The sequence below is a fragment of the Schistosoma mansoni genome (genome assembly GCF_000237925.1).
Source record: "Schistosoma mansoni, WGS project CABG00000000 data, supercontig 0144, strain Puerto Rico, whole genome shotgun sequence".
Lineage (NCBI taxonomy): Eukaryota > Metazoa > Platyhelminthes > Trematoda > Strigeidida > Schistosomatidae > Schistosoma > Schistosoma mansoni.
In genome coordinates, this window is record NW_017386043.1 from 254,378 (window position 1) to 326,466 (window position 72,089).

The 72,089-nt window shown below is 36.8% G+C and overlaps 2 protein-coding genes across 2 annotated transcripts; one reads left to right on the plus strand and one right to left on the minus strand.

Annotated features, from left to right (window-relative positions):
• Positions 1 to 5,925: 5,925 nt before the first annotated feature.
• Smp_074700 (translocon-associated protein, gamma subunit,putative) lies at positions 5,926 to 7,495 on the plus strand. The gene is made up of 5 exons (XM_018799586.1): positions 5,926 to 6,068; positions 6,103 to 6,229; positions 6,263 to 6,355; positions 6,387 to 6,515; positions 7,398 to 7,495. Exons 1-5 carry the CDS (start codon positions 5,948 to 5,950, stop codon positions 7,468 to 7,470), a joined length of 543 nt encoding a protein of 180 aa, XP_018646586.1. The 5' UTR covers positions 5,926 to 5,947; the 3' UTR covers positions 7,471 to 7,495.
• A 1,589-nt stretch (positions 7,496 to 9,084) lies between these two features.
• Smp_162450 (cation efflux family protein) lies at positions 9,085 to 51,477 on the minus strand (the record flags this gene model as incomplete). The annotated part of the gene is made up of 15 exons (XM_018799598.1): positions 9,085 to 9,216; positions 11,145 to 11,300; positions 12,283 to 12,359; positions 13,570 to 13,993; positions 18,688 to 18,941; positions 25,344 to 25,489; positions 38,145 to 38,258; positions 39,426 to 39,618; positions 40,485 to 40,770; positions 42,170 to 42,209; positions 43,343 to 43,478; positions 45,661 to 45,716; positions 48,364 to 48,466; positions 50,447 to 50,517; positions 51,352 to 51,477. The coding sequence occupies 14 exons, from the start codon at positions 51,475 to 51,477 to the stop codon at positions 11,155 to 11,157; spliced, it is 2,172 nt and encodes a 723-aa protein (XP_018646587.1). The 3' UTR covers positions 9,085 to 9,216; positions 11,145 to 11,154.
• Between the last annotated feature and the right edge of the window lie 20,612 nt (positions 51,478 to 72,089).

A 72,089-nucleotide genomic window follows, 5' to 3' on the forward strand; every position in this document is an offset into this window, starting at 1 on the left:
GAATTCTCTTTCCCCACTTGCTTTGATGGTGGATGCTTCTGATAAAGCAGTAGGCGGTACCCTTAACCAACTGGTTAAAAACGCCTGGAAACCAATTGCTTTCTTCTCAAAAAGACTCGCTCCAGCAGAGACAAGGTATTCTACCTTCGGGCGAGAACTTCTTGCAATCTACCTAACCATTAAACACTTCCGACACATGTTAGAAGGCAGGGAATTTATAGTCTTTACGGATCACAAACCACTAACGAATGCACTAAAAGCGAGAGCTGATAAATACTCACCTCGAGAAGTCCGACACCTTGACTATATATCACAGTTCACAAGCGATATCCGACACGTCAAAGGTCAGGACAATCAGGCGGCAGATGCTTTATCTAGGCTAGAAATAAATGTGCTACAGCAGTCTACAGTAAACTTCGAGACGTTGAGAAATGAACAAGAGCAGGATCTAGAATTACAAAACCTGCTTAAAACAAACAATTCAAGTCTTAATTCAAAACAGTTCCCATCACCTGTCGATGGTATTCTAATCTACTGTGACACGACCAAGGCAATGCCGCGACCTTTCGTTCCCAAAAGTATGCGAAAGTTGATATATAATAACTTTCATTCTTTGTCTCATCCTGGCGCAAAAGCTTCAACAACACTAATCAATGCCAGATATATATGGCCGAATTTACAGAAGGATGTACACAAATGGGTTAGAGAGTGTTCAGCATGTCAACAATCAAAGATAAATCGTCACACAAATTCACCCATAGGTGTTTTCTCGCAACCAGATGCACGTTTTGCCCATGTACATATCGACTTGGTAGGTCCTTTACCACGTTCAAACGGTTTTAATTATCTTTTTACATGCATAGATCGATTTACCAGATTCCCTATAGCCATCCCGATAGCGGACATCACAGCGGAAACAGTAGCCAAAGTTTTCATGCAGAACTGGGTAGCCATTTTTGGTACACCTATAACAATAACGACGGATAGAGGAGCGCAATTCGAATCCGAACTGTTTAATAACCTGGCTAAACTTCTAGGCTCCAATAGGATACGCTGCACTGCATATCATCCTCAGGCTAATGGGATGGTAGAACGTTTTCACCGTCAGCTAAAAACCGCCCTTATATCTCACTCAAACCCCAATCAGTGGACAGAATTCCTACCGTTAGTTATGTTGGGAATACGAACATCTGTCAAAACTGACGCACAGTGTTCAGCTGCGGAACTGGTTTTCGGAACAACTCTGAGACTACCAGGTGAATTTATTAACCCTAATACTAACAGTCAAAAACTTAATTTCGAAAATTATGTAGATCAACTACGGGACCACATGTCTAAACTTAAGCCGATTAATACTCGTGAACAATCGCGCGCCGTATATATACCTAAAGACCTAAGCAATTGTACGCACGTCTGGATAAGATGCGACAAAATAAAAGCACCACTCAGTCCTCCATTTGAAGGTCCTTTCAAAGTCGTCTCAAGAAAATCTAAATATTTCGTGATAGAAAAACATGGAAACATCGACACAGTAAGTATTGATAGGCTAAAGCCGGCTTATCTAGATCATAAACCACCATACGTGTTGTTAGATCGTTTAACTGACAAATCCATTACGGAATCGAAATGTAAAGATGATAAATCTTTACAAATGACTAAAACGGTTCGCTGGGCACATCCGATTAGTCAGTCAAGGATGTTGACAGTTTCGGCTGCAGGATAAATCTAACCACGTAACTAATCAGACCCCGCGTCTACTTTAAAATAATTTTTTTCCTCATTCCGCCTCACATACAACTCCCCAGACCTTTTACCTTTGATATATAAGTGTTATGTTAAATATTTTTTTTAAATACTGGACACATAAGCTAGGTATTCCGAAACGATGGCTGAGGATTTTAATCAAACTCATACAACTAACACTGGCAAATACAACGAATTCAAAAAGCAACCCAGGCGAGTTTTATAATTTCTTTTTCTGGTTAATTAACTATGTTGATTGTACTTCTTATATACCTGTATACATTTTTCACGTAGACTGGCTATACATATATACCATATGAACTAATTCTAAAAGTTTTCGGTCGAAGATATGTTTAGTAGCTTGATACGATTAATACTACTATTAATAAGTTTTTTTAGACAAAACATTTTGGATTAAACCATGGTCAAGTACTTATCAAAGTTCTCATCATTTTTTTTTGTTTTCATGGTTCTTCGTGCACAAGATATCTACACTATGTCTATTTCCTTCCAGAATACCAATCCGTTCTGGAGGCCAAGCACTTACATGAACCGAACAATTATCAATTGCATTTATGTATTTCCATTTTGTATCTTATTATTTTATGCAGGCAGGGGGGCAGTTCTTCAGGTTTGCTTGATTTTCACCATTACCTTTGAAGTAGACTCTTCGTTACTTTTTACTTGAGGGCGACTCAAGAGGCAGGTGAGTAAACACCTGATAGCCGGTCTGAGCATGGAAAAATCGTACCTCACCAACATGGTGTTGGGTAGCCCGCTCGCGGCACTTCCTCAGATATTCTTATTCCACATTCTCACACTTTCTCTTGAAAGCACGCAGCAAACCGTCAGCGATAGTTGTAGAAAAGATCACATGCTACAAAATAAGATGACAAGCTAGTAAATGAAGAGACATCCATGGGCTATCGTTGAAAGCGTTAGTCGTAACTGATTGTAAGTCAAATAGTGAGCGAGTTGATAATTTCGCCTTGGGATGAGGAATAGAACTAAGGTGTTTTCGATAGATAGGTTAATCGAACCGACGTTCCTACGGAAGTCGATTCTAGGGGGAAGCTAATGTAACAGCTCAGGTTGGTTGGTTAAGAAGTGACCCCAAACAACCAAGCATATGCTAAAACAGTATTGTTCAAGTATTCATTCACTTCCTTACTTTTTGTAAGCGTTATATTCCCTATTATCTTATATTGAATGTTGAGAGCCTTTGTTTGTCTGAACAGATAATCCCACGCTCCACTGTGACTGCGCGAAGATCGAAATAAAGACCTATTCACTACTTCTCTGGTTTCTTCTATCAATAGCACGAGGGTTACCTTAAGGCACGAAAAGTTATCTGATCACCTACCTAAGGAAGACCTAATAGACCCGTCAAAACACGGCTTCATCAAAACATTGCCCTGCAGTACATGTCTGATTGACTTCTTTAACGACGTTACTCTGATTTGTGGTCAAAAGAAACTAGCAGTTACACTATATTTAGATATGGAGAGGGCCTATGATAAAGTGCCTCATAACCTCCTAATCAACAGACTACAGTCAAAGGGAATTAAAAACCCCCTATTGCAATAGATCAAGTCTTTTCTCACGAAAAGATACCAAACAACCAAAATTAGCCCTACAGCACCTACACCTCGACCAACAACCAGTAGTGTTGTGCAGGGTAGTGTCTCGAGTCCATTGCTTTTTACAATCTACACCAACGATATATGCAGGTGCTTTAACACAGGTAAGACCTACCTTTACGCTGATGACTTAAAAGTCATCTATAAAACTGACGTTTGCGATGTATGTATTACTGTACAAACAATCCAACATGAATCCAACAAGGTAGACGACTAGTGCAAGTGCTGGAGGCTGGAGCTCAATACAGAGAAATGCGGCTGGCTGTGTTTTGGAGACACGTCCCTTAAAATAAAGCCAACACTTAACCAGAACAAATTGCCCATTGAGTAACTGACCTAGGGGTACATTACTCACACGGTCTTAACATCCCTGACATATCTCAAGCAAAGCATCTAAAATGCGGAAATTGCTTGGCTTCATTTTTCGTAACCTCTTTCAAAATGAATCTGAAATCATTCTTTACGAGCCATGTGTAAGACCTGTTGTGAATTACTAATCGTTCTGATTTTCCGACTTACGCCTGTCCGATATACATAAGGTGGAGGAAATACAACGTGATTTCATTCCCAGCATACTTAAAACCGATCCACTCATTGACTACAGTTCACGATGCTTAGAACCTCATTGGAAAAGGAGGCACAGGTCTGACTTGATTCACTACTTCAAACTCCTCAATAACCTCACATACTCCACACGTACTATGCTTCTTGCCCAAGACTCACATGAACACGACCTTCGAGACAAAGTATCCACGGGCGAAATTGAGGAATACCGATCAAGAACTCGGGAAAACATCTTCCTCACCAAGTATTCATTAACAGGGAACAGTCTCCTTCTACCTGAAGTACGTGTGGCAGATGAATTGCATACGTTTGTAAAACTGCTTGATCAAGCTCTTGCTTGCACTGAACTTGCATGATCGAACACATCTGTGTTCTACTCATATATCAAAGGCTCTCTACATGTATAGACCAAATTAGACTCTAAGTTCATTTTGCCTTACTTTCCTACTTTGCAGTCTTATTAGATACTTTTTCCTCCTTAATTTTTCACTTGAAGTAAACATGTAACTTACTGCACCTGTCGACGCTGCTCAACTAAACTCAGTCGCAAAGGGACGTTGACTAGTAGTCTAATAAGTCAAGAGGATAGCACAATCGATCGCCTACTACCAGTGGTCTTGCATCTATGGAGCCTGTTACCCATCAATCGGTTAGGATAAAACAAAATAAAACCAGCACCAGGTTAATGCGAGTTCCTTCTTGTATATTCTTCATCAGATTTATACTTTCCTGTACACTATGTTGACTTGCCAATAACTTTGTCTCACCGCTCGTTACCTTATCTATAACTCATATTTTCCTATACTTTTCAGTCAACTTTGGTAGACAACTACCCTATATTGTACCATTCTTAATGTCTATACTCTGATTGGCAACCTCTACTTTATACCATAGTCAATTAAAGCATTGCATCGATACTTCACACACAGTCCATAATTTGTAACTGCTTAATAAGCTTGTAAAATGGTACTTATAAAGATAGTGTTTCCCAAAAGAATGTGGAACACAGAGCATCATGTGAAGCATAATATTTATCCAAAAATAAGTTTAAATGAGCCTAACATCACAAAAGAAGGGAGGGTGGAATTACTAATCGGCAAGCATTGATGGTGAAGGCGATGACTTCAATCCACACATGTTTTGGTAGCAGAAAATTTTGTCTGCATCAAGATCTTTATGATTGAGAACAAGTCAATCAATCTGTGATATTGAGGTTGTTCTTCTACGCTCACCATTTAGACTCATGTTTCCAAGTTTACGCTGGATTAGGTATTCTACTAAGGCAACCTATAACATGCTAACTCTGACTATTACACTAGGACTGTGTGGCTGTCATAGGACGAAAAAACCAAAAACATCAAACGGTAAAAGATATAGTTATTAGTTTTCTTAACACTTTAATCTCTTGATCCACTTTCCGTTCTAATATACAACATTCCCTAATATAACTTCGACTTCCCTTCCATCATTTGGACCTACTCCACATCGTTCAATATTGCAACTCATTGTTCTTTACTACTGCATTAATGTTGAGGACTTACGCACCCACTTATTTTAGGAATTTATTTTGTAAATTTTATGTGCATAAAAAGAAATGAGACCGTTATGGATCCCATTTTATTAAACAAATGGATTGCAGGTTACCTAGAGTTAGCTCTGTATAGTAAAAAAGCATATGTGTACTTCGATTATCTTTCTGAAGGAAGAAATCAGGTTTCTGAGGAATTTGGTCTGACAGTCAATCGAAATTTTATAATTATATGTCCTAATTCCTCCGAATGAGACAGCATGTTCAGATGATATTAACTAAGCCTGTCAACGGAAAGAGATACTAAAGCTTTGACGCGTCAGTAAGACTAAAGAGGTAAAGTTGATCTTTCGAATGTAATAACTGAAATATATTAACAGTACAGAAATGTATATTCTGGTGATTCATTGTTTGAACAGCACAAAGAAGAATACGTATCAAACGACCAATTCAAAAGAAACGTTACGCAGCGATGGTTGTTAAGATTACCAAGGAGGATGAGAGACTCTTAGAAGAATACAGTCAAGCAGCATCAAAGAGTTCGGAGAAGCTAGTTTATGTTAATGCAGTCATGATATCTTCGATTCCTATCTGTATGTTGTTAATATGTACACCTAACTTAACTAGGGTTATTTTGGGGCGTTCACAAAATGCCTCTGATAGCTAATTCATTTTTGTATCTCATCATTTCACTGGCCTCAACCTTCCTCATATCTATCGCATACAAAAATTCAAAAACACCGTTGATGGAAAGGTGATTATTTGTCTTATCATACATTGCCTATAGAATTGCTATCCGTCGAACCGAAGCAATTACCAAAGAAGTCAATAACGAAGCTGGTAAAGAAAAAAAGCTATCGAAGAAAAACAGAGAGGATGTGTAAGTGTGACATTTAATTAATTAATCTCAGTGTCCGCGAACGAACTAAAAAGGTTGCTGACTACGAATCAACGACTTTCTCAATATTTTACAATAATTGCCTATTTCTCCTAGTCTTACTGTTACTTTCTGCTGTTCTTCATCATTTCTCAAATCAAGTGTATCCTTTTAAAGTGTTGCCAGAATCGTTCACCTAGTGGACATCACTCGTTGCGTCATTCGGTTTGTTTTTCTGGTTCATTTTATACTATGCTGCTATTTTATGGTGAATTAGTTGATGGAGACCAGTGGCTAAGAGGAATATCTATAATGTTCGGTCGTTAGCGCTCGTGTTCTCCCTTTGTTGAATTCATCTAACAAACCAACTGTAGTCACTATCCTAAACGGTGTTGAGGGTCGAGTCTGCGAATATGGACTGTACATAAACGACTCATAAGGCAAGGCTTGGGTTTTATTATTTTGCCTCTCCTAGCAGCGTCACATAGTGAAATCCTGTTTTTCAGTTGCCCTATGACCTCGTTTTCGGTCTTAGCCACACTGTCGGATATTTTGTTTGTGGATAAACTTTCTTGCCTCCCACCCCTTCTGTAGAGCCAAAGTACTGTGATTTAACCAATACCTTTCTAGTTATAAGCAGCTACGTATTTACCGTCCATAACCGTATTGTGTAGATGAATTATTAGGTTGTCCGTTATTTGATTAATGCAGCTGGTCATTTCATATGAGAACTTGTAGCTTGATAGCAATCTTACAATTATTTGACAGCATACTCAGTTTTTGATTGCAGTAAGTCAAGAGGCGCTTACACAGTGGAATGTACTATGATATGCAACGTTCTTTTAAAATGTGAAGGGTCAATAGATTGTTTTTTTAGCTTTTGCATCTCACAACCTCCATTCGTTATAGTTGTAAGATGAAACTGAGTTTCAAAGTTTGCTTGATGTTTCATAACATCAATCACAAGGCAATGCTCTTATCAAAATAATTTACGCATGACGAGATATAGTTTTTATGTTTCTCATTTCCTTAACTAATGAACTAGAAATTACTCTGTATCAATGTTACTCGCTGCCGGCGCAACTGCTTTCTTGTCATCCGGAAAAGGATCATTTTGATTCCACATGTAATATACGTTTTTCGAAATGCCTAACTTCTAAATTCGATTTTTAAGGTAGTTAGTAAAAGACTCACTAATGTTGCGAATACGTGAATTATCAAGATCTCATTGTATTGAAACTCAATGATGTGTTGCGTTCTGAAACTCATTTCTTTCGCAAAACATACATAGGATTTTCGAAAAGGGACAGTATGGTATTCATACATCCTAGTGACCTCTGTTTTTCGCCAATCCGCCACATAGGTCTTTAAATATATTTTGAGAATAAAGGGGATACAACACGGTGAAGCCCATAATCCCAAAACCAGAAGTAAATCAGGAGTGAGGTCTAGAAACAAGATTAGTATGTGGTAATACAAAGAGTCCTCAAGGCAGTGGAAGCGATGGCCTCATGTCATGTGACCTGTATACGTGGATCACGATTTTCTGGCGGACAACCTGGAAACACGTGCCAAGTCTTAGACCGATAATCAGTAACTTTATAGACCCCATATCTAAGTCTAAGTTTAGTATCGGTTCGGAACGTACCTCCTGGCTCAATATTAGTAGGTAATCACATCGAAAAGTTCTACTTTACTTATAACTACAAGTGTTAAGACAAAATAATGAGGCATGCTGAAGACTATCTGAGATTTGAAAATCCGAAAACTTCGTCATAGTTTTTTTATCAAAGTTTCACTCAAAAATATGCGAAGAATGGTCTACAGATGTGCTTCTAAGTGAAGATCCTTTCAGTTTATGGGATCAATTAACGCCAACTTACTTTGGGTTGTAGATACGTAATTCTTGTCGTCTCTAAGTAAATACTACTAGCTCGATCTTCCGACCCTTTTTTAAATTCGGTAAAATCATTTATGTAAATGACTATTCACAAGCTACCTTCCCTGCTCTAATTTTCCATTTTGAAATATCGAGGGTCTGGGTCATCAATTAACATTATTAGGTTATTTAAGAATGGAAATGAGCAATTAAATGAAATAAACGGCATTCGTAATAATCCACAGTGTGTACTTTAGTAGATGCACCGCTTTTTAATATAGAATATAGTCACTTCGAATTTTCAAATTGCAGTGCAGCGGTCTCAGATGCTATTTTTTGCGACAGGCTACGAAAGAAAATATCAGGCAATGTATGAATGACATAACAAATAATGTACTCGGGATTTCAAGGGCAACGAAGAATAAATATGACTACACTAGCGTGTTTGGTTTCTGTGTAATCAGACTATTTGACTGATGGTTTTATAATTTTAAACTGGAGGTCAAAATCAATCGGACTAATAATTTGATTTGTTTGAAACATTACGAGAAGTTACTACAGAATTTGATGGAATCTGTTTCGTTTATGGAGACTCATAGGGTGTAATGAATATAGGCTAGCGATTGAATATCGGAAATTAATCTCGTTTAGCTTTTGTTAATTACCGGTTTTAATGATGAAAGTACTCTCTTGATATGTGAATCCATGACAGACTCTTCTGTTAAACGCACGGTAAACGAATGCGAATTCATTTTGAAATGTTCGGAGCCACATGTCATACAAGATAGTTTCCGTCTGACTACTTGCTACTTTTTCAATTTTAATATACGGTAAAGCATTAAAAGCCAGTTTTATGTTAGGTAAATTGTATTTTAAAACTTATTTGAAGTGTTAGAATAAAAATATATATGTAAACGCTTGAGAAACGTTTTAAAGATGTTTCCTGAAAAGCTGACGTACGCTCATATAAGGTTGATCCACGTTCCTGTAATATCAAAATAATTAGTAAAAAGTAAAATGTCCGGTATGATATCTGCTTACAGTCCTGTATATCTTACTTAAGCTCAAATTTATTCTCAGCATAGTCCAACCTTACACACCTACTTAAGTAGATTGTCTAGTGTCTCATTTCTTAAAATCTGCTTAGACCATTGCTTAAAATGTAATATTCATAAATTTAATGGTGTCTCATAAGCAACATCGTCTTAACTTGATACAGTGGTGAGATATTTGTTCACAAATATTTGAGGTTGGTAACACAAATCTCCGGAAACCAGCATTATGAGGTTTATTTCCCCACTAGTTTGGCAGATCCAATGTTTACTCGAATTTTTTATAATAAAACCCATCACTCATATTACGGGAGAGTACACATTCATCTGAACACTTTGGTGAAGGGTTTTTTATTCCATTTATAAAACTAAATAAGTAAGGGACATACGTGCAGCCTCATACTATAAATCTATAAAAAGAACTTAATGTAATCTTTAAAAAGGTTAGAAGGTATCTACGGACAAATTATTTGATTTTGAGAAAAATCTCACGACAATCTGAGTTCACTAACACAGTAAAAACTTGTTTTTAGCCAGATGTTCATCGACGTAAAATGTAGGCCAGATTTAATCTCTCATATCGTAGAAAAACTATGTATTTTGAACCTATTGGCAGTTATGGTTTCATAGTATCTGTGAGCAAAAATTGCTTCTCCTCAAATACCTTTAACCATTCCACATCACTCAACCGAACTAAGATTTTAAGAAAAAAGTACAGTAGGACCAGTATATTGTTGGGATGACATATTTCTGATGTTGGAAGCTCTAGGCGATTCGCGATTTTAAGTTTTTTTGACCATTCAACATCATCTAATAAATCAGGTAGAAACAATAATTAGATAAATTTCTATTCAGAAAACGATCGAAAAATAACAACTTTATGACTCAGAACCGACGATATGCATTGAATATTTTTGACCACAGTTAGTTTATGGTGTCTGTTGTGTAGGGAGATAGTTTTGTCCTATTGTGGGACTCAGCAGTGCACATCCATGGTCCCGGCTCGCCAGGTTCGAACCCCCAAATGCCCTGGTACGGCCGAGAGTGGGGAGAGTCCGCTCTCCCTCTCGAAATGCTCTCACATGGCCAGCGAATATATAGCCTCTGCCAGGAAAGTCCTACTCACTGCCTTCTCGTGGCGGGGGTGTTTTTTACGAAATTGAGAGGACGAAAAGCGAATGTCCGACGCTTTAACCGGGTTGGTGGACACGGAAGGCCCACCAAGGGGGTTGGAAAACTCTGATTCCAAACCAATGGTGCACATGGGCTCCAATATCCTGAAGGAACAGGTGGCGTATGAACCAATCGTTGGTCACCGGCTACCATGAGATTGCATCTCCTCACGATGCTCCACTGCCTTGTGGACTAGACCTTTAGGTCAAAGGCTCGGGGTGTGGCTCCCTAAGAAAACCACCTGCTGTAGTCTGGGCACCTGAGCAGTATCACAGCCCTCACACAAATCAAACGAGATTTGTGAGGCGCATATTTATCTGGTGCTTCCTTGTACCAATATTTATGTGTTGAAATAAATAAGGGAGATAGTGTTTTTCATTAACCTGAGATCACATTTTGTTTTGTCAGTTAAGTGTAACACTTATGACATTCTTTAGATTGTTCAATAGACATACTAATACTAGACGTGTCGCGACTTATCTTGTCCTCTGTGTAGCGTACTTGTCTCATTCTCTGTGTTAATAAAGTTCGGGTCTTCCCCATACCCTTAAATGCTTTGATAACAATGTAGGGTTTGTGGCCATGTGAACATGTCAGGTTATAACAGTACTGTAGGAGTAAGCATTATGGTTTATGTACGTAAGGTTTACCAGCCTTTAATCATATCCCAACTTTTTGAATAACTTACGTCTGGAAAATCAGGTTGGTTGCATTCTTTGCATAGCTAATTCATCCGCCTCTTCATTTTCTTCCGTCGTATAGATATCTTTATCAAGTCGCCTTAAATTGACCAAACAAACGCGAACTTCTAATCGGTAATCTTTGACATCATAAACTGGATTATCTACAGATGGTAAATACAAATCACGTAATTATCATATTGAAGGATGAATTACACTAGCCACTGGGTATAACTTTCGAAAATATTATCACAGTAATTTATACTACTTAATGTGGATACTTATCAATTTTTAATTAGTTTATCAAAAATAACAATAATTACGCAAAGGATATGATACGTTAGTGGATGTATAGTCTAATATTAAACTTACTATTAGTACGTGCAAATAAGGACAATACTAGTTTAGAGGAACGTAATAGATGGTGGACAAACAAAATTAAATAGCTTGGTAATATGTTTTATGAAAAACGGGGATTCTGGATCAGAGTCTATTAGCTCAACTTAATCCAGTCGAACTATTTAGTAAACACTTACTCCAATTTTCGGATCGCTCAAATGACCCTTTTCAACAAGAAGCAACTTTGTTAATCGATATTGCATACTGATCCTACCAACATGAAATACATGCGCTTTATGTTTGGAGATTTTTAGTCCCAAAACTTTTAAATTAGATAACTTCTTATTTCAGGGCAGAAGCATCTTTGGCGGTCGAAATAATATGTGGAAAGGATACTAAACTAAACAACTAGGGTGTCGACAAGTTGTAGATGTAAGGTTGCTGTTCCTATTCTAGACCCTCTAGCTTCAACCAAAAATAATGGATTTCTTGTGACTTTTGAAATAATAGCGTACAATAAACTAGTTTGTGTATCAAGCAAAATATAAGAAGTAAAGATCTTTTGTCTCCACATTTATCATGTGGGTTCTTAAGATGCTTAAGTCGTAAGAACAAACTAGCAAACTTGTTTATTACAGGTACAAGATCTAAAACCGACTATCTCTGGAACCCTGATATCGTGTAACGATATAAGATAACATGTACTCATGATAATGAACAGTTAATAATGTGATGCAGATGCTTGATCATTAGTTTAATAATGCTTATTGAAGGGAGGAATTATGTGTAAATATTTGATAAAGTTACCTGTTAAAATCACTGTACGTAAACGCTGGAGGCTGGTTAGCTTTTTTATTTCTTCTAAACTGCCGATTTGATTTTCTCTATAATGTAAATAAAACAGTCTCGTTACAATGACATGAATAGTGTTTTCATGCCGAGATATTCAGTATCTTTGAGAAAGTGGTATCAAATTCCATTATATAAATTCTGTCTTAAGAAGTGGAAAAAGTTTCTAATCGACCGAAAGATGTTTGGACAGTTAGCAAGATTGTGTGATTTCCTAAATAAGTACATTTCTTTTGGTTAACACAACTGCTCAAATTGGAAAGTAAGGATTGGATTGTGTTTTACAGAATTTGTCTTATCCGATGCTTATTATCATTGTACTTTAATGACATAAAGCCTTGCATTGTGTATTAGTTAGGAATTTAAAAAAAAATAATATTGATATTAACATTAAACTAAATCTGATTGAAGATATTTGATATAGTCGTATACAACCCTTGCAATACAAGCTCATTGGCTCTTTATTTTTTATCATGAAAGAAGTACACCTCACGTGCTAACATTATATGGAATATCGGTATGACTGATCAATTGTTTTGTCCAAAATTCATAATATCGAGTGAATGCCAATACTTTGAGCCTCAATGTAAGCAATGGTACTTCATATATTGAGCTAGTTAGATTATTTGTCAGAAATTTTTAATATAACAGGGCACGAAACATATCTTTCAGTTACTGACAATACTTTTGAATCTGAACCTGTGCAACGTTTTAGTAAGTTTAAAAAAGGATTTGTGTTGTGACTCAAGGTGTTTGAGAATTGATACCAATATATATATATATATTCTTTAGGAAATTAAGCATGTCGGTAGTTTGTGTATTATTAGTAAACGAAAGCCAGCTATACGCACCTATCATTTGGCAACTTGTGCTTGATCCACTGTTTCAACTTGTATTAATAATCAAAAGAGGTTAGAAAGTTTTAATAGATGGTTTTGCTTTCAGTATAAAAAATACTTCAATAGTTTTTGTCTGAAATATTGGTATTTATCACTACAGACACTGTAATGCATGTGATTATTTTAAGACGCTTTTCAACATTGAATTCAACTCACATTACATCCAGGCTCGAACGGCATTTCGCGTACTTTAGCCTACACAGTATGTTAGTATAACTACTCTTTGCCCACGAAATGTGCCACTGGAAATCAGGTACACGGATTTGGACTTAATTATTCATCTACAATCACTACTTCACAGTTTCGCATATTTTCCATACTCTCACATACATTTTGTTTGACTTACCTAACATTTAAATACTCTAATCTTGGTAAACATTCAGGTGTTATTCCATCCAGGTTGATTAATCCACTACTTCTTATGTGTAAAACAGATAAATTCGGGAGATATCCCATTAGTGAATTGTGATTATAACTTTGCTCTTTTTGATTATCAGTATTGTATTTTAATTCATTTGGTGAATTTTGTACATTTCCACTTTTTAATTTATAATTTCCAAAACTAATTAATTTGTTGTAACCAAGATATAATGCTTTTAAATTTTTCAATTCTAATCCAATTGCTATATTGATATTGGAATCATTTATTGAAGTATCTTCTACCTCAATTAAATTGTGTGATAATCCGAGAGTATGTAATTTCGGTACACTATAATCACTTAAATAACATGACCCATCAGTTTGACTGGTCAATTTACGTAACTGATTATCTGTTAATAAACATAACAAAAAAGAACTAAAATAGTGTTTTACGATTTCAAACGGTAATGTTAAAATTGTACTCAAATTAAATAACACTTTATTAATCTAGACCAATCCACTTTACAGATAATTTTCATTGAGTTTTTATATTAATCGGAGTTTTACTGAAAGTTGGAGAGTAAGACAGATATCTCGTTTTCAATTTTAAGAAACATTAACCTATTTAATTTGGCTTACAGAATCCTTTAGTCCATTTCCACAATGTTTAACTTTGTCGGTTTTATGTTTATTGAATGAGAATGGAGTAAGTCAGTCCGAACTGATATTTTAGATTTCATTTTTATCCTGTCACTCAAATAGGTTAAAATTTTCCTATGTATACTACAGGACACACTAACTGTGTAATTTACTTAGTGTATTTTATTATTACTAGGTTTATTCACTATCATACTTTTGGTACAATAAAGAATTCTCGGCAGAAAGTATTTCAGCGAGCTTCCATTTCTTATTTCTTGGTCGATAGTGACGATAAATATTGAGTGATCGCCAGTTAGTTATTAGCATTTCAGAAGTCGACACCCAAATAGTAATCATTCTTTTCAATTCACATTACCAGCCATCATGATGTCTCCGATTGTAAGTTTTTGTAACTTGTACAGCGAAAGGTAGTAAACTCTTTACAAACACACCTGAATAGGTTATGCAATTAATTAACATAATGATCTCTTAAAACAAACAAGGAAACCGGTAACCTGTTGAAATATCTGGATGGCAGCAGCAGGCAGCCCTTATTTATGGGAGTGTTTTAAACTAGTTTATCAAACAGAGCTTGTTAATGTATCTTGAAACTTTTATGTGATCAGACAAGCTTGTAACCAAGGAAAAATGATGTGATTTACTTCGGACGAACACTGAAGAAAGTGTCCAAAAATATACAGTAATATGATACCAAAAGTTTCTGAAAAGCAACAAAGCCACACACACAATAACATCTTTGTTGCTGAAAGAGACAAAAGTAACTCAATCTTCATTCTTTTCCTGGTCCCAAAATACAGGTATAATCGCTAACATTTTTATTCGGACATCTAAATCAAATCACTTCAACAGTAAGTTTCCGATCGTGTCTAACTGAAGCATATTTTTACTAAATGCAATTTAAGTAGTCTTACGGAGAATTTAAGGAAAATTTTTCTATGAAAAATAGATGCACTTATTTATGGGTTAAATCAGAAACTTACTACCAAAAGGTGCCTTTTGGCACCGCAGAAACCTTACTCCCAACTCTGATTATGCAAACAGCATGTTCCTTTTGGGGGAAGACTAGAAAAGTATAGTATTTTTCGAATATCTCTGTCAAAAATCTGATACTATTCAGCACACATTTTACACCTGAAAAATGTAAGAGGTTTTAGGCGTGATTTGGAAGAACGATAACCGATTGGTGATATTTTGAACTTGCACTGTTTAAAGAGTCTGGGTAAAGAATCGCACATGATAAGTTACCGTGTATCTGAAGTGCGATACTGGCTGAAATACGCTCACGTTGACTAAAAATTTAGGATGACTAGATAAAAACAGCGAAAGCCAATAAAACAACTACTTTTAAGTGTGAGTAATTTACAGTGAATAGTTAAAGTTTCTTGAATTGGTCACTGGGAACTATGTCCAAGTTGATCAGAGTAAGACAGAAAATTCTGCTACTACTGATTCATCTTTAATAATAATCTGTGTTCTAGCTTAATTAAAATCATTCCATTGTGTAATTTATTGCATCGATATTGTTTACAATAATAATATTAGTAAATGGTTACTTTTACTTTTGAGACTTGTGTAATTTGAAAAGATATTTGGAAATACTGTTTAAATTAAGTAAAGATAATTCAGCAAGAGTTTTCTTTTCGACGAAAACATTTACTTAAGCTGTAAATTTGTATTTATCGTTGTTTGATTACTATATAAGATAGAAAATATCGCATTACAAAGTGGTTCGAAATCTCAAATATCAATAAGGGTTGCGTAATAATCAGAGGGTTAAGGAAAAACAGGAGGACGAAAGTAGTCTATGGGCTAGAATTATTTTCATCCTGTTGTTCTTCGTTAACCCTCCGACTATTACGCAAACCCTTTTGGTATTTCAAATTTCGAATCACTGTGATGAAACCTTTTGTATCTTATAAATGCGAGTGTACAGCTTAGGCAAGTGTTTTCGTCGAAAAGAAAACTTTCGCTGAATTTTCTTTATTTTTGTTCGATGACACCTGGTTAAATAATTGTTCAATGTTTACGAGTGACTTGTGTCAACATGAATACCCTAAAATCCTGATATGTCATGATCCATGACTTAATATCAATTGAACATTTCGCACCATAGGGAGGACGGACTTTGTTTAGATATAAAAAAGCTTGAAAAGACCATTAACATGGATTCAAATGAGATAGATGAGATTTGATACACATTATAAAAGAAGAATTATCAGTATGGGGACCAAACGAAACACAAAATCCGTCCAATTTCCTTTCAGAATGACTGATTTAACTGAGCCTCCAAATGCCCTTGTCAAGGCCGAGAGTGGGGGCAGTCAGTTCTCCCTTTCGAAATGCTCTCACATAGCTACATGTATACAGTCACTGTCAGGAAAGTCCTACCCACTACCTTCTCGCGGGGGGGGGGTTGTTTACCAAACTGAGAGGACGGAAAGCGCATATCCGGTGCTTTAACCGGGTTAGTGGATACAGAGGATCCACCTGAGGGAGTTGGTAAACCCTGATTCCAAACCAATGGTGCACATGGGCTTCAGGATCCTGAGAGAACAGAAGGCGTATGAACCGATTGTTGATCACCAGCTACCATGGGACTGTATCTTTTAACGTTGCTCCACTGCTTTGTGGATTAGAACTCTAGGTCAAAGGCTTGGAGAGTGGCGCCCTCAGAAAACCACTCGCTTCTGTTTGGGCACCCGGGCTGTATCCCAGCCCTCACACAAATCGTTTGATTTGTGTGGCGCATATATATTTGGTGCCTCCTTATACTAATGTTTGTGTTTAAGTAAATAAATAGACTTCCTGACTTTTTAGGGAATCATATATTTAGCCACTCACTAGAAACAGTTACCTAGTTTGCTCAGATAGTCCACTATTGACAAATCAGTCTGAGTAGGTACAATAACTTACTTTAGTGTCGTAAGATGATCTGTGTATTTGAAAAAGATATTTTCAGTAAAAAGAGGTTCCTTCTAAAAAAAAGTATGGACAATCTGAAAAAATCGACCTCAGTAAATCAATTTATGGAGCACTTTCTCACATACATGTAGCTTTCTGATTAAAAGAAATCTGGAAAGTCGATCATTCCTCACCGAGGTCTTATCTTGATGAGCTTATTAAATTTCAGAGGTATGAAAATAGTGATATGAGTCTGTGAACGTAGATCAAACATACTTATCACCAATGTCTGAATTAGTTGAGACACTATGCCGAGAAATAATAGGATTATTCAAATTTTTCACTTTGTATTTGTAACCAGTAAGGGTTTACTTGTGGATGATAAACGTTTCTACGGCATTTTAAAAATAGGAAATCTATCCCAATATCTCTGTATTTATATCTTATTAAGACAGAAGGACCTGGATACTCATTCATAATTTGTTTCCATAAAGTTGAAAGACAGTGTGTTATGAATTCTTTTATTACTTGGTAATCTTGGATATTACTTCATTCGACAAATCCTCAAATCAGAACATGGTTGAACAGGAACCTAATCATATTCCAAATAACAGGGTTGTATGGAAACAGTGATCACAATAAGAAAAACGTTAATATATATTTTTAAATAAGAAGATTCTCGAGTCTTCTCCAAGTATCCGTGTTCGCTAAGAAATAGCCCTGCACAGAATATGCTTTAATTCTGTCTATATCCCGCTAACACAATGGTTTAAAAACATCGATTAAAAGCGCCAGTCAAAGTATAATTTAAGATATTGGTACACTTAATGAATAAAACATTAAGTATATTGCAAGGCTCAAAATATTATTTTCAGTCTCGAAATACAATCCCTTCTGAATTCTTAGTCGAAAAGATAACAATGAAAATATAGAGTATAGAGGGTTAGTTTTGTTGTTAAACGACGTGATTTGATTTCTTCAAAAGATTATCTATGAATCCATTATTGATAATAACAATAAGACGCACCTAGTTCATGTTAAATTACTCACCAGAGAAGAAATATTCACGATTTTTGGTGTAATTAATAATTTCTATTATTTTTTTGAGTGTTATCCTATTTCATTACTTAGAAGTAGTTAGAGTTAAAAATTAGTCATTTCAGCTACATTAAACATTACAAAGTGCACATTAAACATCTCAATTACTGAAGAAGTATCTGGAGAAAACCAAGCATAAGGTCAGTAGATAAAATTCAAGTGAAGCTATAGGATTACAATTATGTAATTACTTTCGAACTGAGTAAGTAGTCTGTGATTGTTCTATGCGTATTTTAGGTGTTTGTACAACAGAAATTATTTAGTTGCATTACGATGTAAGAGTGATGGGGAAAATGAAGTGAGTTATTTAGACTGATGATAAAATACGGTAAAATAGCAAAGCTTGGAAAGTATTATCCAGGTGTAGACATCAGTGCAAGTTAGAAATATTTATTACCGGTGACAAACCGAATTTTAGTAAATTTTACCATATAATGAAACTTACTGTCAAGGAATAGAACCAATAGTCTTGGGTAATTTACAGTTGTTAGCCTTTTAATACGATTATTTCTTAAATCTAAATGTGTTAACATAGGCCAATTTCCACAAGGAAATTCTTCTATTTCATTATATGATGCTCTTAATACAATGAGATTGGTTAAGCCATATAATGGTCTTAAATTAGTTATACGATTGAATCCTATGTTAATATAGCGCAGAAATATGAATCCCTTCAGTGCATCGATATTCGTTAGCGATCTGTAAGAAAAATAAATTTCACATTTATTACGTTTTTATTTAATATATTTTGTAGAATACGGTACTATGGAATATAAGAGTTGGCAAAAAGTACGTATTTAGACTACTACTCAAGTTAAAGTGAAACAATCTCAAACCACTAACCTGAGACAAGTTTGTGCATATGAAGAATATTGTCTATTAGTTTAAATGGTTAGTCATATACGACCTAAGTCTTGGTGGATAATGCATATCAAGTGAAGTTACAACACTTCCCGTTAACCCAGAAACAAAACGTAAAACAACCAAGAAGTAGGAAAAGGAAATCAGTGAAAGGCTTAGTACTAACAAGGAAAAGTAGGAAGTATTATCTTACTCTGGACATTGAGATGATACTCCAAAATTTGTAATTTTCCTAAAAAGGTTTGAAAAAATGTTTTACAGTATTATTTATTTATTTAAACACATATATATTGGTACAAACGGGCACCAGGTACATATGCGCCACACAAAATAATGAAAGTAGGAAGAGAAGGGATGAAAAGATAAGGCGGACTGAAATGTACAACCAGAAGACTCTTTCAGTTAGGATAGTTAGAACCATTCTTTATGTAGAAAGTAAAAGAAGGTTGCAGCAGGATCGCCACTGGCTTCTATTCTCAGCCATATCTGATAACGTCTCTAGCCACTGTGTTGCACCATCTCTAGGACCACAACCAGGGAGTCGTGAAGGACCAACGGAAGCTAGCCCTTTGCAGCTCTCTTTCATGCCACGACACCATGTCATACACTGACCTCCTCTCCGCTTTTTCCAACCAGTCCCAGGGTCGGCAAATAATGCACGACGTGGAAGTCTCTGGGACGACATTCGTAAAACATGTCCAAGCCACCGAAGTCGGTGTTTCAAGATGGTGACACCAATCGAATTATCGTCTCTGCGCCCGAACACACGATGCCGAACCTCTGCATTACTAACATGGTGTTGCCACTGTATGTCAGCAATCCTTCGGAGACAACGATGATCGAACACAGAGAGACGTCTAACATCCTCAACTCGGAGAGGCCAGGTTTCACAAGCATAGAGCAAAACTGCTCTCACCGACGCGTTGTAGATCCGACCTTTTACAGCCAGACTAACATCACGAAGGCGCCAAAGATGGCCCAGATTGGCATAAGCCGCTCTGGCTTTCATTATACGTGCATCAATCTCATCACTCACACCACCACCAGCACTTATATAGCTACCTAGATACACGAACTTCTCAACTACTTCGATCTCCTCACCATCCAGGGTGAGTACAGGATTAGAATCCTGCCAGTCTTGTTGGAGTACTTTGCACTTGGAGGGTGCAAAGCACATGCCGTACCTGCGGACACTGATTGCCAACTGATTAAGTGCGGATTGCATGCCTTGGGCATTATCGCACAGTAAGACAATATCATCCGCATACTCAAGGTCGAGAAGTCGTTCTCCAGGCAACATATCCACACCGCCATTACTTACATCCACCAGAGCTGTTTCCAGGATGTCGTCGATGGCAAAGTTGAAGAGGAATGGTGAGATCGGGCAACCCTGCCTAACCCCACTGCTCGAATGGAACAAGGGAGAAAGGTGGTTGTATGCCCTCACTCTGCCTGAGGTGTTCGTATACAGGGCCTTTAAGATGTTAATGAACTTCTCAGGCACACCCTTCTTCAATAGACAATCCCAGAGAACAGTCCTGTCCAACGAATCGAAGGCCGCCCTGATATCAAGAAACACTACGATTGTTGGCCTGCGATAAGTATGACGGTGTTCTAACATTTGGCGGAGGGTGAAGATGTGATCAATGCATCCTCGACCAGAACGAAAACCAGCCTGCTCCTCGCGAGTCAATCGTTCTCGGGTTTTAAACAACCTACGAAGAATGATAGAAGCCAATAGTTTGGACGCAATCGAAAGTAGACTTATCCCCCGATAGTTATTGCAGGAACAACGTGAACCCTTTTTAAAGATAGGGACGACTATTGACTCATTCCAAGATGTTGTAACACTTTCTTGCTCCCAAACCTTTGCAAACAACACAGTCAATTCCTTAGTCAGAAAGTCACCACCATCTTTAAAAAGAGCCGGAGGTAAGTCATCTGGGCCCGGTGATTTGTAACGTTTCAAGAGTTGGAGTTCCTTGCGGACTTCCGCCTCGTTTGGTGGATCAGTCGTCACCGGCCATGGGGGGCAGGACAAACTGGTTGATGTTGCCGGAGCAGCAGGCCAGTTGAACTGCCCTTCGAAAAATTCCGCCCATCGTCCAAGACGTCGACAGATGTTAGTGATTGACATCCCGTCATCCTCGTAGATTGTTTCACTCACACCAGACTTCTTGCTGCCAGTGGCTCGGATGAGTTGGAAGAGCTTCCGGCAGTTACCAGATGCAGCTGCTGCTTCCATCTCATTAGCACGCTCCGACCACCAGGCTTCCCGGTCCTTACGCAAGCTTTGCCTGATTTCATTACGTAACAGCCTTCGTTTGTGGTCAAACTCACGGTCACCTGGAGTAGACCGACGGGCTTCCATCAGTTGTAAGGAGCCAGAAGAAACCCAGTGCTTGTAAGCGGGACGTTTCGCGAAGCCGCAAGCGGCTTTACTCGCCATTTTCATGGCGTCGTGAAGATTCAACCAATGCTCATCTATACTTTTCGGTGGGATGGTAGCTAGCCTAGAGGCTAGCTCCGCTCGATACTTACTTGCAACAGAAGTTGCAGCCAGTTTACTAATATCAATCCGTTGGTGGTGGTCAATCCTTCGGCCACTGAAAAGTAAGGCGAGATTGGCGCAGACCAGGGCATGATCAGACTCCAGATAGGTACTCCAAAAGGAGCGGCAGTCTTGTACACAACCACGCCAGCGGTAGCTGATCGCGATGTGATCAATCTGAGTCCAGGCTTGAGATGCAGAGGGAGGACGCCAGGTGGCACACCGGCGATGACTGTGCCGGAAGTTAGTGCTGGCCAGAAACAGGTTGTGGTCTGTGCACAGTTGCAGCAAACGGTCCCCGTTATCTGTCCTGCGACCAACAAGTCCCCATCGGCCACCTAGACGACTCTCTTCTGTGCCTAGACGCCCGACCTGTGCATTCAAGTCTCCGGCTAGTACTACAATATCTGTCGAACGCGCTTTCTGGAGAAGAACTGTTAACTGATGGTAAAACTCATCCTTGATTGCATCCGGGCTGCAATCTGTCGGGGCATAGGCGGAGATGACGAAAAGACACCGTTTCTCACGCCGATTTCTTCTCACTTTGATGGAACTTTCTAATCTAACAGCACATAACCGACTGTTAATGGGGATCCAATCGATTAGTGCTGCCTCAGCCCTAGCGCTTAGTGCGACACCAACGCCAGCAAGACCAGACGAAGATGCCACAGGGTCCCCGGATAGGCGCACGTGGAACAAGCTTTTCGAGGCGACAGATCGAGAGCGGATTTGTAGTACTTCACTAGAGTCTTGAATACGGGTCTCGGATAGACAACAAACATCAACATTAAGACCTTCCAAAGACATAGCCAGCCCTATATGTTGTCTGATATGCATTAGTGTGCGAACGTTGAAGGAAGCCAGCTTGAACGGCGTACGTGGTTTCAGAAAGACTGCTTCAGTATTCATTATCGGTGGAAGCATTCACTTTCAACCAGACAGTGACTGGAGATCGTTTAGATAGGACAGATTTTCCACCAAGGGCGAGCTGCTGCATAAGTTGAAAAGTAAGGTTACACAAATTGGGGATAAAAGGGGGTGAGTTAGCGATATGGTAAATAATAATAATAATAATAATAATAATAGTAAGAATAATAATAATAGTAATAATAATAATAATAAAGGTAATAATAATAATAATGTAAATTGTCTTGCTTTTAGTATGAGCAGGGATATTATCGTCAATAGAGTTCATCATTTCATTCATTTGTGTGTGGGCTGTGATACTGCCCGGGTGCCCAAACCGAAGCAGGTGGTTTTCTTAGGGGACCACACCCCGAGCCTTTGACCTAAAGGTCTGATCCACAAGGCAGTGGAGCATCGTGAGGAGATGCAGTCCCATGGTTGCCGTTGACCAATGACAGGTTCTTCCGCCATTCGTTCCATCAGGATACTGGAGCCCATGTGCACCATTGGTTTGGAATCAGGGTTTTCCAACTCCCCTAGGTGGACCCTCCGTGTCCACCAATCCGGTTATAGCGCCGGACATTCGCTTTTCGTCCTCTCACTTTCGTAAACAACAGTAATGCCGTGAGAAGGCAGTGAGTAGGACTTCCCTGGCAGAGGCTATATATTCGCTGGCCATGTGAGAGCATTTCGAGAGGGAGAGTAGACTCTTCCCACTCTCGGCCGTACCAGGGCAATTTTATAAAGTTTTAGAATATTCACTGGTTGAATTTACGCGTGGAAGTAAATTTTTGTTGTCGGTTAAACAACGGTGAAATATTACAAATATAGTGTCACTCATCGATATGTATGAGTAAATTTACAGTTTATGACTTCGGTAGCTTAAAAGAAGACATGTTCAGTATGTCACATTTTGCATTGTGATTGGAATCATATAAAAATCTATTGGCAGTAAGCGTTAAAGCTTGAAAATAAGGTATTCTTTCAATTAGTCAAAGCGAGAAAGGTCTTAAAAATTACGTTCTACGGTGACGAGACTATACTTTGAAAGTCCTATTTAAAAAGTCTTACTCCAAGAAATATGCTACAGAAAGATCGGTGCGTAAAAAATGTCGAACTCCTGTTTATTTTTACACGTACTAATTAAGCAACTTTTCAAACAAATAATGGTTGATCTGTATACAAAGATAATTGTGAAGACCTGATATAGACTGTTAGTGGGTTTCCATCAACGGAATCAAAAATCTAAATACTTATACGTTTTCATAGTAAATTTCAATGACTTTCTGTGCTTAAGCTCTTTATGTTGACTGACAAGGAGTTAAACTTAGTGGTAATATTTCCTATCTCATTATGGGGACTTACTATTCACAAAACTATTGATACGAATGAGTTTTTGATGAAGTAAATCTGGATTTTATGCGTGTTAAGTCGATAAATAAATGACTTTTCCGACTACAATATAAATAAAAAACTCAATATTTGCTGAATGAGGGTGCTAGGTATTTGTATATCATGTAAATAAGGAATATTAGAAGTGGTGCTTAACAGAGATTTTGAAAATCTGCATGCTCAAGAAAAACAGCTGGTAATCTTTTAGCTTGAAAGTTAGTATAAATTCACACTACATTTTTGTTCTTATGGTTCCTGAACCATAAAAACTGGCAAATCAAACAAGAACGACGAAGTATACTGCTAATATGCTAAAATTAATAACAAATGCACCAAGTGCACAAGCAGATTCAGAAGAATAATTCTAAACTAAAAGCAATCTGATATCGTGAAAAGTTCATTGCAAAAGGATTTTATAGTTTATTATAGATGAACAAGGAAACTTGGTATATACATATATATATATATAATGGTCATGTACAACTACAGACTAAGATGGTTCAGTATATTATAAGACCAATCATTTTTATGGACTTCGTAATTGTGCCCCCGTCCAATGATTTACTTGATTTCAATGAGATAAAAACCTTTCAAGGGTAATTAGATTGGTCTTCTGCACACCACGATTATTATATCCTCATGAAAAGTAGAACGGACCGTAGTTAACTTAGTTAGGGTCCTTGATAAGAATTAGTAGTTACCGAATGGCAACCAACTGCGAAAATATTGAGGATAAGGACCAAAGTACTTTACATACTGTTTATATAGACTTGCTAAGCCAATTAGGCAAGGTTTTTGATGAAAGTGGCAGTGATAGTTTTATGGAATTATCAGAGAATCATGGCAACCGGTAGTAATTTCCATTTTTCAGCAAAGTAAGTTGTTTTGTTGATATATTTGGTTTTATTGTCACTTCCATCACGTAAAGGACTGATTTAATGTACGGACACCAAACATCCGCAGTTAATCGAGTTTTTTGACAGTACTAAGCGACGTTCTTATCAACAGTGTAGATGAATATGGAAGCTGCGAAATAGTTTATTGTTTCGTAATTACGATGACTACAGCTTGTTCTGCACGTTATTATTTGGTGTTAACTTCTGTTAAGAAAAAAGTTGGCTATGTCGATCTGTGACATCAACAATCGCTTTTGCTTTTTGTCCCATATTATTTTCAGAAAGCAGTATTTGACACTAAAATCAATTCTTAAAAACATCTTTCAAATGACTAGATCGCTCTTAAACAAAATAGTTTCCACTATACTAATTTTTGAACACTTTAAAATAATCACAAATAATATGCATATAGAAATAGTTATACTGCGAAGCGTTACGTCTATAATATCTATGTCGATCATACGCGGCATAAGACTCAAAATATACGTGTCTTACCTGTCATTGCAAATAAATTTAGCTGGGGCATATGATAACCCGTCAATTGTTTCATTTACATAACACAAACTTGAACTTATTATTTCTTTGTTCAGAGATACTGATTCTGATGAATTTCCTGGAACGCTTATGTGTTTCAGCGTTAGCTCAAAAATGTCAAATAAGTTATGTTACCCATTGATCTGATCGAGTTCAATTTTTAGAGTTTGATTCTCAGTAGGCTGAATTGTTTGCATATCGTATTATGTATTCTCAAAGTTTTCTGAAATTTATATCAATGTACACTAAATTAGCAAAATGTAACATATTGATATGTTTAATGGAACAGTGACTAAAAATATTTTCTAGAACCGAAAAGCAGCAAAATATCAAATAGTTAACATAAAAATCAGTTATCTTATGAGTTATGTACTCAGATAGCTTCAAAACTAGTGAATAGTGTACCCTGTGTGAATTATACTTAATAAAATTAATGGCACTTTGATATTAAGTAACTCAACCGAATGATGATCACAGTTTGAAAGCTCTTTGAACCACGCATTAATTAAACACAGAAAACCTAAAATTTAAACAATCAAATGGAAGGCTAATTTTGGAATGACTTCAGTCAACTATAATAATAAATACCACTTATAGAGAAGACTACCTTCTCTACGATAACCGCCCATCCAGAACTTTAAGGAATTAAGATCTACGTCTGTTTCTGACAGACAGCCGGGACACTAGGGATAACTAACAGACAGAAATAACCAAAGCTAATACTACTGTTTGTCTTGTCCGAAAAATAGCTAAGCATTTAAACCCCTGCGCGCTCCGTGGCAATAATCAGAACTTACCTCTGTCCCTATCTAGATACCTACAACGCTGTTGCAGCACCACCCCGTTCGGAGGGGATATGAATATCTTAGGACTAGTACGAAGGCGTGCTACGAGGTTGTTTAAAAGGTCAATGAATATGTGTAAAAACAACTTTTTAATTGATAATGCTAATTTGCAGAAGAAAACGAGGCGAACTGATAATGGAAAACAAAATACTAAGCCTCATGAGAACACAGATAAAAACATGCAACCCCGATGTCAGCACTGAACTTCACGAGGCTACCTACAACGAACAGCGTGTCGAAAAACCAATAAATAGGTAAGATCACACATCTCATGTAGTCTGGGCACTGCTTGTAACATTCTCTGCGGAAGTGAGTACAGCCCTCTAATTGTGTAGCTTTAAAAAATGCTCGACAACTACGTACTCGCCCATGAATTATCAGTCTCCGCCTGCAATAGCCTTATCCTACCCACGTCGTGTATATTATCATTACTACCACCATTATCACAATTGTTATCAATATCACTACCATAATTCATATTATTTTCCCCAGATCTCTGTTCACACTCGTTCTTTTTACATCTCAAATTTTAATCCTATAATCTTCAATATCGAGAAAAACCAATAAAATTCCCGGTTCCATTGTAAGCCCGGAATTGCGCCAAATATATCGAGAGTTTCCCAAAGCAACTTAAAACTCTGGGTAAAACCCCGGGCCAGACGAAATCTTGAGGTTTATGGTCTCATTTTCAAGAAATGCTTTTCGGAGCTCCCCCGAAATCGATAATATTTTCTTTAAAATAGACCGGAAGTATTGTGAATTTCAAATACTTTTCAACATTTGAAAACAAAAGTGGTACAACAAGAAATAAGGGTTTTGGTTCACAGATACTTTGATGACAGTTTATTAGGATGTTTATAACATAACTTGGTTATCGAGTACTCTTCTGCTGGTCAAAGAGCTATTTGAGAAAGTAGATTGTCGGACGTATGACTGATAGCACCTATTTTGATTGAGGACTAACTGGGAGAGGAAGTACGTAATTTAGTATGTAAGACATAAATCTAGCTTCCCTAACTGACCGTATAGAAATATACAGCTTCTCCACCAAACAGATATGATTCCGACCACTCTACTTTCGTGAAATTGAAGCGTTCATAATTTATGAGATACAGTTGTTCTTTATGTTCAAGAAATACCTGGCAAACAATATTACATATTTTGTCTCACGTAATGACCCTGAACTCAAAAAGTTGCAGTGTAACCATAGTGAGGATGGTGTCAATGAACAACACTTGGTCTTACTGATTTATTGTTTATCATAATCAAGCCGAAAAGTTAGATTCGGTCTATGAAATTGTGGCGTTTGAATGAACTAATGATACCTTTGTAAGTGATAACTGTTTGATTTTGAATTCCAAATACAATACATTGGTTCCTGTTCATCTAATACTTCATGATTAAATTAGGTAATTGCTGGGATTACTAGTTTTTACCATAATTCAAATACTGTTAATTATCACATTGGCGTCTCGATGGAGCCTGTGATGGAATGGTTGGATATAAATTCAGGTTTTAATGCTTTTGAGGATTACAAGGAAACGTTCGAAATCTGGGCTATGACCAAGGAAGATGATGAGCATTTTAATACTGTGACCCATTTTCTTACATTCACCGGAAAAGAAGCATACAGCCTTATAAAGACTTTGGCACTTTCAGACAAACCGATTTCACTCCCTTATGCAACTCTCAAACAAATATTGCTGGACCATTTAAAGTATTCCAATTTCAAATGCGGGTAAGGAGAAAAACTCACTGAAATGACTCGCCAGGACAACAGGAATTCCGCTTATTTACTACGTCGTCTCAGTCCAATGTGTAATCACAGTAATTCAGATAACAATTCATCAAAGTGTGAAACAGTTCACGAAGATAAGCAGAAGTTCGGTAAATGCTTGTTCTGTGTCATGTTTCACCCATGTAATTCAGTTTCAGTTTGGAAAGGACAGGAGGCTTGATGGCCTGTGTTAGTCCTGGCAATGATGGTCTCTCACCTGATCCAACTTTCTTTTGAAGGAGTCGACGGATGGAGCCTCAACCACGTGCTGAGGTAATAAATTCCACTCGTTGATGATTCGATGGGAAAGTCGGTAGTCAGCTGACAAGTAATTCGTTCTGTCCTTGTGAACTTTTTTGGAGTGTCCTCGTAGATTTTCTGTTTTGGAAGACAAGAAAAATGAGGGCATATCAGGTGCAAATTTGTCATTAAGCAATTTGAAAACTGTAATCAAGTCGCCTCTGATTCTTCTATATGACAGCGGGAATAGGTTTAGCTTGGTCAGTCTAGTACCATACTGGAGCTTCGCTATTCCGGGAATCAGCTTAGTTGCTGTTCTCTGAACCCTTTCCAAGAGTTCACTGTCTTTTTTTAGGCAGGAGCTAGCTGCTTGTATGCAGTACTCAAGTTTAGGGCGTACGAACACTGTATACAAAGTCAGAAACGTTTTAGCGTCGAGATGCCTAAAAGCCCTGTGTATGGACCATAAAGTCCTAAAACCTTTGGCGGCTATTGCACGGCAGTGTGCAGTAGTCTTTAAGTCTTGACTAACGATGACGCCTAAGTCATTGTGTGCCTGAACAATAGGTAACTCAGTGTTATTCATCGTGTATGTATCTGTACCCTGGTGGCCAATATGCATCACAATACACTTGGAAGTGTTTATCGGCAATTGCCAGGTTTGGGACGATTCAGATAATCTCTCCAGGTCGTTTTGAAGTTCTAAGCTATCACCCTTGCTTTGTATCGCTCTCCATATCTTGACATCGTCAGCATAGAGTAAGACCGATGACGATAGTAGACGAGGGAGATCATTTACGTACAGGAGGAATAACACTGGCCCCAAAACTGTACCCTGTGGGACTCCACTAAGCACAGTTTCCCAGCTAGACAACTTGGAGTTCACCCTTACTCTTTGTTGACGCCCAAGTAGGAAGTCTTTTATCCACATCAATAGATTGCCTCCAATCCCGACATTCCTTAGCCTATATAACAGCCGGTTATGCGGAACTTTGTCGAAGGCTTTGCTGAAATCGATGTAAACTACGTCTATAGGTAACTTTTGGTCCTTAAGAGCGCACCAGCTTTCACGAGCGACTAATAAGTTTGTGAGACAAGAGTAACCTGTTCTAAAACCATGCTGCTTTTCGGAGAGGATCCGGTTTTCATCGAGATATTTTAACAGCTCCTTCCGAATAATCTTTTCTAAGATTTTAACAACCACACTAGTTAGGCTAATTGGTCGGTAATTCCCAGGCTTATGTTTTGTACCTGTTTTGAAGACTGGACTTACTATGGCGTTCTTCCAGTCTTTTGGTAGACGACCCTGGGTTACGGATAGATTAAAACATACACTTAAAGGGTTCGCAACAAAGTTAGCTAATTCCTTTAGTAACCTAGGATGCAGTTCATCGGGTCCAGTGGATTTACCTATATCAAGCTTAACTAGCAGACCAAAGACATCGAGTTCTTTAATGGTTACGCTGTCCAGTGCTTGTGTGGGGGGATTTTCATGGACTGCTGAGAAGGGTGTTTCTATGGTGTATACATCGCTAAAGTATTTAGAGAACACTTGAGCTTTGCCAAAGTCGTCCTCCACTAGTGATGAGGCAGTAATGTCTCCCCATAGTGAAGGAACATTTCTTCTTTTTGTCCTTTGGTTTATATACGAATACAAGCGTTTAGGGCATTCTATGGATTCCCTAACGATTTTCTCTTCGTACAGCTTTCTGGCCTTACGGAGGGTTGAGGCACAGGTATTCCGAGCCTTTTGATACTGAGATTTTGCCTCGTCAGTCCCCAGTAACTTAATTCTGTCCCACATTTTCCTTCTTTTACGGAGAAGGATGCGAACCTCCCTACTGAACCACGGTGCAGAGTTTTTCGGCCCCTTAGGTGTAGTCCAAGGGATGTGGGGGGCGGTAACTTTTAAGTATAAATTCCGGAATACGTCCCAAGCCGTTTCGATTGATGACTCTGGGTCTATTTTCCAATCTACTGATGATGCTGATTTCATGATGTCTGGTATGTTTGCTTTCCAGACGTTAAGTCTGGATTGAGCTGAGGCGTGCTCGTGATCGACAGTCATATGGAAGTCAAAGCTCAGAACTGCATGATCACTTTTGCCTAGGGGTGGCATGTAATCCAGGTTTGCAACGTCATCCTCATAATGAGTCAATATAAGATCTAGTAAGGATGATGCAGAACCCGGGTCGTACCTAGTTGCTTCCCTCATGTGTTGCACTAGGGCACATAATTCTAAATGCTTTAAACGTGTTAAAACTGGACATATTCAGTTAGTTTGTAATTTCGTGGTTCATTTCAGTGAAAATAATGTTAACATTTGAGATTCTACCGAGTTGGATCTTTCTAATGATCACTTATCTTACAACTCTGAGAATGATATGTTGAATGAGTAAAATTACAATCAAAAACGGGATTCAGTTTTGATAGATGTTGATTTTTCTAATTATCGATTATTCTCTAATGAAAATCATAGTAAATTTGAGGGACATTTATCAGAAATATCAAATTCTAATTTCATATCAAATGTCAGTGGTCATCACAATGGATTTATCCCTAGTGAGATTCCTAATGAATGTGACAAACGTATTCCGAATGAGTCGAATTCTAGTCACATTTCTGATGTTATTGTATTAGATGGTTGATATTCCCCAAACCAATGTATGTGGAGTAGAATCTCTAGTCCATGGTATGATGAATCAGAGGGAATAACAAGTTTTCCCGAAGCAATCAGGGAACCAGTTTTCCCAGATATGGAGTTTGCACGGGCAGAAAATTCAAATCGAATCGAAGATTATCCTAATGAGTATGAGACTGATTCATGTTTTCTATTTGATTGTTTCACAGGTAAATAGAGCATAGATGAATCACATGTGCTAATTACACATATCAATGAATATTTATCTGTGTATTTTAATATGAATAACATTAGGAATATGCATCATAATTTTTATGCAAGTCAAAGTTACATGATGGAATGCCTCAAATTACGTGTCAGTGTTTATCCACAAATACATAGATTGTGATGGAAGTGTGAGATAACACAGATTAGGAACGTCAAATAGGTTATAACATTGAGACGTTGTAGTGACCTTCTTTTGTGACGAGAACGCGATTGGTTTAATGGAAACAATTATCATTACAACCAGTTGTACCAGTGGTTGTTTGACTGTACTTGTTTGTTTAACTGTAACAAAGACATTTTTCCGATGCCTGTGACCTTGCACGAACGCGCTTACGCTCGTCAGTTCCGCCTGCAAACTTCGGCACGTCTCGGTATTCTTTCGATACCACGAGACCGCCAACAAATATATCTTATTGCGACCATTACCAGCATTCTGGATTTGGACTACCGAGGGATCCTAGTAGATGCCTTGGACGTAATCTTCCTGTAGTGGTGATCACATTCACCCACGACCCGACGCCATCTACAACGTAAGGATCCAAAATTATTTCGTGGGAGAGAATATTGTTGAAAAGTCCACGTTGAAAATTCTAGATATCCGTGATTTTACTATACAACCGACATGATGATTGTACGCAATTACAGGAGCCACGTGAGCCTTGTCTAATTTCGGTTGTTAATTCTAACACTAGTGAGTGTATTGTAGATCGTACAGAGTCTATGTCTATTACACAGTCGAGCAGACACGGGATGAACCTAAAGAGAAGAGGTACGATTGATCACAGATATCTGAATCATCATTCAAGTTGTGGTGGATGTGGTGTTTTGAATGAACCAATGATTCTTTTGTATTGATGACTGCTTGATTTTGAATACCAAATACAATACATTCGTTCATCTAATACTTCATGAATAAATTAATTGCTGGGATCACTAGTTTTTACTATAATTCAAATACTCTCAAATATCGCAAGAAGACACATTCGGTATCGTGAAAAAGGATGAGCTGGAAAACGCCTACAATCAGTTTCAAAATGTTTTTGATGACTTCACGTTTCCAATGGAATTGGAGTTGAACAACAACATTCCATTCATTCGTGTACAAGTCTCCAGAACCGGCACAGGAATACTGGATGCTCAAATATATCGGAAGCTGACTCACACATATCAAATCCTCAATTACAGTAGCAGCAATCCAATGGCTTGTAAAATCAACTGAGAACAAAATTTGTTCAAGAGGGTTAGGTCACACTTCAACACACCTCAACGAGGAAAGATAACGTAAAATATCTGATGACTGTAATTCACAAGAATGCCTATTCAACCAATTTCATCAAAAAATGCCAACATATCACGAAAGTAATATAACTCGGTAAATAAGTTGTAGGCGAGACCCAGCAAAGAAGGATCTTGAAGTTATTCCTCGGTAATTTCGAGGAAACAGAAGTAATATTGAATTACGCACACAAAACTCGTGATTCAAAAATTCATATTCGACCAGATTGGACTCTTTAGAATCGGGTCAAGTGAAAGAATGCTCTTACGGATTTATGAACTCGAAATGTAAATTGCGAAACGAACCTTACGATAAACGGTTTTCGGGTAGTCAGTTCTTCAAAGCCAATGCTTCCGAGACCTGTATCGGTAGAACGTACGGTTCTCAAAACACCTTAAATGTGTGCTATACGAATGCCCGTAGTTACGGAACAAAATGTTCGAACTAAGTTACCGTTACACGAAAATTCAGGTTTACTAGCTGAATCTGATCTAGTGAAAGCTGAGACTTTTTGGAACTATTTTAGTGATATCTGCTCTACGTGTAGTGTTACAAATACTTGTCCCAACTACATCGAGATACCAGCCATAGGATCTCTACATGTGACCGCGCAAACAGTTCTTCCATTGATAACTAACCTCAAAATTTGTAAGATACCAGGCCCCGATGGGTACATCCACACTTGTTGTCATCGCTTGAGGACATTATTTCAGGACCGCTCGCGACTGGAAAGACGCTATAGTTAGTCCTATATTCAAGGATGGTCAGAGACGGATCGTATCCAACTACCGGCCTGTCAGGCTAACCAACACAGTCGTTAATTTATTTTAAACGATAATTCGGGTTAAGCTACTAAGTCACATAGATTCCTATAATCTGTTAACTTACGAGTAACATGGGTTTCGTAACAAGCATTCACGCTCGACTAAAATACTTATTGCGAGAGAAGATTGGACAGTAGCCCTAGATAACAGCCTGTCTGTCGATGTGATATTCATGGATTTTAGCAAAGCGTCTGACAAGTTTTCATATTCAGGTCTTATGCAGAAGCACTCGAGCTTCGGATTAACAGGTGCTGTACATGAGTGGATAGGATACTCCTTATATGACCACAGAAAGAGAGTGAAAGTCAATGGAACGCTATCCGAATGGAAGCCGGTCAAAAGTGGTGTACACTAAGGCATCATCTTAGGCCCTCTACTTTTCATTCTCTACATTATTGAATTACCGCTATTGCTTAAGTCGTCGACATTACTGTCTGCGGATGATGTCAAAATCTGGAGAACAATAGGAAGTGAGGTTGATCATTTTGGTCTCTAAACTGACTTAGACGGATTAGTTAGATGGGTTCATAATTAGGGCTTAAAAATTAATTTCATGATGAGCGTGCTCATGCATAACGGACACGGTAATAGTTGCCATTGTACTATTGGTAGTACATCTCTTCGACGCGTTCAAGAACACAAAGACTTAGGAGCAATAAGTCACGACTTGAAAAAAACTACGCACCGCAACGCAGCAGCTGTCAAAGCTTATCGTACCTTATGGTCAGTTTGCTGAGTTGTTCCGAATCCTATATACCACCTACGTAAGACTACACTTAAAGTACTGTATCCAAGCAGCTGGCCCATGTCTGATAAAAGATACTAACTCGTTTGAGCGTATTCAGCATGTGAGAACAAAATTAGTGAAGGGTCTTTCTAAACTACCTTACGATGAGCGCTTAAAACGCCTAAACATTTTCCCCTTGTCTTATCGTAGGACGCGAGGTGACATTACACTGGCATTTAGTATCTTTAATTATGATTTGGGTGTTAATATGTCTTATCTTTTTGCTCCCTCCAGCACTGATAATCTTCGAGGTCATAGCAAGAAGGTTAACAAACCGCGATTTAATAAACTAAAGCTGGGGTCCCGTTTTTCTCATCGAGTGGTCAATGACTGGAACGCATTACCAGAACAAGTGGTATCAGCACCATCAGTGAACATTTTCAAGAAGTTGGACCTTCACTGGGAGAAAATCTGCCAGGCATAACACAGGTTGACCGACCTACTATCCGTATTACTGAAGACATACGCATCAGTGGAACAAAATCAAGCACACAAACCAACAAACGGATCGTCCTACCAAACATAAACGACCGAAATTACGAGATTATTAAAGCTTTTTGGAATAAGGGTAGCACACAAACCACGGAAATTACTTTGATCAATCCTTTTAAACCGAAAAGATGAAACGATAGAAGAATAACCGAACATCATCTAGAAAATAAATCGTTCCAACTGCGAAAAATACTAAACGGGACAAAGTGCACAGCCTCTCTACCTACTCCCATACGAACACCAACGAACGGTCAAACAGCATGACTTACCATCGTTTATATCAATGCACGTGGACACATTCAACTGGGAAAATTTCGAGATCTTGGATAGAAGAAATCTTGAACACAACAGATAATTTTTAGAAGCTTGGCGTTGAGATCAATTAGCGATCAACAAACACAACAAAATCGACCCAAACTATCAATCAGACAAATCATGGACAAAGTTAGGACCAAGGATCAGATTAAAAGAGAGATACGACCAAGATAAAGAGGCAGTTAATGGTGGGTTAAGTGTCAACAATAATCAATCAAGACGGTCTACAGGACATGCTGTGAGTTATATGTGGAGAAATTCAGACACTTCACTACTTTCTGGAGTCTGTGCTGATGATAACGTTCAGAATAACAATTAAAGCTCCACGATCAAAACAACTAGCTCTGCAAAAACCATCCACCTGAGCTACAAATCTTATCAACGCCTAGATATATGGAGTGAATTGGCAATGTTTCTCAGCAATAGATACGAACACACTTGTCTATAACTTTTGATGTATCTCCCTCAAAAATCGAAATGTCTGTTTCCTATTGACATCATCATAACTGCTATTTATTGTGATTAACACACTATTAAACGTTGATTCGACATTATTTCCGCTTGGAAGATGATGTGATCTCACTGGCTTGCTCTAAAATGCTTTCACGAGTTAACTGTTTAACAGTCCGACGATTATACTAAATAAACCTGGTCTCACTAGTTTTACAAGAAGCACCTCAGCTGAAAGCTTTCGCATAACCATTAGATACGCTGTGCTAAGCATGCCTCACGACAACTAGTCAGCCTAAGTTACATACCTCCCGACATACTGCTGACACCGGAATATAACTTTGAAACACTTCACACTTGACAATCTGTGATTATAGTGTTACGGATAGAAGCGTTGTCAGTCATAAATGCCTGTGAAATCTTTATACCAACAGCTGACTGATTGCTACCCAAGTTGGCCTGACAATTTCCAGCAGTTTTTGATTCTCTATTTCAGTGGACAATAAGGAGTATCAGCAACTAATATGACCGAATAAAGGTAACCAGGCAGTGGTGGGTAGCTAATGTAAAGACGGAGAATCACCACTAAGTAATGACTGAGCGTATGAGGATGTGATCGATAATCAGCCGTCATGATAATTAGTGGATATACTCCGAAACGAATAAGAAGTGTGTCTGTGTACAGACTGTCTCCAATGCCCACCTGACTTAAACTCCCACAAGTTCGACTCTAGCATTAGTTAGGTTTGGAACTGGAGCCAGCTGAACAGACCTTATTACTGGCTCTAGGGCTTTGACGATTGCGAAGTGCCGTTGCAAACAGATAGCTTACAGGAGACAATGGGAAAGCCAAACGCAACGAAAGACTATCTTACCAATTTCGATCATAACTTGAAATTCAAATTACGAACTGGATTCTTGTGGTGAACATTGTACGTACTGTTATCGCTATCACGAAAGGTTTTGTGCTGATAGCACCGAGGCAATACAGACTGCATGTATACTAAACATACTTTTCAGAAAAAATTTTAAAGCGCCGTAAAAAAATTTTGCTGAGTCTGTTTTTGTGTACATGTATTTTCAGATTACTATACATAATGGGATATGGATTTCAAATCACAGAAAAGCCAGAAATATACGGTAAGGGTAGTCCGCAAAATGAATGGTGATAATAAATCGGAAATCCAGTGTTTAGTTAATCTCAATGTCGATATGAGTTACATTAGGGAATTCCTTCTAAAAAATGGAATACAAACAGTAGATTAGTAGACGCTTGCTGTATATTAGTTAAATTCGATTGACTTTCTAAACGTGGTTTAAATAAAAAACAAGTGCATAGTGACAGCCTTATGAAAAAAAGAGTTTACTTATGAATGCGTAAATAACTGGCCACTTTGTAGATATTTTTTGTCTTAAATTGTCAATTATTTTAAAATATCTACAACTACTGAGTTGCAACAGCGTACGCGCCTCTGGGTCTATCATTCTAGGTATCTTTTAAACAACCAGTCACTTTTGTTTTTCTTTTCATATTCTATATAGAAAGATGACTTTGACCACAAAATTTGGCCACGATATATGTGACCGGTCCAAAATCTAATACTTCCAATTGATGAATTTGAAAAGCAAAAGTTACATGCCTTGTAATGTTATTGAAGACTTTCTCATTGCTGTAGTTTACGTCTCTTGCTAAGTTGGGATAAACACGAAAATACAATTATTTTACAATTATGAACAACTTTATTGTACTGCATTTGGATACACTCCCGAAAATGGTAACAAAATTAAGTATTCGGAATCAGTCATGATATTTGATGGATTTGAAGTCAGACGCATACTATTTAACCTATTAAAAGTAAGCATATACCGGTCTGTACTTTCCATCTGTCAGCAAGAAGGACTAGCTTTTATGCCACTCAAAGACACTGCAGCTTGGATTTGATAGCTTAATGAAGTCACCATAAGGAAAAAATATCAGCAAATTATTTTAAAGACAACCAGATTTTCAATATGTTTCATGGGACGCCCACAGTTCTGTTGTGGAAGATCTTTAAACGAACGAATGTTGAAGTAGTGATATAAACTCGTCAGATCATTGATGTCCTACAATCAAGTACCTGAAAATTCGTTATTGCTCAAAAACAAAAATAGCCAAAATGAAGTAAAAGTATAGTAACTAACTTTAGTGATTTAGCAACACAATCAACCAGGAAGTACAAAGAGGTACCAGGACATATCTGATCGTAGAAGATGGAAACAGATAGATACCGGTCTGTTTACGCGCAGAGATGATTTGAATTCACAAATTTTGATTAAAAAATGGTTGTGAAAATTTACAGATGTGAACAACATTTATATCTCGTCAGTTAATTCCTTAATGATATTAATTTCATTAAGTTATAAAACCATATTTTTACTGTAATTCATGACTTATCAGTTTAATATCTTGAAATATTGTCATTAGCAACTGCACTCAAGATCTAAATGAATCACTCCAAAAGGAGCTGCTAATTATTTATAAACTACGCTTTTTTATGTTTGCTCTTGGGTGTGTTAAATTCGTTGGCGTATCTCCCTGTATGGTCTTCACAGTAACCTCATACAATTTGTAATACAAAGCAAAGACCACTTGTCTTCATTAGTTTGTAACTTTCACACGTACATGCTTCATATCGACGATCCAATTCTAGATACTGGAATGTGGATGGGCTTCTTTGTGGTGAGTAACAAACCTAACAGATATAGCCCATTATGGTCTGTAACGGTTCCCTATCTGACGTCAGTCAGTGACGAAGGTTGCTTCAAAATTAGTGATAATTATAGAAAACTGGATAAAAAGGTGTCTTACCTTAATTTTTTCTTCAATTTTATTAATTTCTGAGCCTAGTGTATTCACTAAATTATCACCATGTTTCAACATAAAATGAGCCAGTTGTTGTTCAGTTTTGACATTTTTCACCTCCTATAAATTTATAAAGCAAAAGTAAAACTGAGTAGCGTCAATCAGATCCTTTGGAATTTAGACGGACATAAAATTATGAATGTCGACATAACCAAATGGAAATCTGCGTTTTAACGAAGTAGAAGGAATCTTCTGGAATATGATGACTGTTGTTTCAAGGTAATGAATAAATTTGCTTCCTCTAACAAGAAGGAAAACAAGCTGAAACAACTTGAAGATATCCTAATCTAACGTCCATGGTAACAATAAGACAAAATATCATGGCGAAGGAAACAAAACACATAAATAAACCTCGAACATAAAAAGTAGAGAGAAAGATGTAGAACAATATATGAAAAAAACTCCTATTGCCTCTAAGAAATAAGCTAAGTAATTTAAATAAACGTGTAACAGAATAGTACAACAAAAATGAATGTCATACTTGAGCTGTTTTAGCCTATTTTCTTTGAACTGATAACTAACAGAAAATAATTTGGTGTTTTTAATTTACGTCTTACACTGTAAAGTGATCAGAAAGTATTTGAAAAGAAATTAGTTACTATAAAACAGACAGTCGTTAAACGATAAATAAAAATGAACTCATTCAACTCATACAAATTTCATTCACGAGATAGCATTATTATTATTATTTTAAAAGAGAGTTAGTGTTAGTAGTCTAGATCATTCTTTGGTTGCTTACTGATGTTAAAATGGTTAGATTGTATACCCACTTTCGGGACCTGTGTTTTCTTTGGAATACTTCAAGAGTATAATTTTGTGATGTTGGATTACTACATCAATCCTTTTATTTAACCACTCAGTGTAAGAAATTACTGATAATGCATAGGTATTGAGTGGACAGGAAAGCAGCATTAATATGTTTATGCAAAAAAACGTGCCTCTTGTAAAACGCTCACTAAAGAGTTAGAACAACTTTTCTATTAATTAATCACTCGACAAACATTGATGTACAAAGCGACGAAAATTTAAACACAAAACCTACTAGTCACTATTTAAAACAATATTCAATCATTGGAATATTTAATATAGGCTGAATATGGGACCTCCAGGTTTAGATAATAAAATGTATCAAAAATAAGAAAAGCTTAAAGCATTCGAAAATCAACGGAAGTACAAATTCTTTCAAAAGTAATTAATATTTAGTTGTCTATTGATTAATATGCTTACCTGAAGAAGATCATCTAATGATAAGGTTTCTAGGTAACGTTTAGTAAGTTCTCGACCATCAATATCAACTTCTGCTTTGAATCGTATTTCTTCACCACCGATCATAGTTGTTTTTATGTCGTATGTTCCGCGAATAATTTTTATGTTGTCCATCACACGCATAATTGCTTCTTGATTTTCAACTGGAATAGCTCTGTTCACAGTTAACGAATATAAAGAAACAGATGTAAAGGAAATCTAGTCTCAATTCAAAGGATAGTTAAAAGTCTAAACTATTACCTAAATAAGACAGATAAAACGAACAAAAGGTAGGAAATAAGGAAGCCATTAACCCTTCCATTTAGTCAGCGTATTCTGAACACTCTCGGAACAGTCGAGAAACACATGCAAATGTGAGGAGAGAAAATGAAGTAAATATTAAATTAACGAAATTGTAAATACATACTAAGAGCCGAAAACATAAGAACTTAACAGACTACTGTGTCAAACATTTTTAAAGCTTATTACGGTAGTTCGGTTTGTAATACGGCCATATTTATTCACATTTGTTACCAAGAAATCCAAAATTAGTCTGTAACGTAACAACTGTGAATAGAACTCTAAATAACCAATAATTAGTTTAAATATACTTCAGAATCTGAGTGCTCTAGAAGGATATTAAACTGGTATGTGATTGGTAACTAAGATAACATTAAACATAGAAACTCCTAAAAAACCAAATGAACAATGAAAAATGACTAGGATTAACATAACAGAAATTTAGCGCAAACTACTGATCGTAGTTGCTTTTACAGCAAAACTTCAACAGAAAGACTATTAATAAAGAAAATATTTGAAACAGTTACCTTACCCTTATATGATTAAATTTAGGTCCAATGATGAGACAAAATTTGTCAGAAATATGAGATGATGTATTAAGCATTTTAGACGGTTTAGTTTTACAAATAGTTACATAAATTCATGTGTAGATTGGATAAAAGGTCAATAAACAATAATTGAAAGAAATATGTGTCAAGCAGTGAAGTTTTTTCTACTATCAACCAAAATAATACAACCTACCTTCCTATTAACATTTCAGTATTCGTATGTATGATCAGACCAGCCACTGAAGCGAGAATTGCACTAACACAAATCCCTCCAATTGCATCAGGTAAGACATGTCCAGTGAAAGCAGTTACGGCCATAGCGGACCCTGCCACAACAACACCAATGACTGCAGCCAAATCTTCTAATAAAACCATACTAGTACTTGGATCAACTCCGGAAAACAACCAGTGTCTAACAGAATAGAAGTTTTGACGTTTTGAACTTCTTTTAGCTTCGCGATAAGCCAAAGCCAAGGTGCCTCAAGAAAAGTTGCGGTAATTTCGAAATAAATTAAAACGGTAGAGAAAAGGCGAGAAAAAACCTGCTAAACATGACATGGATAGAAATTTTCAGATTTGAAATATACTATGGTCTCTAGAAATGTCATAACGATAATCACCTATCAAGTAAACATAGTACCAAAGCACATCGTATGTACCACCGTTTTTATTTATTTATTTAAACACATAAATATTGGTACAAAAAAAGCACCAGATAAATATGCGCCTCACAAATCTCATTAGATTTGTATGAGGGCTGTGATACTGCTCAGGTGCCCAAACTACAGCAGGTGGTTTTCTTAAGGGGCCACACCCCGAGCCTTTGACCTAAAGGTCTAGTCCACAAGGCAGTGGAGCATCGTGAGGAGATGCAACCCCATGGTAGCCGGTGACCAACGAATGGTTCATACGCCATTTGTTCCATCAGGATATTGGAGCCCATGTGCATCATTGGTTTGGAATCAGGGTTTTCCAACTCCCCTAGGTGGACTCGCCTTGTCCACCAACCTGGTTAAAGCGCCGGACATTCGCTTTTCGTCCTCTCAATTTCGTAAACAACAGTAATGCCGTGAGAAGGCAGTGAGTAGGACTTCCCTGGCAGAGGCTATATATTCGCTGGCCATGTGAGAGCATTTCGAGAGGGAGAGCGGACTCTCCCTACTCTCGGCCGTACCAGGGCATTTGGGGGCTTGTATCACCGTAGCTTTTTTGAAAATAATATCAAATAACGTTTCTTCAGTCAATTTCATCAACGCGTATATTACTTTTCATCTCATAACCTTATCAGTTTCGAACCTTAATTAAGTAGTTTTCGTACAAACAGTTGGACACATTATAAGTACTTAACACCCTCACTCAACTCATACTGATAAAATGTCGAAAAACAGTATCAAAAATGATTAGTTCTTTTCCTTGTCATTTTAGTTGGATTTGAATGCTCTAGAAGAGGATTGAATATGCTATGGTATGTAGTAGAACTTTGATTTAGAGATTAATATCAATATGAACTACACATAAAGTCACTGAGAAGCAGTCGTATGAGTTCCAATAGTTTGAAAAATGAATGCCTTTCAACATACCATACCTGATTAAGTTATTGAAACTTTATAAATCGAAAATTAAATAGGATCAAACATAAAACTGTTTCCATTCAATTCGAATGTCTCAGTAAATCAAACCGTAGATTACAATGGAGAAAATATGAAGGTGGTGTAGAATAAAGGAATTCTATTTTGCACAACTGAATCCCTAACATAGTTTGTGTCTTACTGCTTTTATGAATAAAACGACTCATTCTTGGGATTAATAGAATGCTAATTTTGTGAAAACTTAATCATATCATGTATGATCATAAATGATTGTCTAAAAACAACTTACTCCCTTCGGATAAAAGCGAACCTAGCATGACCATTAAAGCCTATATAAGGAAAATACGAGACAGACATAAATTAATGCAGGGATAAGTGATTGGTAATTTTAAAAGTATTCTTATTTTTAAAAACATGGGTTAACTCATAGATAATGCAATTAATTTGATGGTATTTTCCAACTCAGCTGTGAACATAGAAAAAGTTCTTCGTAAATCTCATTCTCTTTGAGTCGCGCTCCTTTAAAATACAAAAAAGCGTGAGTGCATTTATACACTTGTCGGTTTACGAACTGTATACGGACAACAGGTTAGGTAGCTTTAGTATTTTTCAGTGCTAGTGTAAAATGACTGAAGACATATATTCCGTTCTTTCTTCAAGTATACAAAACATGGGAAACTGATCTCATTGCTTGGCAGTACAAAAATCCATGTTCTACCTTCAATAGCTCTTGAAGATTGCATAGGTATCACAAATGGAGAGTTTGAGTGTAACTGTCAATCAAATATAACATGTGATGCTCGATTCGGATGCCACAAAGATCAATTCTGGCATCCGTAACTGCGCTTTAAATGTTCAGTTTTTAGCACATGCTCGGTCAAAATTAAATATATTTGATTTTATATCCCAGTTGAATTTATGGCTACAATGGTAGCGTTATTTGAGGTCTCATTTGTAGTCGCATTTAAAAGCAACTTTTTGTATAGCATATCACAATAGAAGTTAGGTCAGTAATATCCTTACCTTACAATATGCAGTGGATTCGAGACAGTGAGTCTTAGATTTTGTTTTGATGTAATTTGTAGCGAGTAATCAGGAATACCGATGACCTTATACTTAGTTCCTTTTATATTACATAACCTTTAATTTTCTTGAATTTACATGTACAAAAACATTTTGCTGAATCCTACTCTTGAAAATGTCTCTACTTCTATCATATTTTGCTATTGAGTAATATTCACAAAAATGTTCTTATTCACTACTATATGTTAATTAGGAACTATTAATATAAATATATTAATATATAATGATAAGGACCATTTGAAAGACAGACAAATTTTCTCATCAGATCGTTCATGTAGCTGAAGCATACGTAAAACTAAAATTACTGAGTTTAAATCCTATCAAACATTTCTTAATTATTTATTTATTGCAAGAATAAAACATTAACAAAACTGATTACCAGATTAACAGATTCAAATTCGTGTGGTTCCAAAATACCCTGGACACTATGATAAAATGTAAGACCAGCTCCCAGGAAAAAAATAGCAACACCACTTATCAACGAGGATACATTACGCATTGGAATATAACCGTACCTAATAATCAAGTAAAATAATTTGTTGAAGTCAATGGTATTCAAAAGGAAAATCAAACCAAACAAAAAAAAGACTTTTAAATGAAACTGCAATATCTCAAGACTATATCGAGGCAATACGCACAGTATGCACATATACCAATAAGAGACTGACCAGTTGCAGTCCTAAATATCAATGGAAAGATTCAAACAAATAATACCAAGTGAATTTAATCTAATGGCCTGTTTCGATCATATGTTTGACAATAGAGGATGATGGATGTTTATTCTCTACTCTTATCAGGTGGTTTGATTCTATTTGTTTCTGCAACCATTTTGGTACATGTTCTTAACAAGTATATGTGTGATCAGACTGTTCGAAATGTATTGCACTAATACATCACATAGTTCTGATAATCTTCGTCCTCTTATTACACTATCGCAAACAAATAGATCAACAATCACATTTTAACACAATTTGTTTCGTAATATTCGTTAGCGGTTAATCACAGAGAAATAAATAAAAATAAGACATGTACTTCTATATTGCAACAAAGTAGGTTAATACTTTTTATAGTGTAATACTGCCACTATTATATTTAAGAAATTATTTGGTGAGCAAACTTGGTAATTTTAACCATACAGTGATAGTACTTTTTTGAAATAGCTAAAATGTACAAATAATAATGGGTGGTCAAAAAACTTCGGTACATGAGAACCAATTGTTATTTTTGTTGTGGTTTTATGTCCGGCTTTTTAATCACGTGAATTATCCACCAATCGGAATATAACTTATCCAATCTTAGCACTGCCAAAGAAATGACGTTCGAACAGTATGAGCAACCTAGCATCTTTATTGGTCCCTTGTCCACCTAGCCCTTCCAGTTGAGTCCAGAACACCAATTACAGCTTCGGCTATGCGAATCATTTATTTCAAGCATACTTGGTTTATGTACCAGACAAACAGACCGCATCACACCATAAAATAGAAAATAATATTTGTACAAGATCGAACCAAATGTTGCTGTAAACGTGGGAGACAGTAATCAATAAAAGGAATATAATTTAGGGGCAGTAAATCGTATAATAATAATCTATGGGTCAAAATGAAGCTTATAATAAGATAAATATAGATACACACAATCTAATTACTCAATAGCTATACAATAAGAATATATGTAGAATAATAGCCCATTAATAAGTCCCAGAAGTTACCCGTACTTATGTCTTCACTAGAATATAAGAATTTTGAAGTATAGATAATACATTGATAAACAGCGTTAACTGCCTTTGCTCTATTCTCTGCATTCCACACTTTGCTACAGTTCTTTAAGTTAACGGAAATTCATACTAATGCACCCAGATTCCGATTACTTCAAAAGGAAACAGTCCCATAATAATTAGGACAGCAATAGTTTTCTTTGCTTAAATGAATAAAAACACAAATAGTTGATATTTATTCTCCTGATAGCTATATGGTCTAACTGTGAACAAGGAGATTACGAACCAAATGGATACAACCACGGTAGCGATGAAGCAGATAGATTTCTTACTTATTCATTCCTAAGGATTGAACTTGGCAAATTTATTCAATTTTCATTCCTCGAATGAATCCATTTCTCCTAACTATTTCTTTTTACTTGCAGTATTTTGACCATTACTGGTATTACTATCTACACTTCTTTGTAGTCATACTCGATAAGCCAATGTGAAATTTTTTCCTAGGAAGGCCTTAAATTCTCTGGTTTTTTACTTCTGTTAGTACATTGTAGTTCTGGCGAAGAGGAAAGTCCTTGATAATCCACATTGATGTATATTTGTGTTAGATTCTGTTATTAATTATATATACCCTTTTGAGATTCTCTTTGATGGACTTATCGTTCGCGATTTGTCACAACTAGAAACAGCATCTACACCTAAGTAAAGAGGAATACATGATCAAACTGCGTCTGTGAGCAAATAGTAAAAAGGTGACGTACTCAATAAGCTGTTTGAGTTAATACTGAAAAACATTACTTCTAACAAAGTACAAATAAAAAAAGCTACATTAAAGTATATCCTATTGTTGAGCAGTTTAAATACTAATGACATCTAAAGATTAAAGCATGCATAAAGCTAATTCACATAAGACCAAGTAATGGAAATACATAGTAACCAATAAAATTACATATATAAAGCAACACGAATAGAAGAAAAAAGCTTACGGGTGCGTTTCATCTGGTTTCTGAAGTGATGAATATAGACCATAAGCAACGAGAACCTAGAAGGTTAGGAGAAGACAGTAATTATGAATCACTCAATTAACTTTTCTGTTGTACCAATTAACAATAAACGAAGACTGTTTGATATCAAAGAATTGACGTGAAACATTTATAAGTCATTGAAACTTAAAAAGAATCCACAGACAATCAGTGGAATATAAGACTCATGAAGCTTATGCCTGTGAGACTTGAAAAAAAGGATGATTTGTTAAACAAAAATTGAAATGTACGAGAAGAAACGGTTTTAAAGGTTCTGAGACTAAAATCTTAATTTATTAAGACTGAAAACTCGCCCGTTACGTATCACTGAAAAAATAATCTGGTTATTTTACTGTTTAGTTACGTATAAATTAGGTCCTCTGTTTCTAAAATTCCGGTTAAAACTGAATACTAAGAAAATAAGATTACAAAAGTTCCAGATAACGCCTAAAGAAAATCAACTGCAGCAATGTTACTTCAAATTACTTACACCAAGTATTTTTATATTATTGTTAAACACACGACTATAGAAATAACTTACACCAAAATACTTATAGATTCTCGTGAAAATTGTCCAAAACAATAAGTTTGAATGGAATTCAAGCTTAATATAGACATCGATATGTATAAAGATAAGCACAAGATTTAATAGTCAAATATTTTTAAAAAAGTTAATGCGATCCTCATGATTCAATTTCTTCTAGATGACATACTTTGCCATCTAATCAGTTTGTAAATATTTCATCATTTTAATCATTTTCAACAACACTCATGGTTAATCAAGTTTGTAAGTCGGTCCAAATTTTCACTCCATAGAAGTCGATACTACTTTAGTCAAAGCAGGAATCCAATGGCTTAATCATTACCATCAGCCGAACAATCTTCTACTCCCATTCTCAACTTGGCTGGTTTAAACGAGTTCGAGGAGCGAAATGAAAGTAACAACCGCACCATAAAATGAATTTGACATATCTTATTGCTTTAAGGAGGAAAATTATATTTAGAAAAATCGTCATCCACCAAAAACCTGGTTGAGGTACGTAGATGACACATTTGTCATCATAAAACGAACTTTGCAAAACGTCAACAGTATATATGACAACATTAAGTTTACTAAAGAGATTCTGTAAAAGTTATCTTTCATTTCATCCGGGCTGTAGCTAGTGGGAGCGTAGGCAGAAACAACGAAAAGGCAACGACTTGTGTTCCTATCCTTCCGAATTCTTACGGAGTCATTTAGTAGAACAGAACATAGCCGACTGTTAACGTGGATACACTCTAACAGTGCTTGTTCTGCTCTCGTAGTTAGTTCTATGCACCTGCAAGTCCACGAGGAATAGCCACTGGGTTGCCAGATACACGGAGGGTGTATCTAGTTGGTTCTCCGTTTTGGAGAGGAGAGGTCAAGTGAATGACCACACTATGTATGTATGCGTGTTTCAGAGACAGCATACATCAATGGCACGAGATTCTAAGGTTTTAACCAAGGAGGCCTGCTAGCCGATTTGATATAGGGTGCGTACGTTGAAGACGTCAATCTGTACTTTGGAGTGAGGTTTCAGTAACATGGGACAGTGTTTTGATCACTAGAATCGTTGGCCATGATGACATTTGAGGAGGAAGTCAAAAGAGGAAGTTTAGTGTTGAAAGTCGAGGTAGGAGGAATAATAGGAAGTGAAGAACGAGATTGATTATGAATACAGTGATCTTGAGTGCTGTTATAGGTATGAGACCAGTTATCACTTCCCGGTTGCCCACACCGTGGAAGGGTTCTTCTAGAGGTACCTGAAAATGAAATTGGATTAGAAGTGGTCTTAATGACCTGAGAGTGTGGCCACAGTGCCCAAGGGGCAACTGCTTGAGGTCGGTCACACACGACCTATCTGTGAGTAATTTTTGTGTTAGCTCCGTGCTTGTTGGGACCTTACCGTAGGAGACGGATATTCGTGGGATAAGGTGGAGTGTGCATTTTTAGGGTCGACCATTTCTAACCCCACCCCTCCTTGTGGGAAGGCAGCATTGCTGTTACGCTGGTTGTCTGAAGGAAACACCTTACTGCTGTCACACCTCTGTACAGTCAGCAGTACGACTTCGCCTTCGGACCTTGGGTTTGCTGCTTTCAGTCTTACCGCTCTTCAACCAACCTGTCTGGCATGTTAGGACCTTGAAGAACGATTGTTCCAGTCAGTATAGTTCGATTGGTTCATAACGATGGGCAAGCCCAACCACTTGAAGGGGAGCGGAAAAGAGGAAAGCCAGAGAGCACTGTGTCGAGAATCGGAAGCAGACATCAAAGGGATGAATGATAACTGTAAAGGATTGCCTCGGACAGTGTTGGATGGAGAATGCTGGTCATCCGTCTGTGTTTCTTCTCCACGAGAGGTAACACGCGCCAAATTCACATTCAACGGATTTTGGTCACAAAAGACACAAACATGGGTTCGAATATTTAATATATGTTGACTTGAAACTAGGAATCACAAGCAACAAAGTTTTGTCTCAAAAACCGGTATACATACCTTTCCTTGGTTACTAAGTTCGACTGCATTATACACAAAATATAACCCTTGTGTTTTGTAATGGCCGCTATAAAAGTTTTGAAATTTGATGATAAGTATTCTAGTGACACATAGTATGTACAGAATGAGAACAGACAGAAAGGAGTACCTGATTCATCGTATCCGCAAGAGAATGCATCATCTCAGAAAACATGCTTTTAGAACCAGTATACCACCAACCGAAGGCTTTTGCTGCGACGTTGAGACCATTTCTATTGGAAATAAAATATAATACTCCATTAGAATATACTGTACTACTAATTGATTGATATAGTTGGAAACAAATAAATACAAGATAGGAAATGTCTAAAGTGGACTACCAGTGGCCTAAGGAAACTTTAACCGAAAGGGAAGCTAACCCTCTAACAGGTAACATCAAATAATTCAAAATGTTCACCAAATAAACATCGAGCTCCGATAACATAAACAATCGAGAATAATAGTATATTTCTCAATACGTTTGGATAAAATGGGATGTTTTATAACTTTATGGGCGAAAATGAAAAAAATGTTAATGACACACTTGTGTTTATGATGAGGAAGATACCACGTAAGACAAATAAAAAGCATATACATCTATTCGAATTATCAACACGAAGTACGAAACCTAGTTCACCACATTAAGTTGTTAAATCATCTGGTCCGTGAAATATCACGTGACAAAATCGCCAATCGGAACACTTGATTATGTGACCTTGTCCCTGAGCCAAACCAGTGATCTGATAACTAGCATGAACAGCCCAGAGTCAGCTTGGAGTCCTTATTAGTCCTCTGCACAATAGCTTCTCGCCTAGCTCAGCCCGTTCATTCCAGAACAGAAATATCAGCCTCCGCTGCATGAATCGTATATTTCAGACACGCTTGATTTATATGCAAGCCAATCAGACCGCATAATATCATAAAATAAAAAAATAATTATTATACAAGATCAAGCCAAACATGGCTGTGAGTATGGGGGATTCTGGCTAATAAATTTAGCATAAATTAAGAATGGTAAATTGTATAATAATAGCTAATAGGTCAAATGAAAGCTTATGATAAAACGAATGTGAATATATACACAATCTAGTTACCTAGTAGTTATCAAATGGGAATAAACGTATTAACAGTCCATAAATAATTCCTAGAAGTTAACATTCATTTATTCTTTGTTTGGATATGACACAAGTGAAACCACAATGAAAAATATCATAGGGTAGATATTCTATTAAACGAAGATAAATATGGTCGTATTCTCCGTATTAATTAGAATGGTATGAAAATAGTTGCATATGGTCAAAATCCATAGATATGGCTACATATACAATGGGACCCGTTAGCTATCGCATTCTTCATAAACAGTAATATTAACGAAATCTATCTCAGCTATGTGATTATTTTGTTACTTACCACTATTTTCCTTTTTTTATAAGGTCGTATTTCTACTTATTCACAAGATAACCTTTCCTTTTAATAGAATAAATTTTATTGTACCCTTCTATGCCAGATGTTTCTGCATTGGAAGGTAATAAAATACATTAAACTATTTCGAACGATTAAAAACAACGGAGAAGCTTGTATATCTAACAGTAAGTAAACGACAGAAAGGTAAGTTAAGATGTAAAATAATTTTTAGAGAAAATATGATTACTAATTACAAAGGAATGAACAATTAATCCAATTGAGTCACAATCTTTCGCTTCATGTGTTTTGAGGACTATACTTGAGTTTACACTATAAACAATTTGATACAGCAGCCACTAATTATGAACAAATCTTATACCCCATGACTTGAAAACTTTCGCTTTACTTCTATTCCAGACACTACTATGTTACAGTACAGAGTATAGTAGAATGCGCAACAGATCTTGATCACATTGAGCAATCAAAGTTTAAAAACTCAGGAACCAATAAGCGATTCTACTAAACACTAACTCCAGGGCTTATTAGCTGGTGATTCTCAGTAGCACGAAAGATAAGTAGACACGATTGTACACCAAAACCAATGACTGCATATTTTAGACCCTTAAACACCTAAAAAGACACTTAATAGGTAATAAATGTGTTCCAGAATAGGAAAATCTTCATATGGTCTCTAAAACGACTCATTTAAAATCAATCACAGGTCAGTGCAGCTGCTAGGGATACAATTAAGGCAGTCTTTCAAAATTCAGTAAGCGAACGAGCTAATCGGAATTATTTAAATAACTCACATTGCTATTGCGAAAAGAACAACACGACCAGGGCCCGACGTAAACAAACTTTTCCGTTTATCCATAAAAACCTGTGACAGAAAAAGTATTAAGTATTTGGAAATACTATTTACGCTTACATAATAATGCGTAATTATAGAAACAGGGATATTTCGATCAAAAGGAGAAATAGATCTGATAAATTAAGATCGAGTTTGTACACTACCTTAAAAAAGTCTGAGTTTAGTTATAATAAGCAATATCCTTTACTAAGACCTTGGCAATAGTTGGAAGGATTAAGATACCGATTTACACAACTATCATGTTCATTTATCAAAGCTGGTAACTAGTATGACTACAAATATGCAGCATTCTGTAGTTTCGCGGTTTTTAAAAGGACATTTAGATAACAATGAATAGAGTTACGGAAGGGGTAAACAAGTGATAGAATCACAAGTGACTCGATTTTTCAGGGTTTTTTGAAATCATCTAAAACAATACACGTAAAGTCATCTATTGGTGGAGGGTTATTTACTATCGACTTATGATTATGAAGTCAAATGCCAAACGCTTTTAGGTTAACAAAAATTAGGGTGAAGCTAACGCATCCACCAGATACCTGGTTAAGAGCTACAGTTTAGGTGCAAGGGGTACTGATACTAAGCGGTGGCACAATTCGAAGTACGTGAAGCAGGGTTCCGACCTGGTACTTAGTGGTTAAATCGAACGCCTTAACTACCAGGCAACCGCTCCAGGATAGTTAGATTGAACTCAAAAAATACGAAGTACACCTAAGAACTGAAAGCAAAGCACAAGGAACTCTCGAGTAAAGTAAATAGACACTTTGTTTATGGATAAGAGAAAAAATAATAATAAACACTGAGTATTTTTCTTGGTTCTTAATTAATAACGACGGAGTGACGTACCGAAGTCCCAGTCGCCTTGGTTTCTACTGAGCTCTGAAGGTATTTTAAGGCCTTTCTTAAATTAAAGAATTCTGGGAGATTATGAAGATCAATTATGTACCTACCTGTTTTGGTTCTTCGCTCCATATCCTTCATGAGTTTCCGTCGCAACTCAAAATCATCATAGCTTCCGTGCTTTGAGTAAGCCCTTGGAGTGTAACATTAGATATTTAAATGAGTTACATTTGCTCTACATCTGATCGGAGGAAAACAAGTGTTTTAGTTTCATTGCCATACGGACTTCGACTGTAGTACCGTGGTAACTGGTCTAAATCCCTTGAAGCATTAACACAAAACTCGAGTGGGGTTGAAAACGTACTGCTTTGTCAGCATATATTCTCGTAATGCCCTAAGTGGTGTGATATATTTCACAGACTTGACAGAATCATCGTAAGAAAAGCTTGTTTTAATCTTTGGAACCACTGACCAACTAGTTATCATAATTTTTTATTACCTTTAGCATTTATCTTCTCACCTGGAGAATCGGTACTACTCTTAGGACCTAAAGAGCTGAAATTTCTGTCGAATAAATCAATGCGAGTTTGACGTGATATCCAGATTTTATTGACAGAGTAAGGCGTAGTAAATAAATGTTTGGTAGACAAGTTAAAGCAGCGTCGAAACGTGGCACGACTAACTATGAGGTGAGCATTCTGCATAACTTTAAACTACACAGCATTCAATTTGTCATTTGCAGCTGTTAACCAGTATCGAAGTAACCTAGAAAATATCGAAACTCCCTCGCTTAGAACCAAATTGAAAACCAAAGACAAAGATTTCACACTTGGGGCTTGGTGTCAATGTTCCAAAGTCTCTTATTATTTCTTTACTAATATGTCTCTATACGTATGAACTGGAGGTGAGGGTATCACTGTGGCGGCAAATAAGTCCCGAAAATCCATAGCTTTGTAAGCCTTCGACATTTGATGCTGACCTCATTAGTTGTAATGGTCTCATCTAACTTGAGGCGCTCAGTCACTCATCTGCACCAGAGCACATTAGGGTACGGCGTGCTTCAAATCTCCTACGACCTCTAGCCAGTGTTGGTTGATCACTTCTCGATATATCGATAGCCTATCAAATATATCTTCGAACCTCTTCGCTTCTGAACCTTGATCTGACTGGGTTAGCACATTTCGATTAAAGAAGGTGTTACTAGTTAAGGTGTTGTCAAAGTCCGAATATCTGTGGCGTTGTTACCACTTTTTCTGTTTTCTGGTTACAAATTATATCGGTAAAATATGGGAACAAACATTAATATGTCGTAAAGTAATTATTTGTTCCACGTTTTCTTTTTTATAGCACAGGAAAAATTAGTCGCTTAATTAGAAAACCAGTCTAATATGGCTGTAACGACAAATAAGTCCCTAAAACAAATAGTTAGGTTAATTTTCGTAACCGAACCTGACCTCATTATTTTTACAAGACATGCCCTAACTAAAAGCGTTCTGTCACGCATCCGAACCAGATAACCATTAGATACGCTGTTCTCAGTAGAATTCATGACATCTAGCCAGCTTAAGTTACAAACTTCCCGATATACTGCTACCTCCCAAATATAACTTTGAACTACTTTACACGTTGATGGTCTACAACCCTTTATAAAGGCAGTACATCACAATCAGGTGTTCTTAGGCAATTCACTGAAGTACGCTAAGCCATTAAGTTTACGTCTGGAGAGGAAAGCGGAGGTAGAATAGCCTTTTAAACGTTCCCTTAACCTAATGGGATGATGGATCAACAAGAAGGTATTTAAAGAGAAAAATATACCTTAACAGGGCAGTACACACATTTTCTTACCTTCGTGCCTCCATAGTATGGAAGAAACCAAAACTCTTGGCTATCGAATACATACTACATTTTTCATGGATATGGTTGAAAAAGAGCTAGACGCCTTGAATAATACACTTAAGGAGAACAGATACCCTGAAAAACGTATCAATAAATGTGTGACCACGAAGGTTAGGTTAGGCGAAATACAAATGGTAAATAAGAAATTCCAGTTCAGGCTCTAACAAATCAGAGCGGATGCAGCAAGAAGAATATTGGTTTGGAGATTATGAGGAAGAATCCAAAAATTTTTCGACACCGAAGAACCACGTGGTGATATCGAGGCTGAAAGATAATTTACCTGAAACATCTGCTTGGTATTGTGTTTTTCAGTTTGAGTGCTTTTGTGAAGCAAGTTATATTGGTCAACGATCTACGACTTTACATTTACGTGCTCTCAAACATCTTTCAGCGATATCCATCAATTGCATTTAAATTAAATAAGTTCGGGACAGCATCAGATTGGTTTGATCTTCATTAGAACTGAAATGAGTCGATACTGCCCAACATGTTAGTTATTTAACGTATCTTGAACTTTTATGGGTCAGCAGAATCGTGGAACAAGATTTACAGATGGAGGGATAGACAGGCTAACAACGATATAATAGAATATACCACAAAAGCCAACTGATTGAAATAATCTAATGAATCTAGCCATCACACCCTTTGTCGGTATGTTTTGTGGTGTGAATTTTACATATCTATACTAACTATGACACTAACACAGGGAAATAGGTTTAGTTTAGCTCTTGCTATGAGCTGACGGTAACGCTTGGTCTGGCATCATCAGCATGCAGTATCCATTAAGAGGTTTTGCACTATGTACTGGACTATACGGAAACCTACTCCTTACTTCAAAATTCTTCTTTGAGAGTAAATTTAACATATTCCTAAAGACACAGAATCGTATTTCACACTCAATTACTAATACTTTTTCTACATCTACTTGATTCATAAAGCTTCATCTCTATCGTTTGGTGTCGGCGATCAACTTAAAATAAACAAGGCTTGTTAAACTATTTTGCTGCGAAAGCCGAGGAGAACATAAGAAAATAGTATAACACAAAAGTGACAAAGAATAACCATAAAACAAAACTTTTAAGTACAAAGTTTCTTATGTTCTTGCATTTACACATTCTTTGTGTGATGTTGTCATGCCCTTATTACTCATTACATTTTGGATTGATCTTGTGGGTCAGGTCTCTTCTAGGGAAGGGGTGACGTCACAGACTCACTACAAACCATAAGTTTATTGTGAAATAACCAGGTGATAACTCCGGAAATACTTGTCTTTTTTAAGGTAATCGTACTTTCTTTCTGACCACTGGAAGGCAAATTCTTCATGAATTTTTGATGTAAGTCAGTTTTAGATGAGCAAAAGTCCTGTGAATATGCGTGTTAACTAAGTGTCTTGACTGATCCACAATTTTTACTCAAAGACTGGACTAAGGTTTTGAGTTTGGTATGTCAAGTGCCTAAAGATAACCTACGCTCGTAGGTCAGGTCCTTCTCAGCACTTTCATGCAATAACGGTATTCTGATAATGCGGAGGTTTGACAGTTAACGCCTTTGGTTCGGAACGAGTTGTTAGTTTTGTGGAAATACATGTTTCAGTAATCAAGATTCAAAACTATCGGATGTGAAATTTAGAGTACTCATATGATATAACCAAATGACACTATTAGAAAGAATTCTGTGATAACGCTTTACGTCTTTCTGGAGAATGCCTTGGAGCCAGAACATTCAAAATCTTTTGAAAATGACACTACTCCCATGCCTTGTCTACATGCATCTCAAAAACACAAGTGTAAAATATTTGTCTTCTGTATGAATTTGTATGTAAATACCTCCAAGTATAAGTCACTTGTGACCAAAACCCGTTGAATGTGAGTTTGGCATTTTCGATGATTTCGTTTACTTACTTTACCGCTGCGAAACATGGCCATTACGAGTGGAAGATATTCGTAAGCTACTAGTATTTGGCCACAGATGTCTTGGAAATATTGCTCGCATCTAATGGGATCACCGGGTAAGTAGTGGTGAGGTTAGACGCAGAGTATTAGAGAATGATGGTAAACCAGTTGATGAGGTCATAAATATTCAACGACTGAGATGATTGGGCCACGTTTTACGTATGCCTGAACACCGATTACCACGACGCGCAATGCTGACTAGTGTAGGGGATGGTTGGAAGAGAGTTAGGGGCGGTCAAACCAAAAGGTGGCATCAGTGCTTGAAGTCACTAACCTCCAGTCTGAGCCATGTTGGTAGATGCAGACTACTTGATTGGGGTCCGTGTGACTATCGTAACCAACGATTGGAGACTCTGGGTGACATGGCTCAGAATCGATCACAATAGTGTAGGTGTATACACTCTCTGTCTTCCCTCAGACTATGAGAATAAAATTGCTCCATATCTTTCTTCCTGTACTATATCCTCATATACAATCTCTCATTTGCATATTACCACCATTAAATTAACTACTTCTATGAATTCGGTGTTCATCTCGTTGTGCACATGAGGTATGGCAACTTGGACCGATGTATATTTGTGCCTGGTCCTACGTTGTAGTTGTAGTGTAGTAGTTTGATGATTTCCGTAATGTATGTCCTATCTTTCTCTACCGTCTTTTCCTAATTTCCTCGGCTGGACGTTTGTTTATCTTCTCTCACAACAGACTGTCGCTGATAGTATGCGGTCAACGGACACTGAGTATCTTGTATAAATAATTGTTTATAAATACTTTTACCTTTTTGATCATGGTTGTAGTAGTTTTCGGAGTTTCAGCTCCGTACAGTAGGACTGTCTTGACGTTCGCATTGAAGATTCTGACTCTGATATTGGTTGACAATTTTTTTGAGTTCCATATGTCCTTCAATTGCAGGAATCCTGCCCTTGCTTTGTCAGTCCTTACCATGACGTCTACATTAGACCCTCCTTGTTCATCGATGATGCTGTCCAGATACGTCAAAGATTCCATTTCTTCCAGTTTCTCAATCAAGTGTGATTGTGTTGGTGTTCTCCGTGTTGTATTTGGGGATCTTGCTTTTTCGTTTGTGTGTGTTGAGGCTGCTGCTACACTAGTTGTTTTTATCTGCACTCGTTGGTGTAGAAGGATAGAAGGGTCAGGTCGTTCGCGAAGTCCAAATCTTGTAATTGACTCCGAGATGTTCATTGTATTCCGCGCTTTCCCTCAGATGTCGAGGTCTTCATAATCCAGTCGACCACCGGAAGAAAGAGGGAGAGTAGGCAGTCTTGTCTGACTCTAGTCTTTACTTGGAATATATCTGTCAGTTGTCCTCCATGCACGACTTTGCGCTGTTTTCCACCGTATGAATTTCGGATGATGTTGATTTTCTCAGGTACACCGTAGTGTCAGTGAAGTTGATGTATAGTGACGAGTTCCACTCAACTGATTGTTCAATGATGATCCAATGAGTCGCGATTTGGTCTGTGCACAACTGATCTTTAAGGAATCCAGCCTGTTGATCTCGAAGTTGGACGCCTACTGTATTAAACCTATGTAATACTGTTTGTCCAGTTATCCAATGCTTCTTTAGCTTCAGTTTAATCTTGGCCGTAACCGGGTGTGGATCTAAAGCTATCACAGTTCCTCACCTGGTTCTCACGTCTCCCATTGACCTTCTGAATCTTTTATTGATACAAATATGATCTATCTGATTATTCGTGGTGTGATCCGGTGAGACCCATGTAGCCTCGTGTATGAGTTTATGTGTTGATATTGTGCCACCTATAACTAATTTGTTGACTGTACATAGATTTGCAAATCTCTCCCCATTTTCGTTTCTCTCTCCCAATCCATGTCATCCCATGACATTTTCATATCCAGTGCTATCCATTCTGACTTTGGCGTTTAGGTCTCCCATCAGGATGGTGAGATCTTTTCTTGGGCACTTCGCTGTGATTGATTGCAGCCTCTCATGGAACTGGTCCTTTTCGCCGTCATTGCTATCAACGGTGGGTGCATAACATTGGATGACATTCATCTTGACTCTCGTATTCTTTGTTTTTAAAGATGCTTTGGTGATCCTGGATCCGTGAGATTCCCATCCTATAAGTGCATTACGTGCTTCTTTGAACAGCATCAGAGCAAGTCCCTGAGCGTGTGAAGCATTTTCTTCTTCGTGACCAGAGTAAAGCAGCATCTCTCCCGTATCTAGCCTTTGCTGTCCCGCTTGGAACCAATGGGTTCCACTGCCAAGATGTATCTCCTCACTTCCGTTGCTATTTGACTGGTCCTCCTGGTCTCCCCCATGGTCCGGACATTCCATGTGCCTATAAAAATTGTTTCTCTGGTTATTAGAAGCGGCCTCGTCCTGGGGACTTCGGAATAATCTCAACCTTCACCATATGGCGTCAAAACGTTTCCTTCATTTTCAGGACAGTGTTTGAATAGTTTGATTTGCTTATCGTAATTAGCCTTTTTTAGGAAGGTTGCTACCCACAGGATGAGGATGTTGACCACTCATCCATTCCTCTCAGTTTGCTCGGGCTTGGGTGTAGCAGTAACTTTAGTAGAGCTTGTGAGGGACATTCGAAGGATACATTTTTGAAGTTCGTTATTCACTAACTCCAGTTAATTCAGTAGTTATGTATGAGGATTGCCTACATGTATATTTCAATAGCAATCATTCGTACGATCCGAATGGAGTCAGATATAGACTCACTCAGAGCTGCAGGAGGAGCTTTTATATGCACATTGACCACATTTGTGATTTACATGAGGTCCCTGTCACTCACTTTAACCGTTACGTTCTTGCATTGACCGCTTCCTTTCAATTTTACAGTTTCTCCTTGATTGTCCTAATTGCTGTTTACCCACTCATCTGGCTTCGTTGACTGTCATGATAAGCGACTGTGTTCTCTATATTTACTGTTTCAGTGAATAATTTGGATTATTCCTGAGCGATAGAAGTGACGTTCTTTATTTCTTAGAAACCTGTTGCTGAAAAAGTATGAAAGTTACATAAAGTTGTCCCGGGATTAAAGGGATTGAGGATGTAACAAGTTCTAACAAAACTAGTAAATTTAATGTTGAGAATACCTAGAAAACTGCATGGAACGTCTGTGAAGACGGTAGGCAGAACTATTATACACTCGCTGATCCAAATCACAAAAAGCATGGTAACTTGGTAGCCCACTTACTTACTAGCTTGCGCCTGTTACCCATCGTGGATGAGCACATTTCGCCAACCAGGATTCTCCATCGAACTCTGTCCTGAGCAATCCTTTCCATTTGTTTCCAGATGCTAATCATTCCATATGTTCTTCAACTGTAGTAATGCCACCCCCACTTCTGGCAATCCTTGCCTTTACGCCTGCATCGGATCCTCCTTGTTCATCGGTGATGCTACACAGATACGTAAATGTTTCCACCACTTCTAGAGTTTCGCGATAAAGTGTGAACGGGTTTGTGTTCTCGGTGTTGTGTTTGAGGATCTTGCCTTTTTCTCTTGTGTATCTTTAGACCCTCTGAAATTGGTAGCTAGGTGGTGCCAATGTTACGTAAAGATGAGCACTAAAAAATGCGGGCATACAATAAATGAGTAGTTTTTGCCTTATTCCATGCAGGTAATCGATATCCAAACTGTGGGTGTGATCGAACTAAGAAATCAATGGTAATGAAAGTTAATAGTCATATCAGAAATGAGTTGCCAATTACGCTAGATACTTTCGACTAACAGAAAGCACGATTTTCATCTACAAGGAATGGTCCCGATCAACCGAGAAAGGAATAAACTAGATCCTGGCCACCACAACATCATGTTGAAAAGAGGAAGACCAAAAGACGAGATAGAACCAGAGAAATAGTTATGACCAAATTTTGAAACTATTTAGTGATGATAATCACCCCTATTGACCTCATGTATGCACCTAATGTACATTAATACAGAGAGTAAGGGGAACAAAGTTACATGTAAGGAGAAACTGTGAACGTACTGCCACATTTGTGAAGGGATTTTTTCATGCATGCACTTATAAACGTACAATGCGGGCTCTACAAAAGTTTACAGGACGCTTTTATCAAATAATAAGATGTATTTGTCTCATTCTGCCATGGTTCTCCAGATGAACTCGGCGATGTCAGTGGGACGGTCAGGACTTACAGCAGTAATCCCACTCAATCTCTCTTACATTGTACCGACGCAAGCCGACTTAAGCCCCCTTTTATCCCTGTTCACATTAGTAGATGCTATGTTTCATCTTCTGGTCATCAGGTAAGTTATATCTGCATCCACAATACGTGTCAACTAATGCATCAAGTTAAAAACTTCTTACACTTAACTAGTCAACAATAGTCCCAACCATTCTCCCAAATCACTAGCTTTATGCACGAAGCACCAATACCACCAACTTGTCCGGCAAACCATCCCTAAACTTACCTTTTTCTTCTAACTTCAATAGGTAGGTGTACGGTAAAATTTCGTCAGTTGATAAAATTAGCTTACAAAGTCTTGTTAGCGCCATCCTGAATCAGTTATTACGTCTGGAACAATGTCTTTGTAACCAAAACATTTGAAGCAGACTCAGCAGACCATATATGTTCACACCTATTTGTCTCATCTTAATATCGTCTCATACTCCACATCCAGCTAAGAAAGTCACTATTGTCTTTGCAGAGAAAAGTTGCTGTGAGCTAGTCTGAGAAAATAAGACAGTGTGTAACCCACGACTTCAACTGAATGAGCACCTGCCAGGCCTGCTAAATTAAACTATTGGTAATTATATGAGTAAATAGATGTAATTGAAGTTCAACATATAGTCGTCGATTGTCCATAGAATAAGAACTAGAGATGCTAATTTTGGTCATGCACGACAATATAGTCTGAGAAGCGCCACCAGAACAGACTATCGAAAATTGTTTCTTTAAATAACTATGTATTCAGGTCACTGATTAATAAACATAGTTCAATTCCTATCATGCCTCATGAGAAGCGTTAAGTTGACCGAAGTTTATTATTGAAGACAAAGAACATTTTTGTCCAGCATCGGGTTACATCGTGCTGAAGCTCCTCTAAGTTGAACGGAAGATAACCGGAGGTTGAACATTTGATGGAAAATAGTAAAGGCCAAAAGGCCAATGCGTGAAGATTATCGAAATTGCATGGCCGGGCCACGCGGTAGTAGTCATTGTTGCTCTTTTACCTTTATTATGATTATATCAGCAATTTTGATTGTATTCTCCATAGGTCCTTCTGGAGCAGAACACCCAATCACATAGTAGTGTTGCTCAGTGCAAACAATTATGTTACCTCAACTTAATATCATAAAAATTAGGCGGTCACATCCTTGCGAGTCAACTATGGTATACAAGGTCTGTTGGTCTAGTAGCATAGATCAATGCACTAATGCTGACCATAAACCCGAATTCCAGCATATTTACTATATCTGAATAGAAATCGAGAACACTACGCCTTGCCTTGTCGCAGATCATGAAAGTTTCGAAGCACAGTAATGCCAAAAGAATGGAGATTTTCATGTTAAACTCAGCACACTAAACAACCTTTCTTAACTACCAAAACTTTAATCTCTGAACAGTTATTGTATCTTAATAACAGTATTTCTGGATCTAGAACAAGTATGGGTGTTTCAATCTAATTTATTGTAGATTTTCACTCGAGACTCTAGTTGAGAAAATTTATCATCATTTATATCTAAAGTAAACACATTTTTTATTCTTTTCATAACATCAGTTTTGGTCTGTTGAATGAGATCAATTAATTGCTAATCATATCCTTCAGGGTTTAATAGTCGTGCTGACTAAACAGCGAATTCCAGTGATATAAAGCTTACAGACGTTTACTCACCATAAACTAATCAGTTAAACCTGGAAACAGGTACAACAAGAACATTATTGAGTTACACTTCTTTGTCTAGAGTAGTATAGTCAAATGGATATTTATTTTCAGAAACTTCTTCCTTTTTGTTAACGTTATCTTCGGTCACATGTCCATCGGTGGTAGATCCATAACTGAACTGACCACATTTCAAATTATTCAATTATCCTGTTAATTCGTTCGTTTTTTTTGAGAGAAGTGATAATATTATCTGAATTTTATTGGATTATCTGGCCTGAATTTTCGCCATGATCACAAATACTTTACTCATTCTAGAATTCCCAGAGATCGCCTAATATGTTAGAATTTAATACCTGGTGTTCAATCTAATACGATGGGACGATAATGATGCCAGAAAAATATCCATCTCTGATTAACTCAGTACATCTGTTCATCAATCATGTTAATTACGACGCAGATTTATAAACTCGACTTGTAATAATATTTTGAACACTTATATTTCAGACATGAGAATATCAAAAGGCGAACAAACCATGAGAGAAACAAAGAATTCATGCAGCTTGGAGTTCGTAACATACCAAGTGAAAGAATATTAAGATGACTCAATTTTTATAAGCCATGTAAAGATACAAGCAAACAGACAGATTCGCACATCATCAAGCTCTTAAAGTCACAGCCATTTAACACAGCCAGTTGTACAGAATAACCAGTATATCAAAATTGATCCTTTTTTGAGGAAGTAAAGAAAACTTATATGAAAACTGTGTGACAACTGTACTTACTGGTGATTACTTTGATTTTATTCGGCAGCTAACTGAAATTCTAAATATAATATTTTCATTCGTGCTGATCTGGTTCTAACTATCTGAATTTGAACTAATTTGGGAATTTTTAGTTAGCAAATCAGTTTGAATTATCACACTGTGATACAGAGATTACTACAAGAACAGCTCCTCCAGCAACTTCCTGAAAAGGTATCTAGCCAATAAACTTCAAAAAACAAGGAATGGATGGTCCTAACTTATGTGAACATATCTCGGAAACTATTACAAGGAGTCGGAAATACTTACGAATTACTGTTGTTTACAACCAAACGCAATCAATTTATTTTATTTTATACAGACCTAAAGACGCACCAGAAAAATAAGCTATCACCTATAATATAAATTGTACCAACTGTGAGAAATATCATATCGGACAAAGTGGAAACCTCCTTTACTTATACGTACATAAATATAGATTAATAGTGAGGTGATATAAATATATACATACTTCTAAGAAAAGAGACGCATACCATTGATGCCTTAAAGTTCTAAGGGACATGTACATATATATCAATGAGTATACAAACATTCCCTACTCGTGTAAAGGCAGATTTCTTACCAGTGTCAAACATGGACACTGTATATCATAACATTGGAAATTAAAGAGAATTCTGAAAAGAATCAGATTCACATTTATTAACATTTAATAAACACCCCAAACAGCAATTCATGAACAAAAACATCAGAATACTCCTAGAATAAATGAAAGGCTCACTCATACATAAAGTGGACGTTAATGATATTGTCTTAAATAACAGTAAAATCTCGATCAAATCATTTAGATCGGACCAGTTAGTAACATAGATTCATTTACTCAAAGATTGATAACCTCTGAAAAAGATTAAATGTCCAAACAAAGCAAGGATTAGTGCTATCTCATCATGATGTAAATAAGTTATCATATTTTTTGTTGATTGGATGAACACATCACTTGATTTTGTATATTTTTGTTTACTATATGAAACACCCAAGTCTCTGAATAATACTAAAAATTATATATATGACTAAAAGCTCTTAGATAACTGATATCTCTTCAAAATAAAGAAAAGTCCTAACAAATCGATGGGAAGATTCAAACAAACAATACTGAATGAATTTAAAGAAAACTATAAGTTCTTATACTTACTGAATTAAATAATGAGCTAGTGTAATTATTACAACTTCGTAAAGAATTAACAAAGTTTGTCGTCTTCCAAATACTTTTTAAGTATCACTTTTTACTTATCTTTTGTTTGAGTTTTGTATTGATATGTTCAAGACAATTGAATATTGAAAATTACACATTACAAAAAAGGAGATCCTATCGAACATAAATATAAACAATGACAAGAAAAAAACAAATGGATATAAATTTCTATTATTGAAGTTGTTTTAATTGTGATTGCAATTATTAATCATTTTCTTTTAAAACAAGGAAATCGAAATTTTTCTTTTATCAGAATTTGTTTTCATTGTGTTTAACAGGAAGAAACAAGTAAAGATAGCAAAACAACAAAATGAATATTTTTTTTGCATGATTTATCGACGTGTTGTATCTTAGATTTTTTCCAAATCAGTGAAATCATATTGAGTTAAGTGGATTGATTTCAGATAGTAACCGGGATTACTCCCCCTCATTCCCTCAGATTAGGTAGCATGATAATTCTTCAATAAATCTGTTTTCTATTTTTTTTAAAAAATCAATACTTCTTAATACTGAACAAACTAACATGTGATAAAAAATACATTTTTATTTTCTTCGTTCATACCCATAAGAACTCATCAATCCGTTAAGACAAACTCAAGGAATTTTTTGTTTTGTTCAACAAAAATTCACACATAATTTTATAAAATTTCTAACAGCTAATAACACAACCAACTTTCATTTTGTCAAAAGGATTTTTATTTCCTAATATAATTTATATTTACTCGTTAAAAGTTAGTGAAATCTTTTTAAAAAATATCTTTGAAAGAAAAAACTCTTTGATGGAAATCGTTTTCAAAATACTCATAATTAAAATCGATAATTGTTTATGGAACATTCTATTACACTGTGATCAAATAACAATAAATGAGAATCAGAAGGGGTTTTGTGGAGATTTCAGTATTTTTTATAGTCGAAATCATGAGTCAATTGAAGCTAGACCACCATGAAAAACCTGGAAGCTTTGGATGACCGTTTCGTCCTATTGTGGGACTCTTCAGCAGTGCGCATCCACGACCTCGCCTCGCGAGTTTCGAACCCAGGAACTACCAGTCTCGTGTCAGAGCACTTAACCGATAGACCACTGAGAAAATAAGTTTTTTTCCTTTTAGAATCAATTGTTCAGTTGTTATTCTCTAGTTCAAATATTATTCTTGCCAATGAAAAACTTTCTTGAAAAAAAAAAACAATTACCAATAAAAATTGACACTTTGTAAGTATTAATAATGTAAATGAGTTCAGTATGTAAATTAAATATTATTGAATTGTGTTGTATCCCGTGGAGATTTATGAATGGTAACTTTGAGAACTATCTGTGGACCAATATGATATGTATATTTCCTATTGTATAATTGTTAAGTCACTTAACCATTCATATTCGTGTCCCTCTGATTATAAGCTTTATTTTGATCTATAGGCTATTATTGTACGAATTACCATTCCTGAGTTATACCCAGTTTATTAATTACTGTTACCTCTATTCACAGCCACATTTGGTCAGATCTTGTACAAATGTTATTTTCTATTTTATGGTACAATGTGGTCAGTTTGATTGGTATGTAAACCCAGTATGTTTGAGAATAATGATTCATATAGCACAGGTTGGCATTAGTGTTGTGGACTTAACTGGCTGGGCTGGGCAGAAAGCAGGACTGACAAGTAATCAAGACTGCTCATACGACTTTTGTGTATCATTGCTCTGACCGATAATTCACTCCTCTCTGATTGGCGGGGATCAGCACGTTCATATATCAAACAGGGCACGTACGCACTCACACGTTATAACAAATTGAATTATTACGATACTGTTTACAGTGTTTCTGAATTGTAAGGCATTAAAATAATTGTAATTCTAACTAAGTACAATGGTGAAATTGACGTTATCAAAATATTTGTTTGAAATATATCAAATTATTTGCAATCTACTACTTTTTCAGAACAAATTTTAAAAGAATAAACGTTGTAAATATTTAATTTCTAAAAAGTATATTAGAAGTCTATTAAATTAAAGACAATGTTTAGTGATAACATGATCGTATAGTCAGTTTCTATAGGCTTTTGGTCTTGTACACATTTATAATCAAACGGGAGATAAGATTGTGAACAACTTTACAAGTTAACTGAATAGTTAGTTTGAATAATTTTTAGAAGATATTAGCACTGAATTTATGTGTGAACATTTTTACTGGTAAAAGCAATACAATGTATAACAAGATTGATAAAATAATGTGTTTACCGACAACTTGTATTTATACGAATAACTCAACGACATTGTTGAGTATTGGAATCTGAAATTGATGTGAACAAAATAGTTATATATTCATGGCATTTATATTTATCATTGTTCAATATATTTATGGAACATTATTCAAGAAGTTTCTTGTAAATCAACTTACATACTTACTTACTTACTTACTTACTTACTTACTTACTTACTTACTTACGCCTGTTACTCCCAATGGAGCATAGGTCGCCGACCAGCTTTCTCCAACCCACTCTGTCCTGCACCTTCCATTCTAGTTCTATCCAATTATTACTCATTCTTCTCATGTCTGTCTTCATTTCTCGGAGTAATGTGTTCTTCGGTCTTCCTCTCCTCCTTAGGCCATGAAGATTCTGTGTAAGGGCTTGCCTTGTGACGCAATTGGCTGCTTTCCTCAATGTGTGTCCAATCCACTTCCTGCGCTTCTTCCTGATTTCTCCCTCCACTGGAATCTAGTTTATTCTCTCACACAGCAACTTGTTGCTGATAGTGTATGGCCAACGGATTCGAAGTATCTTGCGTAGACAACTGTTAATAAACACCTGTGTATTCTGGATGATGGCTTTCGTAGTTCTCCACGTCTCCACCCCATACAGTAGAACTGTCTTGATATTTGTATTGAAAATTGTGATCGTGGTGTTGGTTGACAGACAGTTGTTTTGAGTTCCAGATGTTCTTCAGTTGTAAATATGATGCTCTTGCTTTGCCGATCCTCGCCCTCACGTCTGCATCAGATCCACCGTGTTCATCAATGATGCTGTCCAGATATGTAGAGGTTTTCACATCCTCCAGAGCTTCTCCGTCAAGTTTGATTCGATTGGTGCATATTGTGTTGTGTCGATAATTTCGCTTTTTCCCTTGTGTATATTGAGACCTACTGCTGCTGAGGCTGCTGCTACACTGATTGTCTTCTCTTGCATTTGTTGTTGCGTGTGTGATAGAAGAGCCAGATCATCTGCGAAGTCTAATTCGTCAAGCTGCATTCTGCCTGTCCACTGTATCCCGTGCTTCCCTCTAGATGTTGACGTCTTCATGATGCAGTCGATCACCAGGAGAAAGACAATGAAAATCTACTAAAAGTAGTGAATAACATTAAGATAATTTTTTTACGTATATTTTTCAACGATATGTAATTTCAGTCATTTTTAATATTTCCATTAAATTTTGTCATGAATATTTGTGGATATTTCGAAATTAATATAAATAAATACATATCTATCTATGGGGAAAACATCAATTAAACTTTTAGTAAATCATTATTTCAAAAAAAACTTGATATTCCCCCTTCTGATCTATAATCATATGCTCACTAGTGACTGACTTCAAGAGATATTTCCTTGAGTTCTAGTGGGAAGCAGTGACCAGTGGAGTTCTACCAAGTTTGTTGTAGAGATATCAACTCACTGAAAACAATTGGTGAACGGTTGCTCAATTTCGTGGATTGATTGGAGTTAGACATTGACACCATTGAATGCCGGCTCAGTGGTCTATCGGTTAAGTGCTCTGGCGTGAGACTGGTAGGTCCTGGGTTCAAATCTCGCTTGCAAGGCGGGATCGTGAATGCGCACTGCTGAGGAGTCCCATAATTGGACGAAACGGCCGTCCAGTGCTTCCAGGTTTTCCATGGTGATCTATCTTCAATTGACTCATGATTTCAACTATGAAAATACTGTAATCTTCACAAAACCCCTTCTGATCCATTTTAACTTTATTAACCATTAAGTCTAGAAAGAAAAGAAAAAAAAGATGCTCAGCTACAAACTATAATTATGTAAAACTAATTAAAAGTCAATTTCTTTTCCCTACATCATATTAGTTTGTAACAATTTTCTTTACTATTTTATTCAATGTCTCACATGATACAAAAAAATAGAGTAATTATAAAAGCAAAAGAAAAAAAAGGAAAAAAGAAAGAAGACAATAATCAATCGATCATCAATGATGCTGTCCAGATATGTAGAGGTTTTCACATCCTCCAGAGCTTCTCCGTCAAGTTTGATTCGATTGGTGCATATTGTGTTGTGTCGATAATTTCGCTTTTTCCCTTGTGTATATTGAGACCTACTGCTGCTGAGGCTACTGCTACACTGATTGTCTTCTCTTGCATTTGTTGTTGCGTGTGTGATAGAAGAGCCAGATCATCTGAGAAGTGTAGATCGTCCAGCTGCATCCTAGCTATCGGCTGTATCCCAGGCTTACCCTCCACCAGATGTTGATGTTTTCATGATTCAGTCGATCACCATGAGAAATAGAAAGGATGAGATTAAACAACCTTGCCTGACCCCGATCTTTACTTCGACTAGTCATTACCTCAATAATTTTATATATATATCATCAATATCATTTTCTCACAATTCTTACTTACAAATTATATTCTACTTTGAAACAGTTTGATAACAAATAAAAGAGAATAGTCAATATTTGCAATTAATCACTATGACCTCTGTACTTAAAATTAGCTATGATGTAAATCATTGCAATAAGTTATTGTGACTGATGAATTATGTCACATTTATCCTATTAATTCTAACTATTTTTTATCGTTAAGTTTTATTGTTTCATATGATTTTATATCCATAAGAATAATCAGTTCCCTTACTGACATTTAAAAAGTAAATCCATTTAAATAAATCATCATTCATCTATTAACTGTAATAAAAATAGACCAATTAAAATTGTTCTTCCATTTATATGCCGTGCGTACATCTTTGCCAATATCGTATTTGAAATTGTTGGGGAGAATGATCGATTGATTATTGTCTTCTTTCTTTTTTCCTTTTTTTTCTTTTGCTTTTATAATTACTCTATTTTTTTTGTATCATGTGAGACATTGAATAAAATAGTAAAGAAAATTGTTACAAACTAATATGATGTAGGGAAAAGAAATTGACTTTTAATTAGTTTTACATAATTATAGTTTGTAGCTGAGCATCTTTTTTTTCTTTTCTTTCTAGACTTAATGGTTAATAAAGTTAAAATGGATCAGAAGGGGTTTTGTGAAGATTACAGTATTTTCATAGTTGAAATCATGAGTCAATTGAAGATAGATCACCATGGAAAACCTGGAAGCACTGGACGGCCGTTTCGTCCAATTATGGGACTCCTCAGCAGTGCGCATTCACGATCCCGCCTTGCAAGCGAGATTTGAACCCAGGACCTACCAGTCTCACGCCAGAGCACTTAACCGATAGACCACTGAGCCGGCATTCAATGGTGTCAATGTCTAACTCCAATCAATCCACGAAATTGAGCAACCGTTCACCAATTGTTTTCAGTGAGTTGATATCTCTACAACAAACTTGGTAGAACTCCACTGGTCACTGCTTCCCACTAGAACTCAAGGAAATATCTCTTGAAGTCAGTCACTAGTGAGCATATGATTATAGATCAGAAGGGGGAATATCAAGTTTTTTTTGAAATAATGATTTACTAAAAGTTTAATTGATGTTTTCCCCATAGATAGATATGTATTTATTTATATTAATTTCGAAATATCCACAAATATTCATGACAAAATTTAATGGAAATATTAAAAATGACTGAAATTACATATCGTTGAAAAATATACGTAAAAAAATTATCTTAATGTTATTCACTACTTTTAGTAGATTTTCATTGTCTTTCTCCTGGTGATCGACTGCATCATGAAGACGTCAACATCTAGAGGGAAGCACGGGATACAGTGGACAGGCAGAATGCAGCTTGACGAATTAGACTTCGCAGATGATCTGGCTCTTCTATCACACACGCAACAACAAATGCAAGAGAAGACAATCAGTGTAGCAGCAGCCTCAGCAGCAGTAGGTCTCAATATACACAAGGGAAAAAGCGAAATTATCGACACAACACAATATGCACCAATCGAATCAAACTTGACGGAGAAGCTCTGGAGGATGTGAAAACCTCTACATATCTGGACAGCATCATTGATGAACACGGTGGATCTGATGCAGACGTGAGGGCGAGGATCGGCAAAGCAAGAGCATCATATTTACAACTGAAGAACATCTGGAACTCAAAACAACTGTCTGTCAACCAACACCACGATCACAATTTTCAATACAAATATCAAGACAGTTCTACTGTATGGGGTGGAGACGTGGAGAACTACGAAAGCCATCATCCAGAATACACAGGTGTTTATTAACAGTTGTCTACGCAAGATACTTCGAATCCGTTGGCCATACACTATCAGCAACAAGTTGCTGTGTGAGAGAATAAACTAGATTCCAGTGGAGGGAGAAATCAGGAAGAAGCGCAGGAAGTGGATTGGACACACATTGAGGAAAGCAGCCAATTGCGTCACAAGGCAAGCCCTTACACAGAATCTTCATGGCCTAAGGAGGAGAGGAAGACCGAAGAACACATTACTCCGAGAAATGAAGACAGACATGAGAAGAATGAGTAATAATTGGATAGAACTAGAATGGAAGGTGCAGGACAGAGTGGGTTGGAGAAAGCTGGTCGGCGACCTATGCTCCATTGGGAGTAACAGTCATAAGTAAGTCAGTAAGTGGGTAATGACTGACAGTCATGTCTCAGATTTGTTATTGTTTAATTTTGAACCAGTTATTTAAATGTGCTGAATCTAAGTAGTGATTTTTATACTTGAAGTCATCCTATAATATATAATCAATTCGTAAAGGAAAGTCATTTTGAGAAATTTTTCCAAGAAGCATATGTTCAAACAGAGACTGCTCAATGTCAGTTCTAAAAGCTGCTAGCAAGAGAATAAAAACCCTTTCTCCTGTGAACAGTTAACATTATTACTTTGTAGGGACTGGTGCTATGTCAAGCCTACCTAGGTTATTCTAGCCTCTGGACAACTCAGTCTATTTATTCTTCTCAAACCATATTTTTATGCTGTCATTTATTTGCTTATCAACCTTATCTGTTTTTAAGTAAGCGTATGTGCGTGCACTTCTTATCCTACTCATCACATGTCTGTAACTTATTTTTGTGTGATTATAAATATCGATTAAAGCTTGGCTAAATTGGGTTGACTCATGCGCCTTCTCCATTGTGCGTGGCTTTGTTTCGTTTTGCTATCCGATCAACGACTGTGCAAAATATACGCATTCAATGATCCATTCTCAGATTTCACTTATTTAATTCCATCATTCACTAACGCGAATTAAGTCAATAATCATATACAAGGATTGGCGACATGTATATTTCAATAACAATCAGAAACGATCTAACTGGATTCAGATCTAGGACCACTAAAACTGCATGATTGAAATTAAATGAATCTCCATCAAGGTATTATTTATATCGGTCCCAGTGTTAACATATCAAATTCACGAAAATAGAATTCATGTAAACATATATCCTATACTATTCATGTATTCACGGCATTCAGGTGCATTTTGATAGATTAATTGCAATAGCCTTGATTGGTAATAAGTTATTCGGACACAACTAACACTAATCAGGTATCATTTTTCTAAAAAGCTTTAGTAACTTAAAAATAGTTACTGCATTACAAGATGAATGCTTTACAAATTGTACGGACTTAAAAATTTAGTAAAATTCCAAGGATACAAAAGTAACTTAACAACCATAAATTATAAACATATCCCTTATCATCGTTTATTACATCAAGTTACCAAATGTAAATTAACAAGTTCAGGAAGCAACGATCTATATATGTATAACTTTGAGAACTGCTATGCTAAGTCAAAACAAACAAGATTGGGTTACGCCTATATAGTACGCCTAATTAATGTATCACAATATACATACGACACATCATTATTAACTCACCATTAGCTCATAAAGATTTCAGACTCATCAAATAAAATGACAAAGTTAAGATGAGAAAACGGGAATATATAGAAAATAATAACTTAAAGACAAACGTAGGAAATGTACTTACATTAAATTAGTCTAAATTATAAAGTCTATTTACATATGCCCATCATCATTGATGAACACGGTGGATCTGATGCAGACGTGAGGGCGAGGATCGGCAAAGCAAGAGCATCATATTTACAACTGAAGAACATCTGGAACTCAAAACAACTGTCTGTCAACCAACACCACGATCACAATTTTCAATACAAATATCAAGACAGTTCTACTGTATGGGGTGGAGACGTGGAGAACTACGAAAGCCATCATCCAGAATACACAGGTGTTTATTAACAGTTGTCTACGCAAGATACTTCGAATCCGTTGGCCATACACTATCAGCAACAAGTTGCTGTGTGAGAGAATAAACTAGATTCCAGTGGAGGGAGAAATCAGGAAGAAGCGCAGGAAGTGGATTGGACACACATTGAGGAAAGCAGCCAATTGCGTCACAAGGCAAGCCCTTACACAGAATCTTCATGGCCTAAGGAGGAGAGGAAGACCGAAGAACACATTACTCCGAGAAATGAAGACAGACATGAGAAGAATGAGTAATAATTGGATAGAACTAGAATGGAAGGTGCAGGACAGAGTGGGTTGGAGAAAGCTGGTCGGCGACCTATGCTCCATTGGGAGTAACAGGCGTAAGTAAGTAGGTAAGTATTTACATATGAGCTTATTTGTTTACTCTAAAGACTGAACAAAGTGTTATAAATTAACGAATGAAAGTTAAAGTGGGTTTGTGACCGAATTAAATAAATTGAACTGATATTATTCTGATTAAATTATTTTCATCAGCTATGTTAATTAGTAAAATAGCAGTTTCTAAAATTTTACCATTGTAAGTTAAATACTTTCTTTTGTTTGATAAATTAGAATATACTACTTTTAATTTCTATGTCATGAAACTAATATAAAATAGATT

Coding starts and splice junctions, on each gene's coding strand:
- Smp_074700 (XM_018799586.1), top strand. CDS start 5,948: ATGGTTGTTAAGATTACCAAGGAGGATGAGAGACTCTTAGAAGAATAC. Junction 6,356..6,386: donor AAGAAAAACAGAGAGGATGT/GTAAGTGTGACA, acceptor AATTAATCTCAG/TGTCCGCGAACGAACTAAAA. Junction 6,516..7,397: donor CATCATTTCTCAAATCAAGT/GTATCCTTTTAA, acceptor CTAATGAACTAG/AAATTACTCTGTATCAATGT.